The sequence below is a fragment of the Myotis lucifugus genome, unplaced genomic scaffold (genome assembly GCF_000147115.1).
Source record: "Myotis lucifugus unplaced genomic scaffold, Myoluc2.0 scaffold_18, whole genome shotgun sequence".
NCBI lineage: Eukaryota > Metazoa > Chordata > Mammalia > Chiroptera > Vespertilionidae > Myotis > Myotis lucifugus.
The window spans coordinates 697328-769416 of record NW_005871066.1 but is presented as its reverse complement, the minus strand read 5'-3'; positions in this window follow the sequence as shown (position 1 = coordinate 769416).

Sequence of the window (72089 nt, the reverse complement as noted above, 5' to 3'; positions counted from 1 at the left end):
TGTCTGGAGCTCTGTCTGGGGAGGCCGTGACCGGGCCCCACCGGCCCGCATGGGCATTTGTGAGGTCGGCGGCCTGACACGGTTCTCCCGCAGAAGGGATGTCCCCTGCGCTCCGAGGTTTGCTGGGAGTAGTTGCCACAGCCGCCTCCCATCCGTCCTCCAGATGAGCGGGCAGTGCCTCCAGGGCGTGCAGTGAAGCCAGCCCTGCTCCTGCGGCTGTGTCACCGGGGCCGCCTCCTGCACAGTGCGGGCGGGGGTGCGGGCCATGCTTGGCCGGAGGCAGGAGCTGGGAGGTCAGCTTTGGTAGAAACCAAATGCCACACAATCACGACCAGACCCTGAGGCACAGCCGGGACCCGCCCCAGGAGTCAGCATCTTTGTCGCCTCATCTCCTCTCGGGCACTTTCACTCTCTGGAGGCCGTTTTGCGATTCTCAAGGAGGGCCTGGGATGCACTTTTTGGAAAACCAATCATTGCTCAGCCTCTGCACCGCGCCGAACGCTTTATCTTCTTATTTATTTGAACAGCCGCCATCTCATCTCCCTGTTTTGTCATCTTAGACTTCTGTGTGCTGACCCTCCCATTCTTCTGTAATGAGACAATTAGCATAGTTATTCTTTTTAATTCCTCACAATTTACCACATGGTCAGCCAAAAAAAAAGCAGCTGAATAATTGCTGTCCACGTACAGCAAGGAAGGAAACGAAACGGTGTTTTTCTTCACTAGAACTGGGTCCAAAACTTATTCATGCCGGTTGTTCAAAAGAGCGAAATAGCCACTAACGAAATGTTTGCGGAGGAATGAATTCAACACTGTCGGTCCCAGGCTCATGCCTTCTAAGCACCATACGTAGCCCGGAACCGCTGCCTTCTCATCCTTCTCCTGAGGCTCTCTCCCTGGGCTGTTTGACAGGTGGTGGCGTGCCCGGTGCTGGGTGTCCCCTTCACCAAGCAGGCTAGAGGCGCACAGTGTTTGCCGAGCCCCCTGGTCTGGATGGAGGTGGGGTGATAGGCCTCAGAGGGGAAGGAGCTGGGGCCAGGGCCAGGGACGGGGCGGGAAGGATGCAGAAATTGGTGAGATGTGCCTCCTGCTAGAAGCGCTACACACTGTGGTGGGAGGAAGGCCTAATACAAATCACCGTGACACATTTAACATGACGAGTCGTCACCAGTGGACGAAGGTGCTGGAGACATGAGCATTCATGCTGAAAAGTTAGAACTGGCTCGATCGTTTACTTCTGCGGGCCTCGCTGAAGCATGAGGGGAGCAGCCATCTGTCTTTGCTCCGAGTCCCTTTGGCTCTGCACCACCAGGAAGTGCTGTTTTCAAGGGGGAAGTCTCAGCCAAAGGGCTCTGTCAGCACTAGAGTTTCTATCCAACCCGCGCCTCCTGCTTTCCATTCCTGCTGGCATTTTCTGGGTGTTTCCCAAACCGACTAATAAGCCAATTAGCAATTAGGCATTAGTGACTCACTGTGGTGGCTCTTAGAGATAATATATTTTCAAATTTACTCGAGCTTTTTGGAATCAAAATATTGGCTGCAGTGGTAGCAATTAGTGTCCCCATGGCAAATCCTTGGGGAAATATTTTTAGATAGACCGGGTTTCGAGTGCTCTGTGTGAAGAACGGGGATGTCCTGAGATTCCATCCTACTTGCCAACTAACACCTTAGCCCATCTCGGCTGCATGGAAATCGGCAGCAACCATGAGACTCCTGGGCAGACACAAAACACAAGGGCCAGGCCCGTGGCAGTCGACTCGCAGCAACAGCAGTGGCTGGGGTCTCCTGGTTCTCCCGCCGCTCCTCCGGCCCGGTGCTGCCCGCCCACCTGAGGGGTTGTGTGACAGGAAGGTACCCTGACCTTTTTTAATGGACTCAAGAGCACCTGCCTGAACTTTGTCCCAAGGGGAGGCATTCTCTATGATACTGGATAGTAAGCCACCCTGCTCTCTGCTCTGGAGGGAGACACCATATCTTCCCAACTATTTACTGTGTAAACATCCAGGAAACACAGTCCGGAATGGAAGGGCAGTTGGTGCCTTGTGCGTTGAAGATGGCAGAAATGCACCACGCCCATGAAACTGCCTCCTGACTCTGTGTCCCAGTCACTTCTCTGCGTGTCTCTGTGACCTGCCAAGCAGTGTTGTAGGTGCTACAGAACATAAGCTTACAGACATCCTCAGCCACTCCCCCAGGGGATCTGTCATTGCTATGGGACAGGCCAGGAGCCTGAGACTTGGAGAAAGAGAGTTTCTTGTTTGGATACAGACAGCGAGTGCCACTGGGGGTTCCACCCCGGCTTCTCCCACTCCGGTGCCCATGCTTCCAGGGCTGCACGTGCCACTCCAGCACCAGCCTCGCCCCCACCCCCCACCTTCCATGGGATTTCATCGCCAGCTAAGGGCTCCACAGGAGCAGAATCTAACATAAAGGCCTCATGCAGAAGGTGATTAGATAGCAGTTACAATACAGCAGTGATGATTATATAGCAACTACTGGCCCAGTGCACAGATTTGTGCACATTGAAAGGAAATTAGAATTCCTGGGGCAGCGCCGAGGCCCAAAGGGTGTCTGCAGAGTGAGGGGTGGGGGGAGGGGGCGAAAAAGAAAGAAAACTCACACTCGGGTCTCCCTCCATTGCTGGTTCTAAAGTCTCACTATACGATGTACAAGGTGGAAAAAAACCTGTTCCCAGTGTTGTCACTCTTCGTAAAAACAAAAAATAATCTCTTAATAATTAGTGGCACTCATTAGTGCTGTAAGCAGATGGCTTTCCATCCTCTTCCCACTTAAAGCAGAATGCCAGTTACATTTCAATTCCCCGGGTGCCCTGGTCTCCGTGCGCCTTCAACCTGAAATGAGTCAAGATTAAGTGGAACATGTGTGCTCACATAGAGGTATGTTACGGCCAAAGGTGATCCTGAGTGGGGGGGTGAAAGGATTGAGAAAAGACAGACAAGAGAATGAAGCTGGGTCTCGGTGGGACGCTGCTCCCTGATGAGGACACAGTGCCAGCGCCCACAAGCCGCGTCTTTATTTTAAAGTAGGGGCGTGATCAAGTTGTTTACAGCATTCTCGTGAGTTTCAACCCTACTCAACTACATGCACCTGAACTCTAGCACAAGGCACGTGTTCGGACCGTAGGTTCAAGCTTACAACCACAGCCATTGGCTGTGATTGTGCTGGGAGGGCCCTGCCCTCCAGCTGGGACTTGCACGTGGCAATGAGAGGACCCTGTCCTTTCATTAGTCCGAGGCTTGAGCCTGGCCAAACACTGCAGCCGCGCCCCACAGAGGTAAGCATACAACGTTCCCGTGACCTGTTTATTTTTTTTCTCCTTGTTTCTATTATATGAATTCAGTGCGTTTATGCGTGTTATGAGTATAGGCTTGTGTACATCTGTGACAGCACAGATACACGCACACAGATACCTCGAGTCCAATGTGCATACTTCACACATTAGTGTTTCTGATACCAGCGTGCTGCTTACGTGGGTTTGTATATTCAGTGCTGGGTTTCTTCCTCTGAAAAAGCGATTGTTAACGGTGGTGCCTGTTCCAATGGATAATTTACTGAGCTGTTCCTGAGGAGCTGTTTAGTTAAGGAAGAGGCCGGTTGAAAAAAAATTACCCCAGTTTATCATGAATACGGACTTTTCGGCGGAGTTGGCCCCCGAAAAACACTGCTCTCCCCGCAGACTTCTGTGCGGGAGGAGAGGCAGAGCCGGTCTGGCTTCAGCGTGGCCTTCCCTGGGCTGGCCAGTCCTCCTCCGAGGTGCTGCCGCCAGCAGCCCGGTCCTCCCCTCACATCACAGACATCGTTGTTGGCTTTAAAGCCACTTCACCTCTGGCCGCGCTCAGACCAGCAACGTCAGGATGAACAGATGGGAGACTTCTGCTGACAGGGTCAGGGAGGGTCAAAGTTTCCAAGGTGACCCCGCCCCTGCAGGGGGCACAAATGGCAGGTGGGGGTCTGATTGTTTTCTGAATATTTTTCAAGCTCAGATTAGATTTTGGGAGATAAACAATTTAGTTTAAGCCCAGCTGTTTTGATTTCTTTTTAAGAAATACGAGGAAACCATGCCCAGTGGGTGTGGCTCAGTGGTTGAGCGTTAACCTATGAACCAGGAGGTTACGGTTTGATTCCTGGTCAGGACACATGCCCGGGTTGCTGGCTCAATCTCTAGTAGGGGGCGTACAGGAGGCAGCCAATCAATGATTCTCTCTCATCATTGGTGTTTCTATCTTTCTCTCCCTCTCCCTTCCTCTCTGATATCAATTTCTATCTTTCTCTCCCTCTCCCTTCCTCTCTGATATCAATAAAGAAATACAGTTTTTGAAAGATTAAAAAACTGCTAACATAAATAAAAGCCTGAAGCTTCGGGGGGAAAAGGCTGAAGCCTTCTGATTACACGGAGAATGGAGAGTTTATTTCAGGTTTGGATGAGGTGTGAGTGAGTATTTTCCACTGACGCACATACTGCTGCTAACGAGCAGGCACTGGCTGTGGTGTAAGGGCGAGTGGAGAGTTAGGGGGTGTGCGGTTCTCATGTACATCAGGAGGCTCTGTAGGGCCTGCGCGGCTGTAGTTTACGGTTGTGGGGGGATATTTCAAATATCTACCGGACAAGGCGTTTCCTGGAGGCTGGGGCTAATCCAGGCTCTCCCCGCAGTCAGAGCGCCATTCTCCTCCGTGCTGTCCTCGGCAGCCGGGTCGCACACTCACAGAGCACGGACACCCCGTGGGGGGCGGAGAATGCTCTCCTGTTCCTGCGTCTGGCACTTTGCCCAGCTCATTATAGACTTTATTTCATTTCATTCCACACAAGGAGCAGCAGCACCTACGGTGCCCAAACGTATCGTAGTCCTTGAAGGCCAGTGGGAAGGCCATTGTTTTCCACACTGATTTTCTTCTTCATTCCTTTCCCTTTATCTCTCCTTCCCTCTGTCCAAGGCCCTCTCTTCATTTCCTTTCCCAGACTCCTGGGTCGCAGGCGCTGACATCCACTTCTCTCCTCCTTTTCCCCGCCTCGTGCCCCCTTCCCCGCGGTCCTGGGTCTGCCCGACGCTCCCTGGCTGTCCTGGGCACCATGGGCAACTTTTGCAGCTGACACGGCTCGGGCTGCTGGCATAAGTCAAATCGCATTTGGCAAAATGTGTGCGATGGGTCTTGAAACTAGGTTATCCTCATTGTAGAGCAATTAACTAGGTAATGGTTCTGGCATTGGGACAGCCGGGTACTATTCTTGTAACAAAATAGATAATTTTAACTACAGCCCCACTTCCTCCAGGGTGGCCAGCGGCCTGGCCCAGCCTTGCTGTCATGCATCCGGTGTCCCCGGAGCTTCTTCCCGTTCTCTTGGCAGGAACTCTGCCGGCCTTCGGCTCTGACTTGCTTTTGCACCGGGAGTCCGTGGTCTCTCCTGAAATAAAAGCCAAGTGCTTTTTGAATTCAGCAAAGTGCACAGGGGAGGGTGTGACACTTCCCTACCTTTCTTCTCTGATTTTCTTCTGCTCTTTTCCTGTTGGCTCAGCACTTTAGATCAGTCCCTGAAAGAGGCGAGGGAGCCTGTACTTCTCTCTCTCTCTCTCTCTTTTTAAATATATTTTTATCGATTTCAGAGAGGGAGAGAGAGGGGGAGAGAGAGAAAAACATCATTGATGAGAGAGAATTATTGACCAGCTGCCTCCTGCATGCCCCTACTGGGGGATCAAGTCTGTAACCCAGGCATGTGCCCTGCCCAGGAATGGAACCGTGACCTCCTGGTTCATAGGTCGATGCTCAACCATTGAGCCACACCGGCCGGGCACCGTACTTATAAGGTGTGACAGTGGAGAGAATTCCATGAAGGGGGGGGGATGTCCCTGGGCTGCTGGTGGTGCTGTTTATACCATTGACTAGTCACTGCCCCAGTCTAATGGTCAGCCATAGTCACAGAGAAGCTGACCTTTGTGCTCAGCGTGGTCATGGCACCCTGCCCTGGGGTTCATGATGGTGTCAGAAGTTTATTGGCTCCCACAAGTTTATTGGGGATAACTTAAAAAAAGTGGGGGACGTGAAAGACTGCGGGTGTTTGGAAGAAACAAATGGAGCCCTGCAGCCAACGAAGATCTCGAAGGATTTGGGCTGGAAATGCGCCTAAATGGTGTAGCAGGTGAGTGAGAAAGGAGTGCCCAGACAGGGCTGTTTCCCTGTGTCTTCTCTCACCTCCTCCTTCACGGGAAGCTGGGCAAACAAACCCCAGTCAGCCAGTGGAGAAGCCTTCCTGCCCTGAGATGCGTGTTGTTGGGTTAGAGAGGGGACGGGGTGTTAGCCAGATAACAGTCTATCTTTCCCACTCATCTTTCCCCCGCGTTTGGTTCGATGAGAGGCGGCTGAAACGTTCGCTCCTTTATGAGCTCTTTCTTGGGTCCTGAGCCAGCATTCGCTCCTGAAAATGTTATAGTTGAAGTAGGAGGTGGCCTGTCGCTGACTGCCTCTCCCACTGCACGTGTGTCCTTCCTCATCTGTTGACATTAGCAGTAAATCGTTCCTAGGGACCGTGATGCTACTTCTAGTCCCACCAGGCCCTGTGATCACTGATTCCGTCACAGCATCATACTGTTCTGTGCTGAGCTAAGCTAATGACTCCTCAGAACAGAGTAATAAACTCACAAATGAGAGCTTATTCGATTTTCTGTAAGTGTGGGTACATCTCCCAGGCATGCATCAAACCTAAGTAAGGCCTCTGAGTTTATGATTATTTTGTCGCTTTTAAATTAATTTAATTTGTTACTATATAACTGATATATTTTAATTCCAATACAGAGGTTGAAATCTTATATTGTTTAAAAATGTGTTCTTTAATGTGTTTGTGCTTTGTAAAAGAAAGAGAACTGTAAGGTAATAGAGTGGGGGAAAAGTAAATTACACGTAAAAAATCCATCTCCATGCTAATGAAGGGTGCTGTAGGGGACCCTCCTGCTTTCAGAGGGAACATACACGTGCTCCAGAAATGCATTTCCTGGGGTCAAAGGTGTTTGTTAACAACACAAGCCATGAGATTTTTAGTTACGTGTTTCTATTTATGTGCTAAAGGATGTGTTTAGTATGAAGTTAATCCCCAAACAAAACAAAGTACTAGATTAATGACTAGTTAATGACTAGTTATAGACTTAGGACTCTCCGCTTCGTACTTTCTGTAGTTACACTTAAGGCTGCTATTTTTTAAAATTTTAAGGATTGAGAATATTTTTACTTTAATAGTATAATATAAGTTGGTAAACAAAATATTCATTTTATTTTATTTTATTAAACAAGGATTTCCAGTCCCTGACTCCCCCTCCCACTCGTGTGTAATTTTTGATCACTTCTTTTCTGTACTTAAAAATAAACTTACTGCCTGGCCAGTGTTGCCAACCCATGAACCAAGAGGTCACCAGTTCGATTCTCAGTCAGGGCTTGATCCCCAGGTGTGCAGGAGGCAGGAGATTGATGAGATTGATGATGTTTTTCTCTCATCAATGTTTCCATCTCTCTATCCCTTTCCTTTCTCTCTCTCTCTCTCTCTCTCTAAAAATCAGTAGAAAAATATTTTTTAAAAATAAACTTACTATAAAAAAATTCAAATATATAGAAAAGTGTAAGGGATAAGATGACAAAACCTCTCTGTATCCATATCTGAATTTCATTAACTATCAACTCACGTCCAGTCTCACCTACCTTTCTCTACCCACCCAGATTACTTCAATGTTCTACAATGTTATCTGTGCATATTGTATATGTACCTTTACAAGGACGCTTTAAAACACAGAACCCCAGACCTATTATTATACTTAAAAATTAACAATAATTTCATAATAGCATCAGGTACCCAGGAAGCGTTCAAGTTCTCTACGTCAAATTATTTTATTTGTTTATTTAAATAAGACAAACATTATAGCTGGTTGCCTAAGTGTGAAGTCTCTTTGCTGTATGCGTTTCCTCTCCATCTCTCATGTTTCCTTACAGTTTCTTTGTGAAGAAGCCAGGTTGTTTACTCGGTAGAGTTTCCCACAGTCTGGGTTTTGCTGATTGCGTGGCAACGTGACAGGCAATTGGCATGTTTCACTTCCTTCGCTCTTTCCTGTAAATTGGTCTTGAGAATTGATCAGATTTAGCGTTGGGTTTTTCACAGGACACTTCAGATAGTATTTTGTACTTCCATCCATCAGGGAGCAGATACTGTCCAGGTAACTTTATTTTTTATGTTAACAATAGCCATGAATGATTATTGCCTAGAGCCATTATTTGTGGTTTTAAAATATTAACATTCTGTCACTCCCGCTTTATGGGATACTTCTATAAAGAAATACTTCTCTTGTCAACCACTTAGCTCTCCCAAGGGATAGCTTGTACACTGATTCAGTATGCTTGCTTCTCTCCCTTTATTTACTACTTTCCAAATTAACAGATTTGTTCCCCTCATCCTCTAGATATAACCAGTGAATTTTTTTATATTTCTACCACATTTTTATATATTTTTAATGTCAATCCATTGCCAATATTTTGTGAGATTTGGGGTTTACTTTTCTACTTGCTCTGTCAGTTGCGATGGAAGGGGTGATATTGACAAGGGTATTCAAAGACTTTTGTGTCTGATATTGTCATTTTCCCTGACAGTAATCTACTCTCCTAAGTCCTACTCAACCTTTCTGAGACAGAAAACTCTATGAAACTTTCCACCAAAAACTCTCTAAGTCAGAGTTTTATTAGGCAGAGTGATAGTTCTACTAGTATTTAAATTTGCTAGAAAAAAAAACTTCTGAGAATAGTGGTCTACAAAAAAATAACATATGAAACTAAATCAGTCCTGCATTTTAGCAAGGAGTGGTGGGAAACACACAGACGATGTAGTCAGGCTTGGATTTGATGTCACTGAGTAGTTTGCTAGTAATGACCTTTCTCAGCCTCCACGTCAGAGCTGACCGCATAGTAAGTACCAAATAAATGTCAGGAGTCAGTAGTTGAATTCATTTGAGCACTGGTAGCTTCCTTGCCAAACTATTATGAGAGTAACAAAGAACATAGGTACTCACCCTCCTCGTTCTCCTTAGGTCTCCTATTGACACATGAGCGTGTTCATGTGTGGGTGCATGTGGGTGTTCATGCATAAGGGCATGGCTCATGTGTGAGAGCACATGCATGTACACACCCTCCCAGTACTAATGACCTACGTTCATTGTAGCTTCGCATGGTGATGTTTCAGTGCCTTGTAGGTTTAGAAAAGGGTTATAACTAAGCTTTGATGACGGACTGACTTATTTTTGAAACGGCCGAGGCCTCTGTCATGGGAGGGGGAGTTGTGGTTAGTAGATTATCATTTGACCTTAGAAAAGGCTCAGACAGGATCAGAAAGTCTTGGAAGCAGCAAAGACACTCGACTGAGGCTTTCCGTGCAGGCTTATCTGGGGCGACGATAAGATGGGGATTAGGAACAAGCAGAGGAAAAATACCAACTTTTAGAAAAGATCAACACAAACAACAGTCCCAGCAATGAAGACTGACAGGCCGCTGATTGTTTCTGTCCTCCCACTCACCACAAGGGCACGGAGCCGGGCTGCGGAAAAAGAAGTGGTAAATGTCCGGGCTTTGCCTCCTGAAGAGATCAGGCCACTTAATGGGAACCAGGAGTGGCCTTTCTCTGTCTCAGTATTCGTTTCTGGACTCGCAGACCAGGCCTGGATGGAGCAGGAGGCTGGGCAGGCTGCTGTCGATGGTAGAGACGCTGCTCCCTAAGGGACCAGGCCACTCTCCTCAGCTTCATGTCCACGCCTCTTAAATCCACGTGGAGCCTCATTTCAGTAAGTGAACAGGGTGGGAAGTAGGGGCGGCCACTGATGCTTAAGCACCGTGGCAGCCGTGAGCACCTCAAATGTGGCGCTGCAAGTCGGCGCTAAAGTGAGACTCTTGAGTTTTCACATCGTTCAGAATGTCAAGGTTTCAGAGATCCAGGAAATGGGCACGGGCAGAGCATAGTGGGAAATGAAAGGTGGAAGCTTGATGAACACGAAGACCGAGAAACAACAGGGCCCAGGAATCCTCCTCTGACGACGCCAGAGAAAGAACAATGAGCACCTAAGAGGGACTCAAGTGCAGTCCTGGTGCATTGTCTACCCTAGAGGTTTGGTTTTTTGTTGTTGTTTTTTTTAACTTTTCAATTACAGTTGATATTCAATAATATTATTTTAGTTTCAGGTGTACAGCATAGCAATTAGACATGTCTGTAACTTAGGAAGTGACCTCCAGTTAAGTCTAGCATCCCCCACTGCTGATGCCATACATAGTTATCACAATATTATTGACTGTATTCCTTATGCCGTACGCTGCCTCCCTGTGACTACCTTGTAACTACCAATCTATACTTCTCAGTCCCTTCCCCTTTGTCACCCAGTCCCCTAAGCCCCTTCCATCCGAGGACCATCAGTTTGTGCTCTGTATCTATGAGCTCCTCACACATGAACCCCTCCCTAATGCATGAGCACATGTGCCCTAACACATAAACACACATATGTCCCACACATAAACACGCTCATTTGTCATTAAGAGACCTAAGGCTAAGGAGAAAGGTGAGGAGAATGCTTACATTTATTCTTTGTTATTCTCATAATAATTTAACAAGGAAGCTACCGGTGCTCAAAGGAATTCAATTATTTATGAAGTTTTTTAATATACAGGTAAGTAAATAGGAAATACAAGTAAATAAATAACAACCTGTGCCTCTTAAAACAGCACAAGCAATAAAATTGCAGAATAAGAAAAGGGGGACATAATTTCATCCATGTAAGAGAACCTGCCACGGAAAGCGAGCTGTTTTCCGGATTCACACGGGGAGTAGAAACACGGCATCAGAATGTTCTGTTTCTTCAAGAGTGCATTGGAAGAAGGAGAGATTTTGGTGAAAAGTTAAAGGGGAAAATGGAGGTGTGAGATGGTTGCTAAGAAACAAAAGATGCATAGCAGAATCAGCAGCTACACTGGAGAAGGCACATAGCAGAATGAACGCGGACAATGACACCAGGAATAAACATGTAAAGCTCAAGAACATGAAGGAAAAACTCGAGGAGTTTAACATCATGATAGAGACAATAATAGAGAACAAAGGATTCAACCTAGACATTAACAAGCGTTCCTGAGTCAGACATTAGATTAAAAGCAGTATTTAAGAATACAATCAAAAACTACTCCATGAGCTAAATAAAATCTGAGACTGTAGATTTAAAAGACTGTCCATACTAATGTAAAAGTCAAAGGAGAGAGATTCATGCCTAAGCTCTGTCCGTACGACGCATCCTATATGGCGCACAGTGCTGCCCTCAGGCCCGTGGCTGTTGAACTGCTTCCCCGTTGGCGTTATGCTTGGTGGTGTATTCAGAGTGGCTTCTGCTCTCCCAAGACCTTGGTGGGCTTTCTCTGCTCGGCTGGCTTCGTGCTGCTGGTGGGAAGTCGGGGCCCGCCTGGTTTTTGTGTTTGTACCCCTCCCCCGTGACTGGCTTGTTCTGCCTGGATACCCAAGTGTGAGAGCTCCAACTTCTGTAACGTAACTTCCCCCAAGATTTCACGGGAAGTTCCCTTTAGGAATAATTTATGTGCAGTTGTCCCTAAGTGGCTATTGCTTTATCTTTAAATGGAAGACGCCTCTTCTTTGAAAAATCGCAGTGGGCAGAGGCGGGAGGGAGGGTTAGCTGGAGGCTGTCTGCAGTCTGGCCCGGGTTTATTGCCTCTTACACCGGGTCACTGAATCTGCTGCTGCGTCTGAGGTGGGCATGCACTGCTTTAATTCTCCCCTGTGGGTCCCAGCAGACTGGGAGGTCACGGGTCCCCACAGAGCATTTGTTGACTGCCCACGTACACCCTGCTCCCTTCCCCTCCCTGCCCTCCTCCAGTCTCCCTCCACTGGGAGGCAGGGGTGGAGGTACAACTGTCCTTTGCTCTGCTTTCGGTTCCTCGTTTTCTCTCTTGCTTCCACAACGTCAGCCTTGCAGCATCCTGGAAACACGGCCTATCCTGCTTCAAGTCCTGGCATGGGGTTCTTCCCGAAGCCGCTCCAGGAGGCCAGTGCAGGCCGGGGGCTGAGTTCCCAAACGCGGTGCCTGGTTCTGGTTGGGAGCCGCACATCCGAGGCGCCCTTATCAGCGTCCTGCCCGATCGCCCCGTCAGGCCTGTTCCTGAGCCTCCCGATTTAGCTCTTCCTTTCGCACGAAGACATGCAGGTTGGCTTTGTCTGTTTCTCCCAGGAACGTGACGGCTCAGAATTTCCTGCAGCTTTTTCCTTCTCTCGCGATGTCGCCGTGCCAAGCTGTGGGCACGGCTCTCCGAAGAGTAACACAGAGTCCATCTGGTGTCTCACTCGTGCCTGCCCTCCGTCCATCTTCATTTTCTCATAAATGATCTTCCCACGCTGCCCAGAGGCCTTGCGGTGCCGAGCCAGATTGGAACGCGCGTTCTGCCGCCATCCCAGGTCGTCTGTTCTTCACGGTGTTGCCTTCCCTTTGAACGGGGTTATTGTGCCTTAGAACAAATTCAGCTTTGAAGACCTGGACTGTTTTTTAAATATATTCTTATTGATTTCAGAGAGGAAGGGAGAGGGAGAGAGAGATAGGAACATCAGTGAGGAGAGAGAATCATTGATCGGCCGCCTCCTGCACGCCCCACACTGGGGATCGAGCCCGAGACCTGGGCCTGTGCCCTGACCGGGAATGGAACCGTGACCTCCTGGTTCATAGGTCGATGCTCAACCACTGAACCACGCTGGTGGGGCTGAAGCCTGGAATTCTTAATGACTCCTAATGTAGCAGAGAGAGTTCACTGTAAGAGACTTGAATGGTGATGTTTATACAAATCTTATCTATATTAAGCTGGTTCCTCAGCCTGGAAAAACCTCCATGCATCATCTCTGTCCCTACCCCTGCCCCCAGGGGTGATGATGGATAAAAACACCAGCTGATGTTGGTTCTCTGCTCTGTGGCCCAAGGTGCGGCTGCCTGTGGTTGGGCCCGTGAGTGAATAATATCGGCTTATGCTGGTGAGCTGGGTTCTACTGTGTCGGAAGTCTCTCTTAGTTTAGACCAGTGGTCGGCAAACTGCAGCTCGCGAGCCATATGCAGCTCTTTGGCTCCTTGAGTGTGGCTCTTCCTAAGCCTTAGGAGTACCCTAATTAAGTTAATAACAATGTACCTACCTATATAGTTTAAGTTTAAAAAATTTGGCTCTCAAAAGAAATTTCAATCATTGTACTGTTGATATTTGGTTCTGTTGACTAATGAGTTTGCCGACCACTGGTCTAGACAGTAAGTTCTACCAGAGGCGCCAATGTGTGATACGTGTACTAGTATGTGAGAACTTTGGAACTTGAAGTCATCTCTTCTATTAAATGGTCACTATGAGGTTGAGCTCTTTGTATCTCAGTTGGTTTGAAAAAAAGTCTGCTGGTTGGCTTGTCACCTCTTTCTGACAGGATGGTTAGCCATCCTGAGGTCGTGGCATTGCTTAAGGCTTTTATGCTGAAAATGCCCTGTGTGCACGGCGGTCTGAGAGCAGTCACCTGTCACCGTACATGGGAACAACCTTGGTGGCCAGATCGGGACAACCTTCCTGTGTAGGCTTTTCAACTTCCTTGATTGCAACTTCCCTGGGGCAGGAGGAAGAGGAGGAAGGTCAAGGCCACGGGTGGGCGGCAGGGTTAATAAGCTAGAGAACTTACTAGGCTTGTCTTGGGCACCTGCAAGACCAGCAGATTTCCACACCTACTCACCAGAATCTAAAGTTGATACAGAGCCTTCAGTGGGTTCAGCCATGCGTGTAGTCCAGATGGTCTCAACAACACTTACTCTCTCCAGGCTGTGTCCTTGGAAGCACTCCCACTGGGAGGGTGGTGGACAGAGCATGCATTCCAATGACGGGGGAGGGGGGTAGAGGAGCCCCCAATTGCCTGGTCCAGCTTTGGGGTCAACCTGTGGTCCCATCTTCTCAATGACGTTAAACAACTGTCCCCTGAACTCACTACCATGTAGTTGCACTGCCCTCCTTTCTGGTCTTTAAATCCACTGAACATTTTCCTGCTTTAGCCTTTGCAGCAGCAGTTCCCTCTCTGTGGAAAGCTTGGCTCCTGGCTCGGTACACTGTTGTTTCTCTTTCGTCCTTCATATTCGTTCAGTTTATCTGAAGTCTATCCCCCACCCAGGGTATTCTCCATTCCATTCTGTCAGCACCCTCCTTAGGCCTTCCTTCTTCTCACTCTCTGCAATTATTTGCAGTTTATTTTCTATCCATTTATCCCACTGACCCACCTCCCCAGAGCGTGAACTCTGTGGGCACAGGGTGCTTGTCTGCCTTGCTCACAGCAATATCCCTCGGGACCAGCAGTTTCTGGCACAGATGAGGTGCTCAATAAAATGTTGATGAATGAACGCATGGAAAATTATGTATAGCCGCATCTGGCATCTAAGGGATTACAATCCATTCTTTCATTCATTTGAGTATAATTTTTCTATATTATTTTCTTAGGAGGAGTGGGTGCTAAGAGAATATTAGCGAACAGAAGAGGGGGAGGGTCCTGGGAACTCGTTGTCATGCTGAAATGGCCTGCACTCCACATATGTTTGAGTTCACCTCTACAGCAGGTTCCCATGTGCTCAGACCACAAAAGTGAAAATCAATGGCTCAGTAGAACCTGAAGCAAGCCTAGTTTTCCATGTGCTGCCTTTAGGTAGGTCAGGATTCAGCTACAAGAAAAGGATGATCAGAGTTAATGAGGCATCCACAGTGCGAGCCAATCTGTGCGAAAGCCAAACACCAGCACCTCGCCCAGGTGGTCTCTGAATCCCAAACCCCAAACACTGGCACGTGGGAAGTTCTAGTGGAAGTTTGTGGCAAACTCTTTGAAATGAACACTAATCTGAACTTACAGGAGGCAATTCCAAGTCTTTATTTATTAAAAAGTTCATGTTTCCCTGGGGAAATGTCAGTTTTCAGTCAGTATGACAGGAGATTGGCAGCTTGGGTGCATGAAGATCCAGACCCCTAGGGTGCTTTGAGGGACTTTTTTTTTTACTTTTGTTTAGAGATTTTTTTAAACGGTTTATTGATTTTTAGAGGGTGAGGAAAAGAGAGAGAAACATTGATGTGAGAGTGCAACATCAATTGGCTCCTCCTGCATGCTCCCTACCCAGGGGATTGGACCTACAGCCTGTGCGTGTGCCCTGACCAGGAATTGAACTGGCAACCGCCTGGAACACAAGAGGACGCCCAACCAACTGAGCCACACCGGCCAGGGCAAGGGACTTTCCAGTTATTCTGCCCTGGACTAGGAGTTGTTCTTTTGTGGTGGCCCAGAATTATACCAGATCATTGGACTCAATGTATGCCTCACTTCCTTTCACCACTTATTACATAAGTGAGCACCTGTTAAGGTGCGGGAAGGAGTTGTTGTTGAGGAAATTAAAACGCACCAGCTCCTGACTGCAGCTTATTGAGAGCAGGAAAATAAGTTTCTTCTCAGTAGGTGGCATCCAATGCTAGAGAGGAGATGGCGAGAGATAGCTGTAGCAGGCGGAATGAACAAGCGGGCAGTAATAAAGCAGACCTTACAGTCTTAATGGCTTTTCAATGGAATGACAAGTGGCGACAAGGCTTGGAGTCCAACCCCAGCTGCACTGGCCATCACTAGTTACCAGGTATCTGGCTTGTGCTTGGCTCTCAGACAAATTGCCTCCCGATATGCCAGAGTCACTCAGTTGCCAACTCCAACTCCACATTGTCCAGCCCTGACAAGTCCTCATTAACTCTGACCATCACGTCCCTGCAGCTGAGTGCTCACGTGTCTGGAGGGGATCCACCAGGAACCAGCCTTGTTTCAAGTTCGACTGAGGGATATTTATGTCCTCAGGGGCTGTCACTGCCATTAGTCAATCGCATGTTTGGTATTTCTTATTTCTAAGGGCTTGGGGCGGCATGGGGATGGCTGGTAGGTTATTTGACATCCGGTACCATTGAGAGCAGTATTAATTCCAAAATAAAATAATAGCTGTCAGGCCATTTTCTTTTCTTTCCTATACTTGGTGCTTTATTCTTTTTCTGCTTCTTCAATCTGTCTCTAATGGACCCTGGTGAACTCAGAAATGAGCAGTTAAAAATAGACGCGTTCAAGGACAAAGAAGAGAAACGACTCTAGGCTGGTAAATATTATCTGCCCAAAAGAAGTGGGTATACGGGCTTGGTACAGAACATGGGAAGAGAATTGGTGAGTCCTAAGAGAGTCCCATTTAAGATGTTGATCTTGAAGATGGAAAAAACATTGCCTCACTCCCTGTCAAAGGAGAGTTTTTCCTCTTCCTCCGCTGGTATACTTGGCAAGAAGAAAGACAATTATTGCTGCCATTCGTTTTTAATATAGTACTTTTGAGGTAAAATCCACTACAGTGAAATGCAAATATCTTAAAGACTTCAATGAGTTTTGATAAATGTCTATATCCATGAACCCACCCCCCTATCAAGATACAGAATATGTTCATCAACCCCTACAGCACCCTCCTTTCTAATAAAGCTCCCACTTTGAAGAGGCAACTACTTCTATTATTGTGGCTAAGTGTTGTCTACCTTGAGCTTTATGTAAGTGGAATCTTTGTCACACAGTGAATTATATCTGACTGTCTTTGCTCAGTGTCATGTTTCTGAGATTCAAGCCTGCTGTGTTGTGTATCTATACTTTGTTCATTATCATTGCTGAGTAGTAACCCTTTTATTGTGTGAATAAAAGGGTTTATTTTTAAAATCTATTCTGTTGATGGACATGTGGATTATTGCTCAGTTTAGCTGCTTGAACATTCTTGAACAAGTCTATTTATGGATCTGTATTTCCACTCTGCCTAGATAAATACCTGGAAGTGTGGTTGTTGGGTCAGCCTGAGGGCGTGCTTAACGGTAAGAAACTGTCAGACTGCTTCCCAAAGTGACTGTGTCAGTTCATGTCCCTGTAAGTAGTGCGGAAGCGGTTCTTTTGCTCCTTGGGCTTTTCACAATAGCGTAAGAAGCCATTCCTCTGAATCAGTGATTTCCCATCATGGACTTGGTTGAGGTATATTAGTTATGGCCCTGGGTGTCAGGAGAAGAGCTGGGGGGACATAGGTTTAGAAATCTGTGACAGGTGACATGCCACATGGAAAAGAGCAAAAAGCATGACAGTAGGGAGCGCTGAATAATTAGGCCAGTAGTACCACCTGCACAGGGAGTAACCCTGGCAGCAGTGTCCTGAGGCGGAGCCTCCTCTTACCTGTTAAAATCTAGGAGCCACACAAGGGAGACCACCGGAAGCCGGGCTGCACCGAGTCCGCTGCTGGCTCCATGTGACTTAGCACTTACTTACCCCTCGGCTTCCTCACACCAAAGGCGAGAAGATATTTTTACTTGCCCTGTAGGGTCATGAGGAATAAATGAGTTTGTGTGTAAGGTGTTTAAAACAGTGTTAGGCACATCATAAATGACAACTGAATTTTAGGTGTTACTACCAAGTCGGTTGCTAGCATTCCTGGAAAGTGTAACTGGTTGTGAAAATGTGTAACTTGTTGTCAGCAGTCACAGTGAATAGAACAAGTGGTGCCTTCAGTCATATCTGCCCTTATTCTTGATCTTAGACTCTCAGGTACCGTCCTCCTCACAACTGCCCCCCCCCCACCTCCCACTAAACAATACTTTGAAAACATCCTTATAGGTATTGTTACATTTTGTAATAAAACAAAGAAATACGGCTCTGCTAGTAAAGGCTATACATTAATAACAATGGTTACTGACAGATAGTCATTTATCATCAAAAACAATTTTCAGGAAATATTTAGTTTTCATGAAAACCTTTATTTGCAGAAAATACCCTCACTATTCAGGTGGTTGTTTTTTTCGTTTGTTTTGTTTTGTTTTTTTCTATTTCTCTAACTCAGGTGGGCCTATTAGTCATAAATACTATATAATTTGGAACTTTCCAAGTTGCAGAAAAGGTGTGAAGATTTAAACCTGAGTCTTCTAAAATCTTACACGGAGGGTTTTGGTTTGATTATTTCATCTTCTTACAAAATTCACAAGTAGATGTTTACTCAGTCACAACATATTGTACACCTTCTACTCCCAGAAAATGTTGCAGTAGGCCTGGGAACACAGATGATTAAAACATTGCACATGTCTTCAAAGAGTTTACAGTCCAGTGGAGAAAATCGTTCAGACAGTAAATGATGACAGGGCCGTGGGACAGGCTCCAGTGATTGTCAACACAGTGTTCTGGAGATTTCGGAAGCCAGGAGTGAACCAAGCAGAAAAGGGATGTGCAGAGTGGAAATTACAGGGACTGTCAGGCAATCCAAGCACCGCGTGCAAGGTCCGGGGCTCTGGGAGTGAAATAGCTTGGAATGGATGGAGCGTCGAGTTATTAAAATGGGAGTAATGAGGTGACTGAAGAAATGGGCCCGGTTCAGACCTCCAAGGACCTTGGATGCCACGCTAAGGATGGCGGATTTTGTTTAAAAGCACGGGGCAGCCGGTCAGATTTTTAACACAATCTCGTTTACATATGCTCTTGATCCTTTGTAGCTTTGTGGGAAGTGGGTGGGTGGAGAGGGCAGGAGGAATTAGGAGGCGCTTGCTTCCAGGTCAGAACTACCGGGGCCAGATTTAAGACACCACCGTCCATAAGAACTGGGGGAAGGGGAAGGATTCCAGAGAAGTCGGGACCTGGGCCTGGAGACACATTTACTGTGTGCAGACACTTCCTCCAGGGATTTGCTCCACCAAACAGGAGGGTAGCGATGCTTCCGCTCCCCCTACCTCGCGCCTGGTAAAGTGAACGCATTCAAATACGTCCATGTGGATTGCAGCTCCACACACCGTCCGGCTGTTTTCCCTGGCTCCGCAGAGAAGGTTTTAGGCTTTTAGCAAGAAGCGCTTGACCCAGGGAGAGGTGGACAGGCCGCTCTGAAGATCCAGGTCTATCAGATGACCCCTGGCTCTGAACAAACGTGCTTTCACTTAATTAAGTCTGGTCTGTTAGAATCTTAGAATTTTAGCATTTGAAGGTAACCACATAAACCCACTGTGCAGATGAGAATACTGAGATCAAGAGCCATTAAGGAGCTGTCAGCGATAAAATGCTATTTAAAAATCCAAGTAGTCTGACTTAGTTTGTTACACTTTCTACCACACCCCACTGCTGTTATTTCATTTGTGAATTATCCTAACTTGAATGAAAATGTTGATCTTGTAGTTCTTGAATGAGGCATTAATGTGTTTTGATTTAGTTTCAACATTTTATTCCTGCTCTTTTAAAAAAAAATGGTGTTTTTAGTTCCACTTGATGATATTCCTTTAATGGAATAGAATTTTAGCTTTACTTTGCACTGCAAAAGAAATGGACAGAAATAACACTTCTTAAAAGAATAATTTAGCTTCAAATGCATCCCACAGTAATTTGATATTAGAGTACTTTTAAATAAATTATAGTTAATTAAGCATGCAAACACATTAAATACTCGAAGTACCCAATTAGCTACCTTAACTGAAATAATTGTCCTGAATTGCGCATTTTTTAAAGGCATTTGTCAAGGTGCTCCATACATCTTTGTCTCTGGTGTGAAAAATGTAATGATGGGGTAACAGTTGGTTGTTCAGGAATACAAATGGAGCATGAACACCGGTTTCTCTAGACCCCAGTGCCCTTACCTATTAAGCCCAGCGCCTGGCCCGGAAATGTACAGAGGTTTCCCACTTCTCTAAAGCCTTGCACATTCGTCTGCGAGCTGTGATCTGCAGCTCATTTTATCTGCAGGACCCTATGCATTCCCCGCAGACCGATGTTCTTTCCCCGGGCACCGCACCCTGGCCCTATTCCACTCCCCTTGCGCATCTCATCTTCTGTGTTCCATGAAAGGCTAATCTCTTGGAGATTCTGTTTCATGATCTGGAAAAATATCCCTCAAATTCTGACCTGGAGGCCTATCCGCTAGGCCAGGGGTGGGCAAACTTTTTGACTCGAGGGCCACAATGGGTTCTTAAACTGGACCGGAGGGCCGGAACAAAAGCATGGATGGAGTGTTTGTGTGAACTAATATAAATTCAAAGTAAACATCATTACATAAAAGGGTACGGTCTTTTTTTTTTTTTTTTTAGTTTTATTCATTTCAAACGGGCCGGATCTGGCCCGCGGGCCATAGTTTGCCCACGGCTGTTCTAGTGAAAGCTTTCTGGATCATCTAGGTGACTCTCATCACCAGTACCACCGCAAGGTCTCTGTGCCTCGGTTCTATTTTTAAAGTGACACACAGGAAGGATGAGGAACACGCTGTCCCTGCACACTTGGGCTGACATTCTGCTTTTGTTCTTCTAGTCTTTCCTTTCATGTTCCCCGTGCATGCTTGCCTTGATACAGTCTAACGTTACGCATTATCCCTGTCCTCCTCCCAATAGTAGAGAGAGATCAGAATGCTTTAAATGTAGTAGGTGGTCTTTGAGTTGTTCTTATATGTGGTATTTTAGTTCTATTTGTTTAAAAAATAAACTGCCGGGCTATCATTTATATACAAGGAAATGCACACATGTTAAGTATACACTTGGATGAGCTTGGGCGGATATATGGATCCACCCATTTGATTGTTAACATCCCCCAAGTTAGTGACTGTTGTTAGGTTGACTCATATATACGTACCAGTAGGGTTCAACCTAATTTTTATTCTTGAATTTATATTTGCTTACAATTCCTTCATTTCTTTCATTCTACTCTTTGATTCTGTTTTCTTTTTTTCAAAAGCACAATCTTTATTGTGTGTAGAACTCTAGCGCTAAGAGTTGTCTCCAGGACATTGAAGACCCATTTTCTGCCGTCCTCTTCCTTTGTCATTGATAAGTCAGCTGCCAGTCTAACGGTTACTCCTTTTAACTAATCTATACTTGCTCTCGAGCTGCTAGTCCATCTGCAGTTTCGCTACAGTCATGTTGTGAATGTATTCGTATTTATTCTCCTTGGGGTCTAGTGAGCTTCCTGAATTGGAGAACATATACAGTCCATCAACTCAGAAATTCTTGTTCATTGTTGCTTCCAATCACATCCTCCCTTTTCTCCTTTTGTGTCTCCTATTTAGCTTGCTATTAGGCCCTATTTTGTCCTTTGTGTCTTTTTATCTTTATTTCTAATTACAACCCGTTTATTTCTCTGTGCTGTGTTCTGGGCAGTATCCTCAGTTATATATTAACATCTGTTATTTATCTGGTGGTGTCTGATGTGTAACCTGCTCGTGGAGGTTTTCATCGACGATGTCTGTTGGATGTGCTGGAGTTTGCGTCTTAGTCTCCATGTAAACTAAAGTGTGTCAGCTTAAGCCCCATGTCCCCTCAGGCAGGCTGACTTTCATTAGATGCAAGACTTCTGCCAGCCTGCCAGGCATAAGTCCATGGACCCCACATGGCAATCAACTAAAGAGTGCCACTAGTATGTAAAGTTAAGGCACTTTATAACACATTTTCCCTCTATTTCTAGCTTCATGTCCGAAAGATGGGATCTTAGTGGCTTTTCAGATGAACCTTGATGTAATTCTGCTCTTTGAACAAAGAGGGATTTAAGGAAACAATACAGAGTGACAGGAGGCGGGACCCTCATTAGACAGCCTAGGAGCATCCACCAAATCGTGGAATCTCACTATGTTCTACAATGAATGAGCTAGGAATCGAGGAGTATCTGGAAATTGGTCACTTTTGACTGTTACAGATTGTGTGTGTGTGTGTGTGTGTGTGTGTGTGAGAGAGAGAGAGAGAGAGAGAGAGAGAGAGAGAGAGAGAAACACCCTGGGACTACAGTTCCTCTGATTGGCAAGCACTTTATTCATATTCCTGTTGGAGGAGATAAGCATATAGCTGTGATAACTACCCATCAAGGGAAGCTTTGATCTAGATGACCTGGTGGGTAGACTGCTCCCAGGGTTCTATTCTCAGTCAAATAGGAAGGTTTTCCTTTCTTGCCAAAGAAGCCCTAGTCATCTCACTGCCTTGCAAGGTTTGTTATATCTTACAAACCCACCAGGAAAACAGGAGTAATATGTATCAAGAGGAACTACTTTCCATTAAGCTGTGAAGCAATCAGAACCTTAGAATGTATTCTTGCATCGTAGTGTAAAGCTGAAACGCCATTGCCTTCTGAATAGCATAGGTATGAAATTGTATAGTTGCTCAGATTGCTTGCAGATGCTTAAGCAGGACTTGGAACCTGGGTCTGACTGAGGCCTGCAGTGGGGACACTGAATCCTGGGCCTTCTGGTTGACCTCCCCAGGGGGTACAAATGACTCCTCTACCCGGCAGCTTGACATCTACATATGATGAAACCGGTCCATCAGGAAATTCAAGCACTTCCCTGGACGGTGTGGCTCAGTTGGTTGAGCATGATCCCATGCACCATGAGGTCACCCATTCAATTCCCAGTTAGGGCACATGCCCAAGTTTGGGGCTCAAACCCTGGTCAGAGTGCATGTGGGAGGCGCCCTATTGCTGTTTCTTTCTTTCTCTCTCCCTCTCCCTCTTCTTTCTCTAAAAATCATAAGAACATATTTTTTTAATTTAAATATTAAGATATTACTAAATATTAGGCAAATTTCCATGAAAAATTTTGTATTTCTTCATTCTGTCCAAGGAGGTAAAGATCTCTTTGGAAGTAGCAGTTAATTTTAAAAACCTGATGTTTGTAAATCTGAATATAACGAACTTCCATTTCTGCAGAATGGTTGGCAAAGAGAGTGTCGTTAATATATTTATAGAACTCTGTATGTGACAAAATGTCCTAATGCATCAGTCATGATTCTCAGGATAGGACAGGAAAACACATATTCTTGCCACTTTGTAGTTGGAGAGACTGAGGCACAGACACACCAGAGAGTGGCCCCCCTCTTATCATATTAGCACAACCCTGTCACTGGAATATAGAATGCTCTTAGATTGATGGTTGGAACGGCTTACCAAAGCAATGATACCCAGTCAAATAATTGCGTAAGTTTTTAATCGCATAAAATCTCGCAAGTGATGAATTTTTCTTTTCCTTATAGAATGAATGACTTTCCCTCCGCAGAGACTGAAAACTTAATTAAACTTTAGTTGCTGTTTAGCCAAACTACAACACACTTTCATTGATTAGAAATGATGAATCATATTCATAAATTCAATAGCATTAGGGAATGAAAATATATAACTCAACACGTTAGGAAAAGTCACTTCTATGAAAGGAGAGTAATACTCCAAAGGAAGTTATAAAAAGACAAACTATAACATTTGTTTGACCATTTTTTTTTATTTACTAGCAAGTCAATTATCATTCTAAAAACCCATTTCTTAGTGGATACTGGTAATAAGAGAGCTGAGCCAAATGGCCCATCCATCCACACAAGTGGCTACAGCCCGAGAGAGGGGTAACCCTTTGAACACCCAGTCTGACTTTACCACAGCAACTTTACATAACAATGCCGCCAGTGGAGAGATCTGTGGGTTCTTGCTCACCCAAGAACCAGGTGGCCTAAAGAGTTCCATGTAGGGCTCCCCTTAAGTTCCACATGTATGTTTCCACGCAGCAGCGCTCTGCTAAAGGCTGCACTGCACTGTTTGGAAAAACATTTTAACTTTATCATTTTTTAATGTATTTTTATTGATTTCAGAGAGAAAGGGAGAGAGAGAGAGAGAGAGAGAGAGAGAGAGATAGAGAGAGAGAGAAACATCAATGATGAGAGAGAATCATTGATCAGCTGCCTCCTACACACCCCACACTGGGGACCGAGCCTGCAACCTGGGCATGTGCTCTGAATGGGGATTGAATGGTGACCTCCTGGTTCATAGGTGGACACCCAACCACTTAGCACACTGGCCGGGCAACTTTCTAACTTTATATAAGGGACAGATGAAAAATAGTTTAATATGCGTTGTATACTTAATTCAGAATTATTTATAGTGATTATAAATGTTGTTAAGCTGCAAAAAGACATAATGGAACTATATTTAGTAGAATTCAATGGGGACTCTGGCTTAGGAGAAGAAATGACTAGTAAAAAGAAAAAATCATAGTGTCTTTTTTCATCAGAGTGAGAACGCCCTAAAAGATAAGCCCTTTAAAAATGGGTTCCCTTTGATTGACTATTTGCATTGGAAAGGATCAAGACGTGAAATGTCAGAAAAGGAGTTCAAGGTTATTGGGGGCTTTATGCAAAGAGACATCAGGGCTTTGAAATGAAAGTGCCAGTCTTTTACCCTGTGACTGGGAAGACTTTGTTCATTGAGAAAGGGTCTCCTGGGGAGTGGGGAGGGGATGCTGAAAAATAGAAGTACAATGAGATTTTAAGGAGAACAGGGAATGGCTTTATGAAAAAAGGCTAATACAAAATTAGGCACCAGCCACACTGTTCATTTGCTTCAACATCCTCGTGTCCCTGGGATCTAATTCAGTGGGACAGAACATTCATTGCTTATCTAGTGTACGATTCCTGGGGCTGGTGGAAGTATTCTAGAGGCACCCAGATAGGTCAGGGTCAGTCCAGGACCCCCAAGGAGCTTAAATTCTAGTTGAAGGATAAGAGAAGGGCAGAAATAAAATAATGCAAAGCACGGAATGAGAAATTTCTCAAGAATTATAAATATAGTACAGTGGGGCCTTGACTTACGAGTTTAATTCGTTCCGTGACGGAGCTCGTAACTCAAATTACTAGTATGTCAAATCAAAAAGTGAACGAGTGAGACACGTGATGCTGGGCTGATGTTGTGGCGTTCACTGTGACGTTCGCTGCGCCAACTAGCGGTGGGGTATCTGAAGCTGGCTCGTAACCCGAATTTTAGCTCACAACTCAAAGCAAAAAATAGGCCGAGAGACGGCTGGTATCTCGAAAAACTCGTCAGTCGGGACACTCGTAAGTCAAGGCCCCACTGTATTGCACAGAGTCAGGGGGTGGGGGACACATTTTACTTAACCTGGAGAGCCAGCCAGGATTTCCCAGAGGGGGCGCTCTTGAGACTGGCCTGGAAGAGTGGGCAGGCTCTGAGCAGGAGCATTACAGTGGGGCAAGTTCAATAGAGCTGATAGGCTGCCCTGCGGAAGAGGAAAGGGCTCAGAGAGTAGGCAGCTCGCCCAGTGCCTCTCCATGCAGAAGTAGAGCTGGTTTCTATCCAGGTCGGCCCAGTCTTGCCAAAGCCCCTCCCCTCCCACTGAACCATCCTGGCGCCTACGGGATGGGAAGGCTGCCGGTGGGAAGCATGTGCCTGGGAGAGGGAAGGCACAGCAGCCCCTCAAAGGCTCGTCCACGTGGGAACCGCACAGGCTGCACATCTGGTCGCACCTGCCATGTTCACGAGGGAAAATTTCCTAAAAGGACGGAAGTACTCTAAAATGGAAGAAGTTGGTACGAAATCATGAAAGCCCTGAGAGTCATTAATTTTTCAGTCTAAGCTCTAAAACGGAGCCTCGTGTAACCTTCAGTTTCCAGACTCAGAGAGAATTGCTACTCTTCCTCTGTTCGTTTCACAGCTAGCTGTCTCAGTGTTATTGCAGCTTTAATTGGCTGGAGCCTTTAATTACGGTTAGTGAATCCATTTGTGTGAAATAACAAGCATAAACTTTCTCCCATTTTCAAAAGTGAACATTTGTGCAAGTTTAATTTGTCTTTTTTTTTGGTCTTTTTTTTTTTTCTTTTCCATTGTACCTGTCCTTCACTCTAGTCTCCCCTGTCTCTATAATTTGTGCGGTGGAGTGTGACAGGTAGAAAGAAGTCACAAGGTCATTTAATTAATTTTGAATCTGTTTCAGGCACATCACTTTCTTGGTTTAAAACGAGAAAAGATCTATATGATAACTTGGCACTTACATCTTGTTTTAAATGTCTTCTTTCCTGATGACAGTCCTTCAGCTGCTTGATTTGCTGTAAATGACACGCAGATGGCGAGTTTCTCATTGAGTGTTCCACATTTCCCTGGAAAAATCACCCCAGCTGATTCTGGGAAGGCGGCATCGATGGCAGGCTAATTCGGGGGTCTCCCTGAATCCCCACACAAAAACAGGCTACAAAGCGAATGCCGGAAGCCATTTCTGCATGTGCAGAAATACCAGGTGTCACCACGATGCCAAGAACCTGAGGTTATGGTCAGGTGGAGATCAACCACCGAGAGCCACAGAGCCTGGGCACAGTGGCATCTGTGCCACGGGAAGTGAACGGGAGCAATGGCCACACACGGGGGGCCCCGCCCCTCGAAGCTGCCCGCCGGGGAAGAGTGGTTGGCTCGTAACTGTCTGCAGCTCTGCTTTACTTTTGAACTCGCACCTCGTTTGGGGTGGCCCCAGCCAATGACTGAGTGGGATTGTGATGAAGGAGCCATTTCTCCTGGAAAGAAGCTCCTGAAATACAGAATCAACCAAAGACCTGCACTGTGGTTTGGGGCTCTTCTTGCCCAGTCTTGCTGCCTCTGCAGGGGGCGCTGCTGACATAGAAGGGCCAGGAGATTGGGGGAGAGCAGGCAGAGATGGGGTGGTGGGTGGGAGAGTCCCTGGTACAGGAGGAGGAGCCGATTGCTAACCCTTCCCTGGTGCGGATGTGCAAGAACGCTTTGGGGGAGGAGACCTGAGCTGCGGTGATTCAGGCTTTGCAGTGAGTGGGAAGAACAATGTTCACAAAGACAATGATATTGGCTGGTGGTTAGGTTTCGTTGATTGCCTACGAGGGATTCATGAGAAGCTGAGGACAGTTAACAATTAAAAACTATGTAGACCAGAGGGTTTCTTCAATTTAGAGGCCTCTTTATATCTCCTACACTAGGAAAGCGAAAACCTAACCCATCCCTTAGGGAAGACCTCTGCCCCTCAGGACCTCCCCCTACTTCCACTTCTGGCCCCCAGATCAATAATGAGGATTAAGTTGCAGCTTCACCCAGCTAGGGACCTGCTGGGCCTGAGAAGGGAGAATGGAGCTACGCCCCTCAGGAGCGGCAAGAATTCGCCAGCATGCACCAGAAGCTGGTGGAGCACCAGGGACTGCCCTGTGAGGGTCCTAGACCAAGGGGACCACATATAAGGTTGAATAAGGGAGATGTTATTGACCTGAGGAAATTCTCTTGGGATGTGAGATGCAATACCCTGACAAGGACCTCAGAAGATGGTGCCAGCTCGTTTCTTGGGTGTCTCCTAGAAACCTGGAGGAAGGTGCTGCCGACGCAGAGAGAAACTGACGCCAGAATTGCTATGCAGAGGGTGGAGCAAGGGGTTACAAGGTTCATGAGAGTGGGTGTGCGGGGGCGGTTGTAATATGTGAGGCCAGATGACCCCTCAGGGTATTCTTGGAGACGCTACCATTCACCAAGGTCATTGGGAGTGTGAGAGTGAGAAGATCAGCTTCATCCGGGAACTCAGTGTCAGCTCTCCTCTGACAAGGGGGGCTGTGATGGCAGGAGAAAGTGTTAGAGAGGCTTCGGCTTGTTGATAGCAGTGGGGACACTGGGGCCCTGAAGTAGTAGAGGCCAGGTGGTGGCACTTAACCTCCAGATGCTGTGAAGGGGCAGCCAAGTGGTTGTGACCTGTATATAATTGTAAGGATGCTTAATCAACATGGCAGTCCCAGGGAAGAACAGATGGGCAGCCAACAAGGTTACTGCTGAAGGTACATCCTGGCAGGGAAATAGATGGGCAGGATGTAAGAATGGATGGCGGGAGCCTGTGAGCAAATTCCCCAATGAGAAATCACCATCTCTGTCTAGAGTCCAGATGCAAACCATTTCTCAGACCTAGAATTCATTGGCCACGTGGTAGCTGGGTCTCCGAGAGGAAGGGCTCCATGACGAGTACAGGCTGTAGTCATTGTCCTAGCCCCTCCCCACAGGACCTATGGGCCAGTGGGTTTCCAGTCTAAACAATGAGTTTGTATTGGGGCAATTAAAAAAAAAACAACCACTAATCAACGGTTAAAGCCATATACCCTCCTGGTTAGATCTAACCTTATAGGTATCTTTCCATTTTGGTGTCAGAGTGGTGGGTTCTGTGAGAAAAACAGCATGTTTCATTGACCGAATGGACGGTCACATGACTCAGTATGCTACCTGTTCTTAACTAGAGTGAATTCTTACCAACCAGTGGCAGTTTCTCTTGTTCTTTCTTTCATCTGCCTTGAACGTCAGAGGGAGACTACAGAAGGCTCCAACAGAGGGCTCGGCCCACTCCACTCCTAAAAGATGGGAGAAGCCTTAGTCTCAAGCCACCATCTGATGGGCCAGGGAGGGGCCTGAGGTCTGTGCGGCCTCTGAGTCTCAACATTCTCTTTCTTGTTTCTCTTTTGCCCCGACCTGTCACTGAAATCTGTTTTCCCCCCATTCTGTTCCTGCAGGATAAGCCTGCTCAGTCTTCCAGTCTCACTCATGATTAGAGCCCTCACTGGGGTTGTCCCACTGAGGTGGTTTGGTTCTCGCTGGGGTGCAAGGCAGGATGTGTGTGCGGTTTCAAGGCTCCCCAACTGATTCTAAAATGCAGGCCTGGTTGGGAACCAGGGACTGTGGGTGTGGGGAGGAGTGGACTTTCTAGTGGATCATTGCCCCACCTCCATGGTGATGCTCCTCACTGGAGCAGAGACTGGGCAGGGGTGCGGCTGGGGCGCAGAGCGGAGACTGGAGGGCTGGGGCGCAAAGTGGAGACTGGAGGGCTGGGCCTAGAGTGGAGACTGGGGGGCTCGAGCGCACCGCAGGCAGGGGAGATGCAGGCTGCTCCTCAATGAGCGGGTTGCAATATGCTTCCCACACTGAATCCGAAGCACTTAGCCTGAATGGGTGACAGATTTTGGCAACTGAAGATCGGCTGGGAAGTGACAAAAGTGTTTTCAATGCCCAAGTAATAGTGATTGCTCCAATTGAATTTCATTAACTTCCTTTTTACCCTGGGTTGTTTGTTTGTTTTCTTCCTGTAAGTTTCTGGTCGGTCTGTTGTGGATTTGATTCTTAATAGGGTGTACGCAGAATTACACTGAAAAGAAAATGTTTGCGTTCAGATGGAAAGCCAGCTGAGTTCATTCTCGTAGTTCTCTGTGCCTGGTCCAGAAGCAGAACCGGGTTGGGTGCAGGGCGGTGAATCAGCTCCGGAGAGCTTTCTGGAAGATGTCCTCACGGCGGGTAAACAGCAGCTCGTGTCTGCGCCTCACCTCCTGGCTGGACGGAGTGATGGCAGGTGGCCCTCAGGGACCCAGCTTGGCCCGGGATGGTGTTCACATGGCATTCGTGCCACCGCCACCCTCCCGGCAGCCTCAGGCAGACGTGGGCTTCCAGTCGTGGCTGCTTCTGCGCGGAGTCCCTCTGAAGGGATGCAGGCGGTTGTCAGTGACCAGCCCTGCCCCACAAAAGGCTGTGCAGTGGGGGAGGGGCACGGGGGGCGGGGAAAGGCTCTTCCTCTGGGACTTTGGGCATACATGTCTGTGTTCCTCACACGTGGGACGAGACAGCTGGCCCCTCCCAGTGAGTCCTCCTTAGTGTTGGCTTTGCCATCCGCAGTCAGGGCCTCGGTGACATAAGCCCTCCCATCGCATGTGTTTTCTGCAGTTTAATAGGCGATCTGTGAGGTCAGCTTCAGCTGGAAAAGCACCATCTGGGTGTCCACCCATGAACCAGGAGGCCACGGCTCGATTCCCAGTCGGGGCACATGCCCGGTTTATGGGCTTGATCCTCAGTGTGGGGCGTGCAGGCGGCAGCTGATCAATGATTCTCTCTCATCACTGATGTTTCTATCTCTCCCTCTCCTTTCCTCTCTGAAATCAATAATGATGCATATATACATATATATATTATATATATTAATAATCTGTGACCTTGCACACAGACTGTGGCCGTGATAGTGTCGCTCAGGCTGTCAGTGAGAAGTGAATTTGCATGGACCTCAGCACTACACACATGGACCTCAGCACTACACACATGGACCTCAGCACTACACACAGCAGAGCACAGGTGCTCCCTACGATGAGGAATTCTGTGGTCCTGAGCCTCCCTTTCTGTCAGACCTTTTCCATTTTCTAAAACCCGAACACTGACTGTCGCGCCTTCTTATCGGGGCGGCACATTTTCTCCTTCACTCAGCTCTTAGATTGTTAGCCGACTTCCCGACAGAAATTCCATAGCTGGGAGTCAACAAAAACCACAAAAGGATGGAAATCCAAATTCGGACCAGCGGTTTATCCAGGAATTCCTCCTGCTTGATTACCCAGGAGCCCCTTCTCCCCACAGCGCACCTGCCCACCATGGCTCTGCTGGAATGGAGCTCTGGGCCGGGTAGGTCTGTGCCCTCAGGCAGCGAGCTCTGGGCAGGCGAGTTTCTCCGTCCACAGTCCCACAGTCCGCTTGGACAGCAGAGAGCACACAGGAAGTCCTTCCTGAAAAAGCAGTGTCTCTCTCTCTCTCTCTCTCTCTCTCTCTCTCTCTCCCTCTCCCTCTCCCTCTCCCTCTCCCTCTCCCTCTCCCTCTCCCTCTCCCTTTCTCTCTCTCTCTCCTGGAACCCATCAGTTTAAAGGCAAAAGCAAACCCATCAGTACACTAAACCGTCCCCATCAGCTGCCATCACTAGTGAGGGCACCGATCTTGACCTCCTAAGATTCACATTCTCCCTCTAAACCCAAAGGGCCCACGAGTAACCCCCTCTTAAAGACCCAGTGCACGAATCCAGTGCCCACTCTTTGCGGGTGTCACTCAGAATAAAGGAGGTGTTGTTCATAAATCCTCTCTCACTGTAGAAAGTGCGTGCCTGCCGGCTGGGGCTTCAGCTGTTGTTAAAGGAGATCTGTAGGCAGAGCAAAGGGCAAGAGGGTGACATCTGGCACCCAGGCTCTCAGATGGTTTGGCACGGAGCCTGCATCGAACAGCAGAAGCAGGGGGAAATCTATGCAATAAACAGGGAAAGATGAGGACGGTGCAACCCCGACTCCTGCTCTAAGCCAGCCTGTGGAAAGCCAGTGTGACCTGAAATAGGCCGTCACCTCGAATCTGGGCCTGGAAGGCGGGAGAGCAGGACCACGTGACATCATGTCAGATGGAGGAGGCCGAATCTCTTCGTAAATCCCCGGCCACCCAGCACCGGCCTTCACCTTTGCACCCAGCGAGGAGCACACATTATGGCTGGATCTTGTTTGGACACTTGCTCAGCGCAATGTATCAGGCGCGGCTTGAATAGACTGTTTCATCTTCAAAACAAGGGCTCGGTGGAACTTGTGATCCCTGTGGCTTGAAAAGAGAGTAATCGGCTGCTTGATACAAACGAGGGGCCAATTAGGATAAAGTTTCTAAGTCCTGTAATTACTCAACACCCTGGGCAGATAATTACCTTTGCAGGAAGCAGGTTTGAGAGCAGCAATTGCGTGGGCTCCCATGATGCTTAGGCGATAGGATTTCGCCTGTCTCATCGCAGCTAGAAGCGGAGCAGTGAGAGGGAGGCAGGGGGGCGGCTGTGGATTCCGGGTGATCAGTAGCTTGTGGTGTGGCAGCTCCCGGGACGTGGCTGGGCGCTGAGTGACAGCCCTTTGGTGTGTTGGGATCTGAGCGTCTCAAACAGGCTGTGCCGTGGCTTTGCTGTGCGTGCACATCTGTGCGGCGGCCAGGCCCTGGCAGCAGCTCTGTTAAAAATCAGCCTTTGTGCTGGCCCTACACCCCATTTCATTACCCTGGAGCCTGCGCTTTGCTGATGGAAATACTCGTGCCTTCACCCTCGGTTCCCACGTGGAGGTGAAGCTGAGCGTATTATCCAGGGTGTGATCTCAATCTATGTACCACCGGATCGCAGCGGGAGTCTGGCATGGGAGCTGGGGCGCAATGTGGCCTTTGAGAGTCGTTTATAAATAGGACCTGTGTTGCCTGCCATGATTTATAAAGCCGAGATTCCAGGATGGAGCTGTGTTTGTTGGTTGAGAGAGAGTAAAGGATAATGACAAATGACAGAAGACTGTTTTTATACAGCAGCGCTATGAAAACCCTTCTGGACAGTTCCTGGGCCAGACATTAAATTTCATGAATTTTTGTTCCTTAATTTTTCATTAATTTGTTCGAGGATATAAAAAAATGGAGGGAAATTGAATATATGAAAAAGACCCAAGTAGAATGTAAAGCAACAAAAATTAAACATGGGAAATGAAACATAAACTTGATAGGATTAATCACAAGCTAGACAGCGCAGAATAAATGATCAGTGAACTTGAAAACATAGCACGAGGGATTATTAGACATTGAAGCACGGAGAAGGAAAGGACTAACCATCAGCAGCACCTGTGGGACAATAACAATATGTCTAACATTCCATTTGTGTCCCAGGAGGAAAGGAAAAGGTGGGAGGTAGAGGGCAGGAGGTAGAACTATTTGAAGTTAATGTTGGCCAAAATTTTTCCAAATTGATGAAAACTTAAACCCATGGATCAAGGAAGCTCAAAGAACCCCAAGCCAAATAAAAATACATATTTGAACTATTTATTTTAAATATTTTAAAATGACTATAATAATCTCATTATTAACATATATCTGATGAAAAATAACTATAACCTCCCAGGACCCTTCACAATTAGAAGGGGGACATTATTTTTCATTTCCAAAGATCGACTTAGTGTTTAATTTATTGAAAGTATGGTAGAAGCCTGGCTGGCGTGGCTCAACGGTTGAGCATTGACCTATAAACCAGAAGGTCACCATTCAATTCCCATTAAGAGCACATGCCCAGGTTGCAGGCTTAGTCCCCAGTAGGGGGCATGCAGGAGGCAGCTGATCAATGATTCTCTCTCATCATTGATGTTTCTCTCTCTCCCCCTATCCCTTCCTCTCTGAAATCAAGAAAAATATATTTTTTAAAAGTATGATAAATTATCATTTCTGTTTTTACATTTGATTTGTTACAGTATCACATAATGTAGCCTCTAGAATACTCCACTAAAAATTTATGAGAATGAACGTGAAAAGATAAATGATTTAGCATTATTATGAAAATAATTTTGACTTCAGTGATCCCTTAAAGGATCTCTGGGACCCAGATGGCACTTTGAAAACCATTGATATAGATCAATGGAACAGAATAAAGTCAAGACATAGACCCAGGAATATATATTCAATTGATTTTGAGCAGAAGTACAAAGACAACTTAATGGGAAAAAGGATAATCTTTTCATTAAATGGTGTGGAACATTTGGGCTGGCATACTTAGAAAAATGTCCATCCCTCACACTACATACAAAAATTAACTCAAAATGGATCAGAGGCTTAAACGCAGGAGCTAAAACTAACAACCTACAGACAGTTCTTTGTGACCTTGGGTTAGGCTAAGATCTTTTAGACAGGACTCAGAAAATAACATAAACCATAAAAGAAAAGAAGAAGATAAATTTAACTTTTAAATTTAAAAGACAAGCCACTGACTAGCGGAAAATATTTGTCTATCATTTCTATAACGAAAGACTTTTATCTAGAATATATCATCAATTTTTTGCAGCCCAATACTAAGAAGACCAGCAACATGATTTAAAAAAAATGAAGATAACATTTGAGCAGATACTTCACACCACAAGTTATGTGAGTGATATATGAACAATGTTCATCAGTATTAGTCATTAGGATAAAGCAGATTAAACTAAAACACAACACAACACGCAAAAAAGAATGAATAAGAAACAAGTTGTCACATCAAATGGGGAGGATGCAGCCTCAGACTAGACACAGCCCAAATGTCCATTTTGGTTCCTGGATGAACAAATTGTTACATCCATGCGATGGACTATCACTCAGCAATAAAACAAAAAACGACCCCTACTGACTTACGCAACAACATATACACTCCAAAGTGAAAAAGCCAAACACAAAAGACAACGTAATATGTGATTTCACTTACATGAAATTCTTGACAAGGCACAACCATAATGATCGAAGGTGACCCATGGTTGCCGGGGGCCTACGACGGCAGCCGATGATTGACGGGGAAGGGACACCAGTGAGCATTTGGGGGGTGGTGACAATGTTCTGATTCTTGATCAAAGCTGTGTGATTTCTCCAAGTTCCTGAACTCGACACTTACCACGGGAAACGTTTATGTAAATTACATGCCAGTAAAGCCAACAGTTAAAACTCCATCTTCCGTCCTCACTTGGAGCTGGGGCGCTCTGACTGATAGATATCAACCCAGAAGATACGTTTTGTGAAAGGCTGGAGTGAAGCATGATGGGCTTTTGTAGCTGCTGCTTTTCTGCTGGCAAAGAGGGAGTGGAGGCATTTAATCTCTTCGGTGGCAACATTACGCAGAGTTCACCATGTCCAGTCATTTGCTCTGTAGGTGCCAAGGGGCAGGCGTGGGACGTCCATTCTGCTGGCGCAGACTGTAGCTGGCATGGCCGGATTCCCAAGCCGGAAGCTACAGCAGCTTCTGCTTCATCGCTCTCCTCTGATGGTGGCAGCCACCTGGCTGTGGGGGCCTTCTGGACAGTATTAGTTTTGAGGCCCATGGTTTTCTGCTCTTAGAAGAGGCAGCACCGATGCTCTGGTGTGGCCTTTGGAACTGTTCTCCGTAAACTCCACCTGAATCTGTGTCATCAGCCTCTCATGACCCTGTGCGCCATATAATATCCTGTAATAAAACATTCTCCATCCAATCCAGGTAGGATGGTCTTCGTCCTTTAAGGGAATGCCAGTACACTGCCTTGTAGGCATATTGTGAGACATGTGTGAAACTAGCCATGTCAGACACTTAACAGTGCCTGGTACTTAGAAAATAACTCGAGTATTTATTATTATCATGTTCTCTAATGCTAGGTAAACACACGGTGAGTCAACTAGCATGGGAGTGGAAAATGGACAGTTGGCATTTCGCTCATTCTTTTAGTCAGGGCTGCTGTAACAAATCCCCATAGACTGGGTGGTTTAAATAAATCCTTCTCACAATTCTGAAAACTGCAAGTCCAAGGTCAAGGTGCCAGCAGACCGGGTGTCTGGTGAGGACCCCTGTCCTGGCTTGGAGAGTGCTGTCTTTTCCCCGCATCCTCACATGGCAGAGGGCAGCAAGCTCTCATGACTTCTGTGAAGGGCACCGACCCCATTCATGCTGGCTCTGCCCTCAGGACCTCATCTAATCCTAATTATCCCCCAGAGGCCCTGCCTCCTAACCTCCTAATACAATCTCATTGAGGTAGGCTTTCAGCATATGAATTTGGGGGGCACACAAGCTTTTAGTTCCTGACACTCATCTGTTCAGATGGAACTGAAGTCCTGTAATGATCTGATGGCTCCCCAGATATGTCTGGCTTTTCAGTCCAAGCTACTGTGCCTCATATAATCTGGCCCCTGCTTCCCTCCCTCATCCATCATCTGCTCTCTGGTTGCTTACTGGACTCCAGGAGCACTGGCCTTCCACGGCTCGCTCTCACATGTGCTAAATTATATCTGCCTCTGGGAGTGAATGCAGATACTAAGTTAGACTCCTGGGCATCTCACTTCTACATCTTCATTAAGTTTAAGGTTGTAGATGACTCACACCCAAAGATCCTCAGAAAGCCTGGAGATATGATTGTTGGTGTTTGATAAATTATAAGGAATATGAGATGTTCCAGGAGATGGAAGGTTGGCAAATGCTATACTGATTTTTCTAAAAAATAGGGGAAAATCAGATTTGAAAAACTGGAGTCCTAATGTAAATATCTAGAAAAAACCAGTGGATGTATTAAATGGGTTTGGGAGATTGGAAGGAAAGAATGTAATTAGCAAGAGGCAGCTTTAGTTTACAGAGAACAAGTTCAGCCAAGTGTAATGTGCTTTTTCTTTTTAAGGAGGGTTGTATGACAGGCAGATTAAGGGGACACTATGGACACACTTCAGCAAGGAATCTGACAAAGTTATAATATCCTAAGGAATAAAGTGGGGGGACATGAGCTGGCTCATAGCACAAGGCAGTGACCTGTCTACTCAGCATAGCTAACGTGGGACCAATTAGTGCGTGCCCGCTGGCAGGCTCAATGCCACCTGAGGCTCTGAGACCACATGTGACCCAGGTCGAGATTAAGGTCAGCAAGTCAGTGGCTTGGTGAGCATGTCAGCAGGATAGCTTTCTTTCCCAGACATGTTGCTTGAAATCTTGATTGTGGAGTCATTCTTGCCATCCTTATCACTGCTTGTGTCCATTATCTTTTAAATAGTAATTAATTGGTCTCATCCCAATGATCCCCACTGCCGTTTGTCTTAGTGTGTGTCTCCTCTTCTCTCAGCTGCTTCTCTCAGACTTCTGACTGGTATTTTGGCCACAGCTGCTCTGCTCCTCCCAGCCGATCCTCCACATTGTGGTCACTTATCTTCATAAAAGTCCAATCTGACCACGTCCCCCTCCTGATTAAATATCCCAGAACAAAATAAAGTTAAAGCGCTATCCTAATCCGGCCCCGATCTGTATTTCTGGATTCATTTCCTGTGGCTGTCTGCTTGGACACAACCCTCCTGTTCAAAAGCACACCCAGTTCTCTGTGTTTGGGGCTGGCTGGTTCCACTGCTGTTCTCATCTTCTATCTGATGAGCCTGCCTTTCTCAAGGCCATGGAAACCTAAGGGAAAATTACACCACGCATCAGGGCCAAATTTCAGGACTCCAGGGCCTCCACGCACAGTTTGCGTGGAAGATTCAGCACACAGCTTGGCTCGTGTGGGCAAGCTCTTTGCTTAAACTTGAACATGAATGACAACCCTACGGTCCTGGCACTAGGTGGCCACGAACACTCCAAGTGATGCTGAAAAAAGTTCAAATTGTCTGTAAACCAAGAGAGTGCAATCAATCTCCTTTTATTTTCTGTACATGCCTCACCCCTCCCCTTTGCAGGAGTCACCACTATGAGCTATGGGGTTATAGCAGTTTAGATATTTTAATGTATTTACTTAAGTATATATGTGCACACACCAAGTATGACTTTTCTTAGGTGAGTGAGATCATAATCAACATTTTGTCCTGTAACTTGTTTTCAGGCTTTTTGATATGCCTTGGAAATTGTTGCTGGGATGATTTTATATATATACACACATACACACACACACACACACACACACACACACACACACACTAGAGACCTGGTGCATGAATTTGTGCACAGGTGGGATCTGGCTGGCCCACCCTGATGGGGGCTGATCGGGCTAGGCCTGCAGCAGGAGGGTGGGAGGGGACTCGGGAGGTTGGCTGGCCGGCCCTGTCCCCGATCGGGGTTGGGTGGCCCGATCGGGGGCGGGGCCAGCTGGGGGAAGGGGCTGCCGGAGGTTGGGGGGTCCGATCAGGGCCCACATGGGGCCTGTTGGCTGCCGCAGTGCATGTCTTAGCAACCAGTCATTCTGGTCATTCCACCATTCTGGTTCCTGGACTTTTATATATGTAGATACTAGAGACCTAATGCACGAAATTTGTGCAAGAGTAGGCCTTTGCAGCTCCAGCTGCCTCGGCCCTCGCAGCTCCGACTTCGTCCAAAGGTCGTCCAGATGGTGGTTGTTCCACTGTTTGGCCATTCAGTCGATTTGCATGTTACACTTTTATTATTATAGATATATGTAATCTCATTCCTTCGTGAGTTGATTCCTTTGTCAGGTCTCAGTTCAATAGTGTCTATGTTTTTGTCAAGCTCCTCTTAGCAGCTGAGTTACCGTGCTGTGTGATTTCTTACATGAGCACATAGTAGAATGCATTATAGTTCGATCTCCACAAGTCCTCCTACTTCCTCCCTAAGTAAACTCCAGTATCCTCAGATAGAGACTGGGTCTCAGGATATTTTAATGGCTCAGAAAAATGTCTGTGACAATTAGATTTGACTTTCCTTCCTAAGCCCAGTAGCAGAGAGTTAAGGAGGCAAAAGCAAGCACCATGCCCCTTAGCCAGCTCTCTGGATTGAAATGATTAATTTCCAAATCTCTGACCTTCCGAGGAGAGATATTGATTACCTAATTTTCTGGGCATTTTGATGGCTCCTTTTGGTAACATATTTGGAGCACTCAGTGATTTGTTGTGAAATATGAAATTTCACAGTGAAAGGCAGAATTCGGGGAAACTTTTCTATTCTGCGGTTGACAGCCTCCAGGCCCCACTCATTTTAAACCCAGCCTCCATGGAAGCAATTTCTTCCCAGCCCACCTTTTTCTCTGCAGATAGCAATTTAAACTCCTTTTAAAAGCCTGTTCTCCACTACTGTGTTTTTTATCGAGGTATAATTGACATAACACATTATATTTGTTTTGGTGTACAAATTAGTAATTTGATATATGTATGTATAGTAAGATATTCACCACAATAAGTCTAGGTAGCATCTATCACCATATATACATTTTCTTTCTCTTGATAACTTTTAAGATTTACTTTCTTAGCAACTTCAAATATGCAGCACAATATTATTAATTATAGTCACCATGCTGTACATTACACCCCATGACATTTATTTTATAACTGGAAGTTGTTAACTTTAGACCCTCTTCAAACCCATTTCACCCACCCTCTACCCCCCACCTCTGGCAACCACTGACCTGTTCTCTCTATCTATGAGCTTGTATTTTGTTTTTTAAAGCTTTTCACATATGGTATTTGTCTTTCTATGTCTGACTTATTTTTACTTAGTATAATGCCCTCAAGTTTCATCCATGTTGTCTGAAGTGGCAAGATTTCCTACATTTTCATGGCTGAATAATATTCCTGTGCGCGTGTGTGCGTGTGTGTGTGTGTGTGTGTGTGTGTGTGGTATGTACTACATCTTCTTTACCCATCCATCCATTGGAGGATACATAGTTTGTTTCCATATCATGGCTATTGCAAATGATTCAGTGAAAAGGGAAGTGAATATATTCTTTTGAGTTGTTTTTCTTTCTTTTTTTCCCTTAAATACCCAGAAGTGAAATTGCTGGATCGTGTGGTAGTTCTGCATCCAGTTTCATTCTTTTGCTTGTGACTGTCCAGTTTCCCCAACACATTTATTGAAGAGACTATCCTTTCCCCATTGTGTATTCTTGGCTCCTTTGTTGTAAATTAATTGACATATATAGGCATATTTCTGGGCTCTCTATTCTGTTCCAATGATAGTTGTGTCTGGTATTTTTTGTTGTTGTTTACTTGTTATTTATTGACAGTACCATACTGTTTTGATGTTATAGCTTTGTAATGTACTTTGAAATCATGGCACATGATGCCTTTGGCATTTTTCTTTCTTTGGCCATTTTAGAATCATTTGTTCTATTACTGCAAAAAAATGCCATGGAATTTTGATAGGGATAGCATTGAATTGTAGATTGCTTTGGGTAATATGGACATTTTGTCAATACTGATGCTTTTAATTCATGAGCACAAAATATTTTTTACACATCAATTCAAGTAACAGTTGATTCAGCTAATTCTTCTCCCATAAAACAGAGAAGTGTGAAGTTTGAACGTCTTTGTAATATTCAAAAGCATTTTTATTTACATTAGCATGCTACCTTTTAAATAAAAATATATTATTAAAACAAACAAATTACTAGTCTTAATAATGGTGTAAATGGGATTCTATTGAATAATTTTTTAAATTACTATTTACTGCAAAGTACAAAGGGGGTAATTTTTGCCATTTTATAGATACTTTTTAATTAAACTCTCAGGGGCAATGATACCTCATTTCAATGTGTGTCCTCATAACACTATCACAGTGCTTTATATATTCTAGATAATAAAAGTTTGTTCAATTAATGTGACAAAACTTGTCACAGATAAGAACAGAATCCAGCTTCTGAAATAATAACCACCTTTTTAATGAGTAAAGTTATAGCTAAACTCCATGTCAGTTTTTCTTCATTTTAATTATCTATGTGCTTCCTGTATTCATGCCTCCCCCTAGCACTTACTGAGCGCCGGGTGCAGCAGGCCTGTGATTGGCTGTGCCCTGGGAGAGCTCTCCGCAGGACTCTCTCACCAGGTGAGCGCTCTATCTCACCTGGAGTCCTTTCAGGACGTGCCCAAGAGAGTGACCCCAACCCAAGGGGGGCTTCCCTTTGCTGGCTTTTTTAGACAGATGTCACCAACTCAGATTCTATAAAGACACGTCAGAAAATATAAATACGTGTCATGAGCCAGACAAAGAGACATAGGGAGTGGTGGGGTCGGAGGACACTGGGGATTGCAATATTCAAATCCTTCCCTTACCATGACAGATGATGGGAAACCGCATTTTTATCTGAAATATCATTATCTAGAAGCAGTGACAGTCAGCGAAAAAAAATAAAGCAAATTACAATGTAGAAAGCCAAACGTTGGAAAGAACATGTGAGCCCCTGCATGGTTATGGCTGAACAGAACCTGTTTGTTGACTGGATTTGGCCTGTAGATGAGCACCACATGACCTCTGCTTCCCAGAATGCTCTCTGAGTTGCTTCTCTTTGTCGAGCATTCCGCCTCTGCCCTAGGGGGTGTTCATAGGGGTGTTTATACCATTCAGAAAAGGCTCCAACTGCTCCCCAGTCTTGGCCTTAGTCTATGATTTCACCAGGACAACAGCTTAAAGTATAACATGATGCCAGCATCTGCACAAAATCTACATGGGTTTCTACAGATTTGTACTTCAAGACAGAAGCACGATCTATAGCCTCTTCGCAGGCATGTGTTATAGATGTTTCTTTCTCATTCCTCAATATTTCAGGCTTCTGTTTTAGTCATTTGTACTGTTTTGCCTTTGTGCTTGGCACCAAACACTGAAACTCAAACTGGAATGTTACGAAGGAGAAATTGTTTTGGAATGCATTAATTCTTCTAGGCCTGTGGCTCGATTTTTATTTCGTACGTGTTTCTAGCTACTGCAACATCATTGTCTCTTTGAAATAAGACTTATGACTGTCAGGTTTAGCCATTAGGAGTGTGGTTGGTTCTTTGTGCTCACAATTCAACTCTCAGAGCCCATTTCCTGTTACCTAGGGACTGGAGGCATAGGTAAATGATGGATTTCCATCTCATGCCTCTTTCTTGCATAAAATGCTGTTGAGCTAGAGTAAGAAATTTCACCTTTAAGTTCCTCCTTCCCCATTTCAATGTGGAAGGAGGAATTCCGTAGAGCTCAGGCATTAGGAATGGGGAGTGATAACTAATCTGACAACCACTGGTCAAGGAACCAATATTCCTGGTGGGAGGAAGCACTCACCTTCCTACAAGAATAGTGTAGGACCTGGTGGGACATAGGGAGCCCAGCTTCTAACTTTATTGAGCGGCTGGAGGCCACCAATCTCTTCCCTTTTGTCATATCCGCAGGCTTTGCTGCATCCGCCCTCATCTTCCTCACCTCTCCCTCTTCTGCTTTCAGAGGACGATGACTCTTCCCTCCTGGTCAAGGCCAAGCCCCCCAGCTGCCCTCTGGATCCCACCCCTCCCACCTGCCCAGGAACCTGTTTAACAACCGTGTTCTTTTCTCTTATCCTCAGTGTTTCCCACACCGTGGGCTCTTCCTCCTCAACCGGTAACTATGCCTAGTTGTCACACACACTGAAATCATCCAACCCAACCATAATCCACGGGAACTCTTGGCCAATGTCTTGCTTTCCTTTCCCTGTGTAAACGTCTTCACAGGGCTGTGTGGGGGTATTCTGGCTGAGACACTTGGCACAGAGAGTTTTGAAAACCTAAATAATAGAGACTAGAAACCCAGCTATTTCAAAACTACAAGCAGTTTCTTTCAAAGGTGGAATAAAATGGCCCTTTCTTCTGGAAAAGATTTTTAATTAGACCCTGTTATTCGATAAATATAAAGCAAGCACTCACCTATTGTTCTGATGGAGAACAGAACACTATTCACCTGAATCAGTTTTGTTTTTTTAGACAGAAGTTAAGCATTCCCTTGGTAATATAAATTGTTCCTCTTGATAATAAAAATTGTTCCCTATTTCTGGAGCACATTAACATCTTTGAAATGTTATTTATGTTTGTTTATGAGGTGGGAGGAAGTGAGAACTATTTTTTGGCCCAGAATAAATTTAGAATGCCAGGATGACCAAGTGCTGTTTGTTCTTGGGGGAGTTGTGGGCCTTCTTATTCAGGAGGTTAAGGAAGGAGATAAGTAAACAAGGCGGTTAGGTGCCTGCAGAGAGGATATGGAATCATTATCAGTTACATTACCTGTACCTGACATTGAAGAGGGATTGAGAGAAGGAGCCAGACTGGTTTTGGTACCCAATGTGATTCAAATCGGATTGATGCAGAAAGTACCCATGTTGGATAAATTGTCCATAAGGAAATGCTATGCTGCGATGAATGGAGAGAATATTGTCTCTGGTGTTAGAAAGTATTCCTCCATCAATTAACCAAGAATGAGGTATAACATGGCACAGAAAATGGGGAGTTTAAGAGCTGCATGGCATACTCCAACAGTAGAGGTGCCATAATCTGGTTGCTATGTACCCATGCACTAAAAGGAACCAGGGCTTCCTGGGAAAAGTTGGCTTTTAGGACTGAGACAGACAAAGTACAAGATGAGGCAGTGAATTTGTTAGAAGGTAAGAATGTGCTAATAGAAGGATGGGGACATGTCAAAGGGCATAGAAGCCAGCATGAGGTGGCTCCCAATGGTCAAACAGGCATAATTTGAGCATCAAAAAAGAACAATTATGATACTATAGATCATGACCAATTGAATAAATAATAATCCATGAGTTCATATTGATATAAATGACTAAACCAAACATTTGATCATGAATGAATATTCACTTAGCCTCTAACTACCTCCCCATAAAATACTGATTGGTTACAAAGAGATAAAGAATAACTTCACAGTTACTGATACTACCTTCATCAGGAGGTCCAAGCTAACATCACAATGATGGGAAAATTGTAATTATGTACCAGCTGATGGATGTGATGAGAACACAGGGTCGCTTCTGTCATATTCCTGCCCAAAGTGCATAACTTGAATCTAATCATGAAGAAACAGTAGATAAACTCAAACTGAGGAACAGTCTACCAAGTAATTGTCCCATATCTTAAAAAAATATCAAGTGCTTGAACACCAGGGAAACACAAATTATTTTAGATAGAAGGAGACTACTATTAGAGAAATAGTACTAAATGTGTGCGATCGTGGACTGGATGTCCTGGGTACAGATGGCATTATCGGGACATTTGTTAAAGCTTGAATGAAGTTTGTTCAATGCCAGTCTCCTGATTTTGATGATGCTTTTGTGGTTAGGTAGGAATCAACAAATAAAATAAAAAAGATTAATCCTATTTTATCTTCAATGGCTAGTAAGGCCTGGGTGTTTGTGTTAGAAAACAGTTAGCCGTACCCTTGGCTTCTAATTCTTTACCTCTCATTAATTTTAACACACTGTAATGTTTCCTTTTTCTACTCCATTTTATCTACTCATCAAGGACTCTAGTGCAGTGGTCGGCAAACTGAGGCTCGCGAGCCACATGCGGCTCTTTGGCCCCTTGAGTGTGGCCACGAAGTTTCAATCGCACTGTACGTGCGCGCCCGCACGTGGTATTTTGTGGAAGAGCCACACTCAAGGGGCCACAGTTTGCCGACCACTGCTCTAGTGAAATTGTGGTTGACCAAACTTGTGCCACTTTGTGTCTGTGTAGCCTTAAGAGCTTAAGCTACTTGTAATTCAGCTCAATGTAGTCATTTATTACATGGGAAAATAATACAATTACCTTCACGATTTAAACATAAAAATGTCTAGAATTGTTCTTGGCACATATTAAGTGGTCAAAAATGTTAGCTATTCATTGTTATCACAATTATTATCAGAATTCTCGCCCGTGAGCCAGACGTCTATATTCAAGTGGCTACTAGACATTTCCACTTGGATGTCCCACAGACACAGACTCAAGATGCCCCAACTGTGCCCTGCAGCCCAGGACTTGTTCCCGTTTCTGTGTTCCTTATCCTGATGGATGTTTAAGTCAGAAACCTGAATACCGTCCCTGACTTCTCATTCATTCATTCATTTTTACTTATTTCATTTATGGCCCAATAAAGCTAATTAATTTCCTTACTGTCTTGTCACTCCCTTAGTTCATCATCTTATTGTCTCTCCTGTTATTGACTGCAAGCTGCCTAGTTTTCCTGGTGACCCTTGACTCTCTCCAATCATTTTCCTATCCTACCTCAAAAGTGATCTTTCTAAAGTGTAAACATGAGCAGGTCCACCCTTCCCCTTTTCATGAGTGCACATTGTCTTGAAGGTAAAACCACTCCTTAGTAGGCCTAACACATGTCATTATCTCTAGTTTTACCCTTTGTTCCTTCTTCTTCCTCTTCCTGGTGCTTAATCATATGTTTCCAAACCGACTAGGTACCCACGCGTGCCAGTCATTCTCTCTCCTAGATCCTTGTGTAAGCACTCTTCTCTGTTGCCCATATTCTCTGCTTAGCTAACTTTCGCTCTTTTTTCAGATGCAGCTCATGCATCATCACCTCTGGAATCTTTGCCTGAAGCCGCATAGGTCAGATGATTTTCCTGCCTAGATTGGATGCTTGTCCCTCTGGTGCTGCTTTTGCAGCCCTCATTACAGGGTTTCACATTTCTTTATTCTCTATACCTGCAGGATGGTATACACTGAAAACCACCTGAAGGCAGGCACTCAGGATGTGAGAGAATATATGAGTCCGACCGTCTCTTACACTGTATTCCTAGCATCTAGGACACCATCTGAAACATAGAAAGCAATTTTTAAAGGATTCTTGAATAAGTGAGTAACACCAGCTGTCTCTGTGACTTTCCCCTATTTTTATATCATTTGAGACTGGCATCTATTGATAGTATATTGACTAATGATCATGCAATTGTGGTACATTGACAAGTTAGTCAATATCTGCTTTCTCTTCTTGGTGTGCAGCTTCAATAAGTGCTCAATAAGCATTTTTTTCTCAAATGTTTTTAAGTGAATATACATTTATAATTAAGATACTGAATAAGACAGTAAATCTTCATTTTTTTCTTTAAAAATATATACTTTTCTGTCAGGTAGATCTCTCTGCTTATAATATATGAACTTTCTAGAGCCTCAAGATCTAAACAATTTTTAAATATCTTCTGACTCATTAAAGATGAACGTGATTATTGTAATTTTTCAGGGGATCCATTTCTACCATGTATGGCGTGGCATCAGCAGTTTCCCCATTCCAGCTGAGACCATTGAGTTATTTTCTCTATATTTCCTATAGACTTATAACCATCTAAAAAGCAACCAGGGAATTTTATACCACAAGAGTTAAGAGTTCATAAAACAATAAACATAAAAACAATCAATAAATCTTAAAAATGAGCCTCTTGAAAACTCTTTCACAAAAGCTCTTAGAGATACCTCCAGGTACATGCAGGCATAGCTGTTAGAAAGTTCTAGAGTTCCTTGGGCATGGATTAAGCTTCAGTGGCTTTAGTTCATGTGCTTGAGTCAGATGTGACTAAAGAGATTTGTTTTTCATTTCATATATTTTCATGACCCTGGATTAATAATATAAGTGTCTAGCTTATAGGATAGAGTAAAATAATGTCCTTGATGTGGAATCACCAAGGACTTCAATAGTGGATCTATTTTTGGCATTTCTTTCCAACGACACATAAATATGTGACTGATGAAAGTACCTCCAGGTCCAGAGTTCTGTCAGTGTTCTTAGCAGGGGTTGACTCCATGGGTTCACGCTATGCTGCCACTGTAAGAGAATCAGTCAGTCTCCACCCCCAGAAGAGTGAATCCCCCTAAAAAGACGAGTGGGGAATAGTAGGCCAGGCCTTCATTGAGCTCCAGGCTATGACTCCAATTTACTTTGAGATGATGCCTCCATCCTCTCATGTACACATTGAAGGTTAATGTTTAGCTTGGGACCTGCATCATTTAAGACATCAGTGGGTCATTTCTCTCTTGAGGAGAAAAGGTAGGCACCATTATATTGAATGATCTTTGTCAGCACAAGATCCTCAAAGTTGAAAGACTGACCATGCTTCCCAAGCAAAGGGCATAACTGAGTGGAGTTGAAAGTCCATTGGCTCTAGAAGGATCCTACAGCCAAAGGCCACCACATTGGAGCTTATTTACATGGTCACTAGCTTGAAAATGGACCTACGAGTCCTGGATGTTACTTCCAGAGAGATACGGTTAAATTATCAGAACCATCAGAAGGTGAACAGAGCCCAAGATTCTATGTCAGGATTATGAAAAGGTAATCTATAAATAGCAATCAGAGAATAGGTTAGATCACGTCCAAAGCTCCTTCTGACTTAATGCCCTAGGCCAGCCCAAGTACCCAGGACACTCTCCTAGGACTCTCCACATTTACGCAGAAGGCAGGCATGAGATAGACTCAACTCTGTGGCTTCAAACAAGTCATTTACTCTCTCAGAGACTCAATAGCAAAGTGGGACTCAGTACAGCGGAGCCCTTAATATGTATTTCACAGAGTCTGATTACATAATGAGCACCCCACGAGGGGTAACCTTCATTATTACTACACACTTAGGTCAGTATTTCTTGAAATACTTTAGTTATTCTCAAAACCTCTTGAACAACTAGGGGTACTTGTTATCTGCTTAGTACATAAATTGTGGAGTAATCATTTCCACTAAATTTCTTGTAACCTTTGCCATTTATATGGATATGAGCTCTTTGAACAAATAAGCAAATGCTCAAATAACTACAGAAGGAACACCATAATCCACATCTACCCAGAGTAAACAGACATGGAGATATAAAAAGATGCGAAATAAAAATCCATTTATTCACTTTAATCTATGTATTGAAATCTTTCTCTATGCAAAGTGCAGCTGTGCACATGTGAGGAGGAGAGAGGGCGCCCCCTCTGGGAGTCTGCAGTCCCGTGAGAAAGATCAGACATTGCTGAGCTAAGTGGACTAATGCAAAACTTAAGAACACCATTTCTTTTCATTTTTAATGTCACAAACCCCCTTCTGCAATATGACTAAAGTCAAATATGGAACAAGTTATAGTTTGTTTCCAGCACTTTTGCTATTTAAAAGGAAAATTCTAGCAGAAGTGGTGAAGTTTTAAAATAAGAATTATGGCAAATTTGGTAAAAAGGACCAAGAGCAGAGAGTCTGAATCATGTACTGCAGTCAGGCAGAATGCATGATTTTTTGGTTGAAGAGCCTTAAACAAATAACTTATATTTATTAGCTTTCAGCTCTCTCATTTTTAAAATATAAAAAATAATGAGAACACCTGGGCTTAAAGAGATCTGTACAGTGAAGGCAGAGAGAGAACACCCTGGTAATGTAGATATTATTAACATACGAGGAGATGAGGTTTCAGAAGATTTAAGTACCCTCTAAGAGGTTATACAAGGGTGGAATCATGCCAAGGTTCATAAACTGTTATTACCATTTTCATCTTGGAGATAAACAGGAAAGGAGGTGTTTGCACTTGGACTTGGCTCTCTCCACAGTTTGATATAGCAGCTACCATCCGGTCCCTGGGTACAGTGTCTTCGCAGTGGTTTTATCTTCCCTGTGTATATGAAGGACCAGGTCAGCTTGTTTAAAATGCAGATTTGGGGATGCCCTTCACCTCCCATATTGATTCACTGGATCTGGATCAATTCTGGGGTGATGGACCCCAGAATCTGCGATTTACAGCCACTTCCCAGGTGATTCCATTGCAGGTGGCCCGTAGATCACATTTTGGGAAACATCCATCTCTATTCACATGTCAGATTTCCACAGAAAAGCAAGATATCATTCCAGTCCATCAAGATACCTAGTTAAATATGGTGCATTTAGCAAAATGACCTAAACGTTTGATCTAATCCTATTGATACTTATTTGAACTGAGCCTCCAAAAAGAGTTAGTACTTACTGTATAATTATATGTATATACGCAAGGTAGATGCTCTCTGTGCAAAAAAATAGATGCTCTCTGTGCAAAAAAAAAAAAAATACAAGATTATCACTGGTCAAAGTGTATTATAAATTCATACATGTTCACCTATGTTTGATATCCTTAGGGGAAATCTATTAGACTTATTTAGTATATCCAAAAGAAACAGTGAGATCTCTGCATTAGGTTAAAAAAAAAAAGCCTGTAAGTTTAATTATATGAAAAAAAGACAAAGAATTTTTAAGACCATGAGATAATCTTTCCTCAAATCTTTGCAAACTCCGTTCTTTAGGAATCATAGAGGAAGGTGCTCAATTGATGCTTCATAAATCTTCTATTCTGTCTTCTCATTAAATTGACTTCAGCTTTAAATTGATCCATTTAGCATATCCAGCCACCAACTTTATACCCGAGGGCACCTCTCACCCCCTGTCTCACCCAGAACTGATAATAAATCAATGGGCCGAAGTGATTCATGGCTTCCTGCAGGGGCCTGAGCTCCTTGCAATCCCGCTTGGCCTAAGCATCAGAGGGCCAGCGCCTTTTCTGTTTGCTTGTTTTTAATGATGCAGTGACAAAATATTTATGATATTCTTGTAACATGTAAGAAAAATGTTAAGTTCAAAGGCAAAATAAGAGGCCAGACCAGGAGCTGTTCTTAGATCAAAGGTTTTGAATCTCTGAGATGTCGCCTCTGTCTTGGTGTCAATAAACCAGACTTTTTTTTTTTTTTTTCATAAAACCTGGTTAGTGTCACTTGATGCACAGTGTGATGATTGGGATGCTGCACTCAAAGTGCATTTCAAGAACAGGTATAGACTTTTTTGGAGAAGAAAACCACCAGTGTGAGCCCATACACATCTGAGGTCTCAGAGACCCCACGTTAGCAAGGAGCTCAAAGACCGCCTGCTTTCATCGTTCACCTGGTGACGGGTCGCTGGTCTGCTCGGCTGCTGTTGTTCAACATTCAAACACATCGGAGGCTTTGGATTGTACTTAGCAAAGCATATGGCTGAACTTCACGTTTCTTTTAAGAGGACTTGTAGGTATTTTAGGGAAAATCTGAAAAAGTTTAAGTTTCCCTGTATCAATATGTCAAGTCTCACCTCATTGCTCATGCTGCTCAGAGGGAGTGTCCAGAATTTATTCAGAATCATAGCAATACTGATTTAAATACACTTAACCCAAATACAAGCAGACATAGTTCACAATTAGTGAACAATTAGCAGTACTAGGCCCTGTGATCAGTGCTTTAGATTCAGTCTTTTCAACGATGTGAGAGGAGAAGGGTGTGGCCAGGTCTCACAGGTGAGCTGCAGAGTTTAGCAAATGCGGAGCAACTTGCCCAATTCGACGTGACCAGTCGGTGCAGAGCAGGGCTCTCACTTTGTGGGCTGGGTTTGGATGCCCGTGATCTTCTTCACTGAGCCGTTTGCTCCTTTTATTCACATTGTTTCCAGGTAACGCAACTGAGGAGAATCGTAGCATGCCCAGTACTCACCCTCCCCCACTCCCACATCCATCCCAGCATTAGGGGGCATCATAGTAATGTCACGGAAAGAGAATGGGCTTGGAAATCGGATAAGATGTCTTATTCTTTGTGTAACTTTGGAGAAGACGTTTACCACTTGCAGTTCCATTCCCCCCTCTGCGAAATGGGTATAAAATGATCTGCCTCAATAGCAGTCGTCTGTATTGCCTTCCTCTTCCTTCAGTCTGGAATGCACGAGTGATGGGGGTAGGCTAGCTCTGCCACAGTAGGAGAAAGCTTACTTCCCACCACTGTACTACATGACCCATCCCCAGTCTTAAATAGCTGCCTTAGAATGATCTGGCTGAAACAGTTGAACCCGAGACATTACAATCCATTACAAGGACAGATTAATGATAGTAATGAAGCAAAAGAAGATTCTGTGATTCTGGTTATTCAGCTATTAATTTAAGTCACTTATTTTATTCCTGGATATTAATTCTATAGAAACACATTCTCCCAATCCAACCAATGCCCTATTTTGCTCATTTTCAGGAGAATTTTCAAGACTTGAATATTGAACATATTTTACCAAGAGGACTTGGCTTAAGAACACCTTGATTGAATATTAACAATACTAGAGGCCTAGTGCATGAATTCATGTATGGGTGGGGTCTGGCTGGCCCGCCCTGAGCCTGTGGGGGAGAGGGGCCACAGGCAGTTGGCCAGCTGGCCCCACCCCTGATGGGGGTGAGGGGTGATCAGGGATAGGGCCAGCCAGGAGGAGGGGCCGCAGGTGGTTGGCTGGCCAGCCCCACCCCTGATTGGGGTGTTGGGGGCCGGGACAGCTGGGGACAGGGGGCCAATCAGGGCCTGGATCAGGCCAGTTGGCTGCCACAGTGTGTGTCATAGCCACCAGTCATTTCGGTTGTTCTGGTCATTCCACCATTCCTGTTGCTGGGCTTTTATATATATAGATGGTTTACTACATCTTTAATTCCAAGAACATAAACATATTTGTAGTATAGTCAAAGCATTAATCACTGTATTTATTCAATTATTTTGAATAGGTTAAGGAGGTTGGTCCTATCACTTCTTCATTGTACAATCTAATGGTGGATTAACACACTATATATATATATTTCTAACTTGACTTTATTCTTTTACTTTTGGTGCCAGAGTATTTCACTTTTGGAATTTTTCTTTTCTCAAATTGCATGTTCGTTCCTTTGTTTATACTTAATCAATCATTAAACTGAGCTTTCCCTTACTTTTCTTTAAGAGGGAAGTAATCTTGTTTGTGTGCTACTCGTTTTATTTTCACATAGCCTTTTAAAGATCAGCACATTTGTCATGTTTACAGTTGAATGCCAAGGCCAGCTGTGAGTTAGGGAGAGATAGTGGATCCTGTAGCTTAGACAACATGGCCACTCAATCCCATTCCAGAGAATGCCGCAATTTGAGAGCATTGAGGGCAGTGGGTGGGGGTCGCGGGGAGGATATTAGGAGGAGCTCTGGGTTGGGTTTGAAGTGATCTAGATCCCAGAGTTTCTCCCAATTACGCCCTCTCTCCATGGGTTCCTGTCATATATTACTTATGGTTGCTCTTAAATTTTCAATATGCATCTTTCTGCATTGAAAGAGCACAAATAAATACCAGAATAATGGTCTCTTTGTTATGTTTCCCTAACTTCCTCACTCCCCCTCAACCAGTCGTAATAGCCTGTCTCTACTGATGCTAACACTTCCTACTTTAGCATTAACAGTAAATTTAATTAATATGTTGTTTACCTTCTATTCTGTTTCCTTAATAAGCATCTCTAATTATTGGACTCAAACCACCCTTGCATCACCCAATCGCAACACATCCCCCAAAGAGGAGTCTTCAATTATCATTGTCTTTAGTCTTCGAGCCATTTTTAATAATCCTGCATCCCAATGATACTAAAATGAACTGGCCTGAATTGCTAGGTGTAAACTCAGCCTGCTCATTCTGCATTCATTTATGTCATTCTGTGTCCATACATTTCCTTATGCTGTTGTTTTAATTCTTTTATTCAGTTGCTTTGCTCATATTCAGAGGATATCATTTACAGATATTCCCACTCTTAGCAAATTCTTGATTACTTATAGGTTGATAAATAAATATTCAAAAGAACCATGCCTTCCCATTGTATTCTTAGATTGCTTTTAGTCATATCTGTGCTCACTTTTAATGAAGTTAAGGAGTGATAGATAAAAGACGAGAGCTGTCAGCCCTTGAAGACAAAACGATGCCATTCTTGTGTATGCCCCACAGGGGAATGAATGGCAGCTACTTAATTCTTTCCTTCAACCACAGTGGGCTGTGAGCTCCTGTGGCATACAGAGCGCTGTGTACACAGGACCCACGGTGCCTGGCACATGTGGGCTGATAGGCTCCTTCTCTTCTGTATATGTCTCTCCCTCTCTCCTCTTTCTCCCAATCCATGTATTATTCACATAAACATATTTTTTATTTTTAATATATTTTTATTGTTTTCAGAGAGGAAGGGAGAGGGAGAGAAAGATAGAAACATCAATGATGAAAGAGAATCATTGATTGACTGCCTCCTGCTCGCCCCCTACGGGGGATCGAGCCTGCAACCTGGGCATGTGCCCTTGACTGGAATCGAACCTGGGACCCTTCAGTCTGCAGGCAGACGCTCTATCCACTGAACCACACCAGCTAGGGCAACATCTTTTTATTTTTTTAAATTTCCTTCATTAATAATTTTTCATTGAGATATAATTGACATACGTTGTATAAGTATATCAATTATATCAAACATTAATTAGATACATTTACATATTGCATTATGATTAGCACTGTAGCCTTAGCTAACTTTTATCACATCACATAATTATCACTTCTTAATTGTAAACTTTATACAGATGAATTTTATCATATTGTTTTTATGGATGAATTATATGATAGGTGGAGTATTTCTCAAGCTAGTTTATTTTTATTTTTTAAAATATATTTTTATTGATTTCAGAGAGGAAGGGACAGGGAGAGAGAAACATCAATGATGAGAGAGAATCATTGATCAGCTGCCTCCTGCACACCCCCCCTACTGGGGATGGAGCCAGCAACCCAGGCATGTGCCCTAACCAGGAATCAAACTGTGACCTCCTGGTTCATAGGTCGGTGCTCAACCACTGAGCAACACCAGCTGGGCAAGCTAATTTTTTTTAAGGACCTCATGCAGAGGGGGTAATAAGTGCAAAGGCCCTGTGGCAGGACCACGCTTGGTGTGACTGAGGAGCAACAAGAAGCTCTGTGTAGCCTGAGCGGTGAACACAGCAGAGAAAGTAGTGGAGACAGGGTTGGAAAGGTAGGCAGGGCAGGAACTAGAGGGTCCTGTAGCCCACGAAAGGAGTTTAGATTTTGTTATAAACATAGAAAGCCACCGGAGGTTCTGGACATAGCAGTAGCGTGATCTGATGGGTGTTATTTAAAAAAAGAAAAAAGGATTCACTCTGTGGCCAGTGGGGAGAGCACTGCAGAGGAACCAAGGAGAATAGTCCGGAGGCTCTGGCAGGGCTCTGGGAGAGACATGCCTGTGGATGGGACCAAACGGAACCTGTGATGGTTCTGAGAAGCGGTTGGACTTGGGATGTATTGTGAAGCCAGAACTTAGAATTTACTGGCCGGACTGGATGTGTGATGAGAGGGAGAGGAAAGCGTTAAGGGAGCCGTGTGCATGGCTAGATCCGTGTGCACATTCAGATGTGCGTTCCACTTCCCGAGAAAGGAAAGGCTGACTGCATGATTTTCCTTTGTTTTAAAGGAACAAGGTTTTATTTTGAAGAGAAAACAAAGTGGTCCTGTTGTGTCTGTAAACTCTTTTATCATTTATTCCTTGGAAGCACATATTGAAATAAACTCAGAGGCTATCCTTAATATTGTTGATGTAAGAAATAAATTACCCATAAAGTTCAAACATAGAGGGTATTTCATACATAGTAATGATTAAGAGAGAGAATGCTCTGTGGAAATGCACACTTCCCTGGGACAGTTGCATTTTATGATGCTGTGCGAAGTGTTTATGGCTGACCGCATCTCATTTATTTTTTCCTTAATTTTTAGATAGCTATTTAAGTTTTTTTAAGCTTTTTTTAAAATCCTCACTCAAAGATATATATTTTTTATTTTTTAGAGAGAGGAAGGAAGAGAAAGAGGAAGAGGAGAGAGAGAGAGAGAGAGAGAGAGAGAGAGAGAGAGAGAGAGAGAGGAGAAAAAGGAGAGAAAGGAGAGAGAGAAAGAGAGAGAGAGAGACACATACATCAATCTGTTGCCTCCAGTATTTACCTCAACTTGGGTCAAAGTCACAACCTGGGTATGTGCCCTGATCAGAAATCAAATCGGCAACCCTCCTGTGCACAGGACGATGCTCCAACCAACCAAGCCATACCAGCTGGGTAGATAACTAAGTTTTAGAAGAAATTTTCTGTTAAAGATTCTTGTAGCCATTTTTACTTTCCCACATGACTGCTCCTTACATCTTCCATTACTTATATGTTAAAGCTGATTCTATAAATCTCTGTCCTATTTAAATTAAACCTTTGCTCTCTTTATGTAATCATTTTATAGTTGGCCTCTTTGTAGCAATAAATTCATTTCTAAATAGCAATTTTTAAAAGTACAATTTACCTTTGGAAAATGTGTCAACAACACTTAGATTTTATGCTTTCCGTGGCCATTTATTTATATGCACATCGCACCTGCCAGTACAGTTGTGAAACCAGAAGACTATAAATAGTTAGCCAGCCTCAAAATGTGTCCGTGCAGTTGACTGCGAAAGCCACAGAGAGCTAGCCTTGAAGCCAGGGCATTGGTATTTCCATTAGGGTATTGAATTGCATAATTATGCTATTGTCGTTGAGCTGCGACCTACAGTACAGGTGCCTGTAATTATTGCCCAAGACTGCTATCAAGGTAAACGAAAGTCTTAACTATTCAAAATAAATCAGTCATTCTGAGGCTCTTTCAGTGTTGTAGGCTTGCGTGCATTTCAGAAAATTCCTTTATATTTAACCCAAATTTCGGCTTCACGTTTCTACTAGTTCTTGCCTGTGCTAGTGGGTGTTTGCTAGTAGGAAGTGTTTGCAGGAGGCTCCCTCTCTGGCTTTAATGATAGCAAAGAGTTTTCTAATTCCCAGAAGTGGGTGACATTATTGACTATAATTCTCATCCACAAAGGACTTTGAAAATCCAATGACGTGGCCCTTGTTCCTTCTCGGCGGGGAGGGTGTGACCCTTGCAATCCATCACAGTGTGGCTGGCGCTAATGGTGCCTGCCCACAAGTCGCCCGGGGCTCCTTTCTCCAGCTCTATTTTTTTTTTTATTTCCCCATGTCGGGAACACTCTGTAAGCATGAGGACAGTATGGTGGTGGGTTGTGACTCCCAGGATGCTGAAGCGAGAGTTGCAAGTGGACCGCTCTAGTTCCAGGGATAAACAGTGCGGCCTGTCCTGTGGCCCTCACAGCCTTTTAACTGGAGCCGGAGGTCTGACCGCTGAGGCCATCGGCCAGTGACGGCAGAGGCTGGGGACTTGGAGGCAAATACTAACGAAAGGGGAGGAAACCCCAGGCAAGGGAGAGTGCATGCGGAAAAGGGGGCCCTTGCTCTTTCCTCTTTGGGGACACACTGTGCCTGCCCCTGCATGTCGGGGGGCTGCAGATCAAAGGTCATAAACACGAGGACCTGACGCCAGCAGGGCTCTGCGTCTGCTGCATAATCGGAGCAGCATTCCTGTTATTTGTTCCTACACTCATCCCGATTGTCCTCGTAATGGGGAGCTTGCAGTCGCTTGATTGCATTCCTTAGTGATGGTATGATTGGAATCAGCAACCCGGGGTCTACGCCGATCAGTTCATCTCAGTGAAAAACAGTTCAGACTAATCCATGGAGGCATCTAGCCCTGCCCCGAAGTGGGCTGCACTCATGCTCTGCTCTCTCACTTATCATCATTACATTATATCAGGGGCCCTCAAACTACGGCCCACGGGCCACACACAAATACAAATATTGTATTTGTTCCTGTTTTGTTTTTTTACTTCAAAATAAGATATGTGCAGTGTGCATAGGAATTTGTTCATAGTTTATTTTTAAACTATAGTCCGGCCCTCCAATGGTCTGAGGGACAGTGAACTAGCCCCCTGTTTAAAAAGTTTGAGGACCCCTGCATTATATGCTTATAGGTCAGACCACTGTGACATGCATCCTTCCGTAGGTGCTGTAAATGCCGAGCAGTTGAATGTGAATATAAAATATAGGTAAAATATAATACATCTTTCAGCAGCTTTATTCTGTTAATAAGAAACTAATAGAAACGGTCTTGTTAGTGCTTCTCAATTGTTTTAACCTTGCGTGACATGCATGCATTTCTCTGTGTAGCCATATGCCCTTTTATAGATGCAGGAGGAGCGCTGGGACTAGGTCCTGGAGGATCTATTATTATTATTTGGATTCTTGTTTGCATCCAGTGAATGAGTTGAGAGGTCAGGGAACTGGGCTTTGGACCTTTGAAATAGAGAGGGGAGGTGATGTTGAAAGTTGACTTTCTTTAGAGCATTTTTACCAGGAGTCGATTCTACCTCTAGAAACCACTCTCTTAGCTCATCCATGAGAAGCAGCTCCTCATCTATTAAAGATTTATCATGAGATGCAGCAGTTCAGTCCCTTCTGCAGGCCCCACTTCCACCATGTCTGCCATCACTCCCCCACTGAGGTGCTGACCCCTCAAAGTCATGCCCGTGTCTTACCAGCAGGCCATTTCCAAGAAAATGTGAGGGGAAATATAAAACACGAGGAAGATATTTCCATCTGACCGATAGCAGCTCAAAAAGAAGGAAAGAGGGAGGGAGGGGAATACCCACAAAAACGTTATTCTCTGCTAATGAGCGCCAGGTAGGCCTAGACTGCAGTGGTCAGCAAACTGCAGCTCGCGAGCCACATGCGGCTCTTTGGCCCCTTGAGTGTGGCTCTTCCACAGAATACCACGTGTGGGCGTGCATGTACAGTGCCATTGAAACTTCGTGGCCCATGTGCAGAAATCGGTATTTTGTGGAAGAGCCGCAGTTTGCCAACCACTGGCCTAGAGGAATTTACCAAAGTAAAAGTTCAGATTCCAAGGATAAAAATAAAATGGCCCCCATATGTAAATAATAGGTAAAAATAAACCAATAGGAATGTGGTCAGTTCACAAAAAGCAAATCAAATGGCAAATAAACTCATGAAAAATTTTATTAAATTAATAGTTAAGGAAATGCCAACAATAGTTACAAAACTTAAATTAATATTAGAAGTTTGGGTGCTAATATATATTCTCGAAGAACTATGAATTGTTGCTACCTTTTGGGAAAACAACCTCGCAGCCGTCATTGGTAAGTCCACAAGCCTCATAGCCCCAGACCACTCAGTGGGCACATCCATTCCATACAAACAAAGCAAATCACGCTGAGCCCGTGGGTGGTGATGGCATATAACCGTTAACCGGAATGCTCAGTGCTAGGAAAATGCTTCAATAAATTATGAAGTAGCCAAGCTCTGGAATATTTTGCACTCATTTACATGAACAAATGCATTAGAGCTATGCCAGTTGACTTGGAGGGATTGTCATAAAGTATTTATGAAAAGCAGAATGTAGAAAAGTATGTATATAATATTATTCAAATTTTGGAAAAATGTGAAAAAAACCACAAATCCTATATAATAAAAGAGAAACATGTAAATTAACCGTCCCTCAAAAATGTGAAAAAAACCACAAATCCTATATAATAAAAGAGAAACATGTAAATTAACCGTCCCTCCACTAGGAGGCAGCTCCCAGCACGGCCTGCTTGGCCGTCGCTGTGGCGACCGGGGAGCAGGCAAGTGTGGCCCACAGGCAGCACCCCGCACGGCCTGCTTGGCAGTCGCTGTGGTGTGGAGCAGACAGGCCCTGCAGAGAGCAGAGAACCACAAGGAGTGGGCCTAAGCCATCAGTAGGACAACCCCTGAGGGCTCCCAGATTGAAGAGGGTGCAGGTCAGGCTGAGGGACACACACACCCTCATGCACGAATTTTGTGCTCCAGGCCCCTAGTACTGTAATATTTTGCCAAAATTTCAGATTCTTTTTATAGTATGATTTTATTGTAACAGAATAAAAAATTAGGCAAAAGAAATTTTAAAGGATTCCCTCCATATGCATGGAGATGCTTGTATAAGTTTGAATAAGCAAGTTGAGATGTATGGAAAGGTACGCATAAGACTTAACATGGGCTGACTCAGAGGATGGGATGGGGGAGGAGGCATGGGGCAGTTGATACATTTTTTTCTTTATACATCTTTGTATTTCTTCACTACGTTCAAGCTTATGGTAAAATATCAAATATGCAAACTTTAAAGAAAAAAAGGACATGGACATACTACCATACAGATTCGACTGGGTGTGTCAGTCTGGATCTAGTGAGGTAATAGTGACAAGTAGTACAGGAAGAAGGGTTAACATAGGAATGAAGTGTCACCTGGCTGCGGAAGTAGCTGAGGGAACAATGTGCTATAAGGTTGTGTCTGGAAGATCACAGAGAGTTAAGAGCCACTTTAGCAAAGCCACTGAGTCGGCCCCCACATGACTTCCCCCACAAAATGTTATTTATGTCACTTCTCCCTCATCTTAACACTAAGTCCTTTCCGTCACAAACCTGATTAGATATAGTTTCAAGCTTAACCACATTGACATAGCACAATCCAGCACAGTCCACCCTTTTATCAACTTGACATTCATACAATCCTTTTAAACTTTCAAATTGAGATAATAACCACATCATGCTTCTGACTAACATAATGCAACTACATATCTACAGTTACTAGCATAATGGAAATACCCCCGCACACAGATACACATGCAAGAAAATGCATATCACTATTATAGTCCTTAGGCCTTATATCTGCATGTGGTCACATGGCCATAGGGGGTATTATATCTTTGTCTACTTCCCACATCATATCCACCTTGTTCTCAGCAAGTACCGCACATGGTTGTGGTTCTTTGATCAGTTGGTGACCAAAACTTTTATTCCAGAGGAGTATTTTGTCAACAGCAGTTCTGCTTATCTTATAGTTTTCTACTCAGTTTTGTCACAGGGGTATGAAGAGGTGCCCCAGGGAATCTCCTGAATTCTGAGTGTATTGGCTAGCTATTGCTGCGTAACAAATGACTACAAAACCTAGCAGTTTAAAACAGCACATGTTTATTATCCCATAGCTTATGTAGGTTAGGAATCTGGGAATGGCTTATCTGGATGTATTGCTTTAGGGCCTCTCCATACTGTAATAAAAGTGTTGACTGGAATGTAGTTATCTCCAGGCTCGGTTGGGGAAGGATCCATTTCTAAGCCCATGTCGTTTCGAGATTCCATTCTTCCCGGGCTGTTGGACTGTGGGCCTCAATTCCTTATTGGCTCTTGGCCAAGAGCTTTCCTAAGTTTCTTGCCAAGCAAACAGCAGCTTGCCTCCACAAACTGTGTGAACTGGTAAGACAAGAGGGTCTAACAAGACAAAAGAGACAACATTTTATAACCTGATCATGTAGTAGCATCACATCCCATGAGGAACTAAATCCATAGCTATGTTCTACTGGTTATAAGCATGTCACTAGGTTCAGCTCATAGTAAAAAGCAGCGGATTGCAGAAGGGCATTAGTATCAAAAGGTGGGGATCATTGCTGGAGATCGTAGTAGTCTGCCTACCACATGGGGCGTAATTCTTGTATTAGCAATTCATTGTACCACGTACTGGAGTCACCGCTTTTGTGTGTGTTAATTTGATGGCACAAGGAACTCAAAGTGACCAGGTGGCATTCTCAGATTTTAGTTTAATGGAACCATCTTTTTATCCCTTTGTGGGATCATTATTTCCCTGGAAACTAAGATCTCTAACCAGCAGAAATCTTTTGAGCATGGAATGAAATTCAGCCAGCTTAAATGCCTATTTCAGTAAGAATTGCTGCTCCTTTCATGAAAGAAGTGTAATTAACCTGCTGTCATACAGCTGTCTGGTTACCCTGTGGAATACTGTTATACTCGGGCTCACAGTTTGTCTCTACTGTTGGCAGGTCAGGCACTCGGCATTGATAGAGCGTGATCAACCTTGTTAAGTGGACACCCATGCATCTATTCCAACTCTTCGTTTTAGAACGGGGAACATGACCACAAGATGGCTTGCGGTACCCACTGTAGAAGGGTAATTAAGCATCTACAGTGGGGCCTTGACTTACGAGTGTCCTGACTAACGAGTTTTTCGAGATACGAGCCGTCTCTTGGCCTATTTTTTGCTTTGAGTTGCGAGCTAAAATTCGGGTTACAAGCCAACTTCAGATACCCCACTACTAGTTGGCGCAGCGAACGTCACAGTGAACGCCACATCAGCCCAGCATCACGTGTCTCACTCATTCACTTTTTGATTTGACATACAAGTAATTTGAGTTACGAGCTCCATCACGGAACGAATTAAACTCTTAAGTCAAGGCCCCACTGTACATTAATCACCAGCTCTCATAAGCAACCCTGATTTTTTGCAAAGTGGATCACTGTGCTATTTTGCGTCCCCAAGAATGTCTGGCAGCTCCGAGCTAGTGTCCTGTAATCCCTAAGGTGTTGGATTATTTCTTTCTCTGAAGCACACATACCCTGGGAAGTGGCTGCAAGGTCTTTTGGAAAAGGCTAAATGGATAATTGACAGTGGACGTGTTTGGAGGTGTAGCAGTGTCCTTTCTCAAGGGGTCAGCCTCTTCTTCCTTTAAGGTGGTGCTCTAAGTCTGTAGACCATGCAAGTGGAGGGATTGGGCAAGGACCTCAGCTCTACTGTAGCCATGCAAGTCAGGCCTCTAGTCACCGGTCCCAAAGGTTTCACTTGTAAAAATCAAGTCACCTTGGTACTAGTGATAGGGATATAATCATTTAGCCACAGACAAAGATCTCTACCAGTCAAACTATGTGACTACAACTCTATCCCTGCTACCCATTATGGTAACCATGCCCACCTTAACACTGTTGTTTTCTGGGAGTCTGTCCCACTCAAAGCCTCTCCCACTGTCATTCTGGACATGCAAACAATAGACATGAAAGCATCTTGCAAGGCTGCTTGTTTGTCTGGAAGGCTGCAGCTAGAGGACCAGAGAAACTCATTAATCATCTCATTCTGAACCGCTGGCACGAGTGAAAAATCGTGCGGATGTTCGTGAAGTTGTGCATGTGAAACCTCCAAAGTGGGAGCTCCTGAAGGGCTCTGAAGAGGCGCCACCGCGAATGAAGTCATCACCTCGGCTTCCCAGGGCCTCCTGAGAGTAAAGGCGTCTGCGCGCCTTCCAAGGAACATGTGAGGCCCTGTCCTTGGCAAACACCTACCTGACACCTTACAGGGAGGAGGATCCTATGAACATTTCCCAGATTTGAATGGAAACAGTGACACTGTGTCACGTTGTCAACAGACAGTCCCAGGCAGCCCATTTCTTTCCCATCCCTGACATGGCTTTTCAGCCGCCCACGCTCTTAAAAGTCGAGGCCCCCTTAGAAACACTCCACAGTAGGGGGTTGAATTCAACCACCATTTTGTTAGTGCTCTGAAAATGACAGTATACTGATATATGGGGATGCAAAGATGAATACGTACTATTTTTTCAAGATCTGATAGACTAGGAGGGGAAAAATATGGCAACAAAAAGCAGTGTTTATTTGAAGGATACTTCGATAGTGGTACAATTCAAGGTAAGAGTGAGGAATAATGGATTTTTTGTGAGTGAGCAAGGTGAAGGTTATTCTAAGAAGAAAGGGCAGGATGTGAAAAGGCATGCCCTCCAAAAGAGGGAGCATTTAGAAGGAATTCAGGTGGATTTGTATGGCTGGGAATGAAGATTTCAGAGAGACAAAGGAGAGATTAAGTTGGAAAAGCAGGCAGAGGTAATGTCAGGAGGAACATATACAAGAGGTTTAACACTCTTCTGTAGGAAATTGAAACCCATAAAGAGCCTTAAGCCCTGGAGACTTGGTTTATATAAAAATCACTCCTAGCCTGGCTGGTTTGGCTCAGTGGATAGAGCGTCAGCCTATGGATTGAAGGTTCCCGGGTTTGATCCCAGTCAAGGGCACATGCGCAGGTTGAGGACTCGGTCCTCAGTGTGGGGTGTGCAGGAGGCAGCCGATCCATGATTCTCTCTCATCATTGATGTTTCTAGCTCTCTCCCTCTTCCTTTCTCTCTGAAATCAAGAAAAATATATTTTTTAAAAAATAACTCCTAGAGCAATATAGTGGAGGAAATGGAATGGGTCAAGGCTAGAGGTAGAAAGGGATGTTAGAGGCAATTGCCATAGTCTAGGTGCAAATCACATAAATTGCACCTAGAGGAAGGGGAGGAAGTGGTTTCAAAAGGAGGTTCCACTTAATTTAGTGATGGCTGGGATCTGAAGATGTGGAGGCGGGAGGGTCTACCTTAACCTTCCGAGTTCTGGCTTGTTTGACCAGACAAATAGGTAAAGGCCACTAGCTAAAACAGAAGTTCAAACTAGTGTGTTCTTTGCAAGAGCTAAACTCTGGAGAAATATCTAGATCCATTTTATTACTTTGAAATAGAACTGTTTTTAAAATTATAAAATGTACAAAATGTTCCTATATCTCCATGTTACATAAAAAGAACAGACTTTAACAATGTCAAAGTAAGAAATGTAATATATGTGCAAATTTAGATGTTCAACATGACCTTTCATGTCTGTCAATTAGAAACCCTTTTAAATAGTGTGCTGAGAATGTCAGAAAATGTAGGCAAAGGTGTAAGAAATATGGGATTTAATCTGAGCCATTCACTTTACACAAGTCAAAGCATATTATATTCTCTCTCAGTCTTTCTCTCTCTCATTCTCATTTGTTCTCTCTCTCTCTTTCCTTCTTCAATTTGTAAATTTTGTGTTCACAGACTAGATCTTCATCATACAGAGTTCTTGCCACAATAATTCATATATTTCTGCTTATAAGTATACTGAGTGAATAAAATAATCAATTAACAAATTAATCAAATGAAGATAACTGCACTATCTTAAAATTATTACCTTAAAATAATAATTACAGCGATAGATTAGGGTCAGGAGACCTGGGTCATGGATTCAGTTCTGTTACTTCTGCAGGTGACCTAATTCTCTTCTAGCTTCAGTTACATTGTCTGAATGATTGATTACTTCCACTGTGGCATTTACATGACTATATTGTAATGCGTTTATATTTAGGATAAGGGTAAAGGACAGGGTAAACAATGTCTCCTAATCATGTTTGTATTCCTGACAATTAATCAATCCACTGTAGGTGGTTACACAGACATGAGCAGAGCGAGGACAATGGGCCAGGTACAGAAGGTCAGCAGGCTGGAAAGCTCCAGGCGCCTGGCGATGGACAATCAATTGCCCCCGGGTGACCTTTCCTCCCCAGCTTGTCGCTGGTCTTGAGGTTTGGACCCCTGACCTTTCCTCCCTAGAGATAACGTCTGGGCCTCAGTTGTATATCAGCTTCAGGCCCAGAGAAGCAGCAAACCAGCCAAGGCTGACGTCAGGTCCAGCTGCACTGACTAACGACCCCCTGCCCTGGTGCCGGCCAGTCCATTGGTGGAGATCCGGACCCCGAAAGGACAAGCCTGGAAAGCTGCTGAATATTCTATTGAGACCTTCCCCCGGGACCTCCCTAAACTCTCCCCTCTAAAATCCTCAGGACGAGGACCCAGTGTGCTCTCTCCCTCCAGGGAGCAGGTTCCTGCCTTTCCCGTTGCTCTCCATTTCCCTCGCCCTCCCCCGTCCACTCCCCAGGCACATTACCGTTACCATTAGCGTCCTCGCTCCCAGGCCCTTCCTTTACCTCTAAAACTTGTTTGCTAAGCCCATTTCTTCTAGGAATTACTTTTTCTACCTCTGTGACTTACCCAATAAACGTTCTCTTGCAGTTTGGGGCTTGCTCTCAATTCCTTCCTAGCCAGAACCCAAGTCCCAAGGTTGCTGAACCCAGGTTTGGTCTGAACCCTGCGGTCAGACACCTGCTGCCCTTCCCGCCGCCGCCTCACAACAAATCCAGCGCCAAGCATATGGCAGATGCTGAATGAATAATAATTGGAAGATTAAATATTTGCTTAATTATCAGGAGTGTGAAGGAAAGGTCAAGTCTGGAAAATGGGGTCAAAACAATCTCCAGACCAAAAACGGAGTTTTGAAAGAGCAATAATAACTCAGTGGTAAAGGCGGGTGGCGGGGAGGGGTTTGGAACACCCCAACGCCAGTAGAGCAGTAGAGCAAGCCAAGGCAGGATCCAAAGGCAACACTAGGCTGAATCCCGAGCAAGAGTGATTTGCATGTGGCCTGATTTAGACTTTCACCCAATTGTGAGAAGTGCTAGGTTTGAGAATGCGATGGGAGACGTACCTGGCTGGCGGTTCACTGCTTCTGGGTCGTTCCCACGTGGTTGGTGCTGGAGGTGGTGGTGATGGTGTTAGTAAGTGTTGGGTAGTTAATGAAATGGATTAGGTTGTTTTTCTTTAAAAAAAATTTTTAATGGGAGGATTTTTATTGACTTATTTATTTTTGATGTTTATTCTTGAGAGTATGACAGATGCCCCCCCCCCTTTTTTGCCCCATTGTCCCCTCCACTCAGTTCCCACCTCACCCCAGGCCTTCACCAGCCTATTGTCTGTGTCCATGGGCAATGCATATGGCATATAAGTTCCTTTCCAGTCGTTTACTCTTCAAAATCAGAGCAGGCCTGTGATTAAAGGTCCCCCCCAGGCTTCTAGCAATGCTTGTCAGATCATGTCCCCTCAGAAGGGGGCCTGGTGAGGCGTGAGGATCTCCCCAGCTCTGTTGGCTGAGTCCTGAGCCCGGGCAGAGGATAGGGGAAGACAGATGGGAACCCTTTTCTAATTTGCATCAAGGTGCCTATGTCCTGGCCCCAATGGTACAAAAAGTACATGCAAAGAGCAGTAACAAAGCGCCCGGGTAAATTCTGACTGCACACAGTATTCCAGGTTTCTCTAAATAATGTTTTTATCACTTCCCATCTGGCAAGCTCCACAGACTAATGATGGAGAGGATAATGAATTGTTTCCAGTAACTTCATGCCTAGCCCCTACGTTATAATTTAGCACTGAATACATTTCTTGAAGGATCCACAGAGAAATAAGAAATCATAGGTATGCATCAACCTGCTACCATGGGATATTACTCCTTGATCTTTGCAAGAAAACTTCCCCTAATTTCCATACCTTAGAGACATAATGAATAAGTAGCTGATTAAAGTATTTTATAATGAATTTATACACTTCCTGAAAAACTAGCTGGATTAAAATGTTAGATGCCATGGAATAAGTGATGTTTTAGAGACTTTGTAGAGGGGGTTTAATTGTAAACATTGTTCTCTTGGGTTTCTCATCTGTATCCTGTTTTCTCTGTCTTCTATTTTGATTTAAAAAATAGGATGTGTTGAACCAGGCAGATATATCAGCTCATCCATTGACTCTCAAATGTATAAGCCACTTGTGATTCGGTGGTGGATGAGATGGTGAAGATGCTCTAAAAGGTGTTGGTTGCAATGCTGTTCCTACTTACAGCGGGGAACATGTGAGCCGGGAACGGTCTACTTGGTTTACCTCCCACTCCATGCAGAGCTCTCTCCTCGTTGTCTCCTGCTTGAACTTCCACGAGCAGAGCGGGAAGACACGGGGTCCCTGTTTCCGGTCTGGCTGCATCGTGGGACAGCTGTAATTCCCAGAAACGTGCCCTGATTTTGAACTGAAAGCCTGCCTTATTGAGCATCTGTATTCCGAAAAAATTTTGAAGCAATACTCTGAAAAAACACACCACACAAACAAACTACTAGCATTTTACTGGGTGAAGACAATTCCAACTGGAGTTTCGTTTCCTCCAAATATTAGTTCCAGGTCTGTGGACCGTTCGGTGCACCATCTAATTTCCTGGAAATCCACTCTTGTTTCTCTTCCTCTTGCCATTTCTTAGTTTTGCAAAGAGCCCCTAAAAAGACTGCCTATGTGTGAATTCCAGCCCCACTCCTGACCGGCTTGTGCCTTCAGTTATGTAACCTTGTCCCTCTGTTTAGTTATTACATGTAAAGCATGAATGTATCTCACAAATATTTATAGAGCATCTCCCATGGACCATACAAGCTCCTAGATCAGTGGTCGGCAAACTCATTAGCCAACAGAACCAAATATTAACAGTACTTCTTCAAAATAGACTCGCCCAGGCTGAAAACCGACTTCTGCGCATGGGCCACGAAGTTTCAATCGCACTGTAAGTGCGTGCCCGCACATGGTATTTTGTGGAAGAGCCACACTCAAGGGGCCCAAGAGCCGCATGTGGCTTGCAAGCCGCAGTTTGCCGACCACTGTCCTAGATGGTTGAGAAACATCGTGAAAAAAGACAAAATGCCTTGCTTTCATGAACATTATGTTCATTCTTATGATGGTTCCTGGCACACAGGAAATGCTAAGTGATATTATTTATGTGTTTACATGTTTGTGTCTATTTGTGTATGAATAATCTGACGACCACATTAGTCAAAACATATCAGACACACTCACTAGTACTGAATACATCAGGATTATTACCTTCTTGAAATTGGATGAATAATTCTTTTAAAGTGGCACACAATTGCTTTAGGAGCTTGGTTAATCGTTGCTCTTGTGAGGGCTAAGGTTAGTTGTGTGGTTTTTAATGACACTGGATGCTGTTATTTGTAAATGAAAAAACTCATTGGTGTGCAGAGCACAGCACTATGGAGAGGACTAGCGCCTGCTCTGAGCATTCCTGTGGGGCGGGGTCCTGACCTGCCTCTGCCTCGCTGTGAGCTCTGCCTTCTACCCGGCCCGCTGCCCCCAGCCCCCCTGAAGCCTGCGTGTGCCTGCTCTTCAGCTGGGCGTTAAAACTCAGGACTTACAAGCTCGAGGAAGCTGCTGTTGGTGGCTTAAGCACAGCCATGACCAGGGCATTTCCACCACAGAAACTGGCCCACCTACACATCAAAACTTGTTTGTTTTTTCAGCCAGCGTATCAGCACACTGCTCCCACCCCAAACGCCTGCCCAGTGTCTCACTGTGTTTTAGTTGCCAGGGGAGCTTGGCTTGAATCTTTGATAATAATTAGACTCTGGGCTGACACAGGCTCAGCTCTACTTTCCATCTAGGAAACTTGCATTTTAAGTCAGGATTTCTTTTTTTTTTTTTAAGACGAAACAATTTTCAAAGCTGATAAAGAAAAAAGCTATGACAGTGAGAGAGCGTTCTTCAAAACTTTCCTGAGGACAGTAATCGTTTTTTGTCGCTGATGTATCTCAGCCTCATGGAAGAAGATGGTGTGGTACATGGAAGGTGTTCCATACATGTTTGTGGAACAGATGGATGCTTTACTAGTAATGACTCAACCAAAGCCCCACGCGGACAAACCACTGAGGCCGTGCCGCCAGGAGGGCGTGCAGCTGGATTCAGACACGGGCATTTTGTTTGTTTTGTTCTGCTTATCAAAACGCAAGGAGTTAAAACAGCGGGCCTGCGATTTGTTCACACTGCATCCAGGTGACACTGTGGGGACAAGGAAAGAAGGCAGGCGACCCCATGCGATCTCCTGTCAAGGAGAACTTAGAACACACGATGAATAGTGTCCCCCAGGGGAAGAGCTATCGACTTAGTCTTCCTAGGACCCCCCTCCAGGGCTGCCTCTAAGGCATGTGATGCCCTGGGGAAAACGTTTTCTGGGGCCTAGAGGCCCTGTGTCTATGAACAACTTGGTTCAATGGTGTCTTGCAAAGTCAATGAAAACATGTGGGGAACAGTGATAGGCTGATGACCGTTCAGAGTAAAGGACAGAGAACGGCCCGTGTCTGTTTTCTGATCCGACTACATGGTGATTCTTCATGGCGTCCAGGCAGCAGCTCTTTTTGCTCCGGTCCAAGAACCATGCTCTTCAAGCTCTTTCTCTTCAAATGCTCCCTTTCTGGCTAATTTTATGCTTCCCCCACCAGAAGAAGGGAGCCATAGCAGTGTTAACACCTCGTAGATTTTCACACCTTATTTGTATTGAAGGGACTTTGTTTAATGGTCTTTTTTATAGTCATTACTTTAAAGTATGCACATGTTTATCCTTTTAGAATAGTAATGAAGGTTTTGGCTTTTATCCCTTCTAAATCAGGTGTCTATTTATTCAAAGGCAAAGGCACTTTCCCACCCCTTTCCAGTGGGTGGGTGATTTGCATTTACATTTTAAATGTTGCTCTGGAAACAGGCAATTAGTTATCAACCAGGCCTGCCATTGTCACTTATTGGAGAAGAAACACTGATAGGGAGTTGCTTCTTTTGTAAATTTGAGATAAGCTGTTCTCCCAAAGACAGCAAGATAAGAGGAATCAATGCACATTGTCATTTTGACAGGCTGTATACCCTCCTGTCCCTTCTCGCATCTGCGCAAGGAGAGAAAACCATGGCTGTGTGTAGGAAGGTGATGAATGGGAGAGGGAGTCTTGGGAAGGCCTGGGGGACTTGGAATCACCCTGTTCTAATGAGTGTCCTTGTCCTACAGGGGGCGCCCTGCTGACAGCTGATCCCGCCCTGCAGTGTGACGTCCTTGCTGACCACCTGACTGTAACCCTCAGACCCGGCTATCCTCAAGGATCCCACATGATTTCTCAGCCCAGTAAGGTACCGTGAGCGACTTTCACACGTGTGTTTTCGGGACCTGACTCCTACTTGAAAACGATGGTTCGTGGGGGAGATAGGAACACCCAGGACAATTCATTTGCTCCCAGGTGATTTGGGGAAAGGGCTGGTTCATGCTAGAAGCTGAGAGTGATGATTTTTACCACAGATATTGAATAATTTAAGAAATGACTCAGGGGAATAGTAATACAATAAATACCACTTAATTAACTATGTGTAAAAATGTATCCGGAATGACCTCTGTCTTGACCAATACCTGTGAAGCCCGGCTTCTGGTCCATGCCTCAGAAAGAGCTATTACCGCACCTCGCTTTTTATCTGAAAAGTCCGCTAACGTTGAGACTGGCCGAGAAGCAAGCATCACTCCGATCCCTATTTTCTTAACTCCCCTTCCATGTCAGGAAATACCGAATATTTTCTACGCATCCCGACATTAAACAAATGCAGCTATATTTTCACAGACTTAACTTTCAGAACCAATGTGTGAGGACCACAGAACTGATTGTTTTATTCTTACGTCTGATGTTTTTATTCTTATAGAAAAGTTCATCTTAATAGCAATTAAAAACAATAAAAGCAGTAATATAATTATGAAATATAATTGTAAGAGAATTTAAGGTGAGTCACTGACAGTGTTTACATATGTAAAATAAAGGTCAGGATAGAGAGGAATGATTAGAATAATTAAGGGATTTTAGAAATTACATAATTATTTGAACGTTTTCCTAGTAAAATAGACATGTTGGCATTTTTAACTTGCAAAATACCCTGCATTTTCCACTCGAAAGCCCGCATGCAGTAATATGTGATAAGATGAACTAAGCGGGAGTGCTTTGCCCCGGGTCCGGAATTTAGAAAATGCTAAATACATGTCGATACAAGAATCCTGGCCTCTGACTTCTGCTGGTTTGGCGAAAGATGAAATCCTAAAAATGTATGATGTGTTTGCTGCCTGATTTTTCTTGTATTCTTATTCATATGGTGCTATAGGGCAAAAATGACAGGGGTATTGAAAATCTGCGACTATTTGCATGGCTGTTGTGGTTTTATAAATAGCATGGGTTGCTGAATCATTGGCGGGCCTCTGGCCTCCGTGCCAACCCTGGATACTGTAGATGGAGCTCGTCACAATCAATTTCGCTTCCCAGGCCTGCAGGGCTGAGTCAGTGAGGTCATGGCCCGTGGAGTGTGAAGTTGTTCAGAATCTGATGTGAGGCCAGAGAAACCCACACCAGAGAGATTTACAGGTGCACCGAAGCTATTTTTCTTATTCCACGTTATTCCCTTCTCACTTGCGTTAATTCTGTTCAAGAATTCATAAAGAGGTAGCCAAGAATTAGTTTCCATAGTATTGTAGAAAATCACTAAAAGCGGTGAATTTATTATTTATTTATTACTTCCACCAACAAACCCCACGGGATGGGTTTCAATAAGGGTGTGCTTTGTGCCAAAATTTAATCCTTTAAACTACACAGTTATTAAAAAGTTAAAAAGCAGCCCAAGAAAGAAATGCTCTGATTTTTCTATTTTGTTGAGATTATTAATATAAATTGATGATGGTTTCCTGGACCAGGGTTTCATTTGGCTTTGATTTTTTGATAGTAGAAAGAGAGAAAACAGCTCTTCCTAAATTATTTATCTTATTGTTTAATGAGAGTGAGTGCTGCTCCATGCGATGGCTCCTGAAAATCCATTAGTCTATTGTGAAATATATAATTATAGACTATTAGGAAAATAAGAAACTTTTATGACACATATGCATTTGACAGCCTGCAATTAGTTTAGACTCTCTAATTAACATATGTTTTGCTTAATGGTGAGTGATTACAGATTATCATTTAATTATGGATAATTTCAAATTCTCATCTGTCTATTTTTTTGTGAATCTTAGCATAAAAATTAGCATTTGTCAAGAGCAAGAAGAGTGTGCTTTTCTGTTTTGTTTGCATCCAGTACCAAGAATTATTATGAAAATAGAGGTAATAAAATAGCTTTCCTTTGAGTAAATGGCTGAATATTTTTTACTATATATGTCCTGCTATCATCTTTATGAATGCTGCTGTTGTTTTATGAGTTATTCATGAGTAATTTTTCACATAAAGAAATAATCAATAGTACAGAGAGCTACAGAAGCTGTTGTGGGCTGCATTAATTGAATACCATTTTTCTCCTGAGTAGTCATTCTGGACACTGGGATTTCATCAATCTACCCTAATTAGAAGAATATATTTGTATAATCAGGTTAGAGAACGAATTATACTTTTTAATGTACTAGTACCTGACCATCTTTGAAGAGTTCATATATACACTGAGTGGCCAGATTATTATGACCGGCCAGATTATTATGACCAACCCATCAGTACAATGAAGTGAATTAGTTATGCAAATAATAATAATAATAATAAACCTTGAGAGTATTTGCTTAGGAAGTTTTCAATATTCAGTATTTTTGGAAGTGTCAATGAAGTACTGATGGGGTGGTCATAATAATCTGGCCACTCAGTGCATATATGAGTTCATCAAACATTTTATATATCTCTATATCTATACACACACACACACACACACACACACACATACTATATATATATAAAATGTTTGATGAACTCATAAAAGTTTTTTTACTTGGGGCTTTGCTGCATCTCATAGATAAATTTCTGTGTTTAGAAAAAGCATGCATTCATAGGAAAAGCACGCAGCATAAGCATCCATTTCTCCTTCTATATGCAAAGGCAACTGCCATTAAAGTACAAGCTTTGAAATGCCCCTGATTGTTCTTTCTCTAAATCCAGCTGAGTGGGATTAATGAATTAATATTTCCAAAATCAGAATCTTTATGAGGTTTATAAGCAAGGGAAAGATTTCTAGTAATTCCTTGCAGCATCCTTCTCAGTATTCATGACATAATCTGCATTTTTGACACAATGCATTGCTTTAAAAAACCCACAAATCCACACATTACAAAATATAAGTAGGTATAAGTAGGACTGTAATTAAGTTTGGGCTGTGTAGATGTTTACTGAAAGTAACCAATGCCCTAAAGCAGATGTAAAAGGGAGGTGGATGTAGAATGATCTGCTGTGTCTGTATCCTATATAATAAAACCCTAATATGCAAATCAACCAAATGGTGGAACGACTCAATGCAGGAGCTGCCCCTTGGTGGTCAGTGCACTTCCACAGGGGGTGCGCCTCTCAGCCAGAAGCCGGGCTCACAGCTGGCAAGTGCAGTAGCGGTGGCGGGAGCCTCTCCCACCTCCACTATAGGTGGGTGGTAAAGAGCAAGGGGTCCCAGACTGCAAGAGGGACCCCTGTGGGGAGCAGGCCTAAGCTAGCAATCGGACATCCCCTGAAGGGTCTCAGACTGCGAGATGGACCCCTGTGGGGAGCGGCCCTAAGCTGGCAATCGGACATCCCCTAAAGGTCCCAGACTGCGAGATGGCACAGGCCGGGCTGAGAGACGCCCTCCCCCCCACCCCCAGTGCATGAAATTTCGTGCACCAGCCTTCTAATTTGAAATAAAAGTAGCCTGGATAAGTGTCTGCTTCTCTAGATAAATGTTTGGTGAAATCCTAGCCAGCGGGATGAGTGGCATGTGCTGAGCACGTTACTGTGGCAGGCGGGTAATGGCCCCAGAGTCGTCCACAGGCCGATCCTGCGAACCTGTGAATGTGCTACTATATGGGCTCAGGAGATAAGATGAAGTTTCGGTAGTTTGAGATGAGGAGCTTATCCTGAATTTTCACGGTGGGCCCCATGGAACCACAAGGGTCTTTATAAACGGAAGAGGGAGGCAGCGTCAGAGGGAGACGTGACGGGAAGAACAGCCGAGAGACTCGCGGGTGACTTGGAAGATGCCGAGGAGCGAGAGAATGCGATTGGTTTCTAGATGCAGGAAAATAGCTTCGCCCCCAGAAGCTCCAACAGGAGGGCAGCCCTGCCAACACCCTGATTTTAGCCCCGATTTTCACACACTCGAGGTGAGGGTCCTGTGGCTTGTCTATCTTGACTCAAATCTTCCTCCTCAGAGCTTG